Source organism: Cheilinus undulatus, linkage group 19, assembly GCF_018320785.1.
Source record: "Cheilinus undulatus linkage group 19, ASM1832078v1, whole genome shotgun sequence".
NCBI classification, from domain to species: domain Eukaryota; kingdom Metazoa; phylum Chordata; class Actinopteri; order Labriformes; family Labridae; genus Cheilinus; species Cheilinus undulatus.
In genome coordinates this window covers 37,573,430-37,645,518 of record NC_054883.1, presented here as the reverse complement: position 1 = coordinate 37,645,518, position 72,089 = coordinate 37,573,430, and the positions used below count along the sequence as shown (strand labels likewise).

General features: G+C 40.3%; 1 protein-coding gene across 1 annotated transcript; it reads right to left on the bottom strand.

Annotated features, from left to right (window-relative positions):
* Nucleotides 1-15,501: 15,501 nt before the first annotated feature.
* Nucleotides 15,502-39,740, bottom strand: LOC121527714 (serine/threonine-protein kinase H1-like). Its single transcript, XM_041814741.1, has 3 exons — nucleotides 39,490-39,740; nucleotides 36,310-37,030; nucleotides 15,502-15,759 (listed from the first exon to the last, which is right to left on the bottom strand). The coding sequence occupies exons 1-3, from the start codon at nucleotides 39,738-39,740 to the stop codon at nucleotides 15,502-15,504; spliced, it is 1,230 nt and encodes a 409-aa protein (XP_041670675.1).
* Nucleotides 39,741-72,089: the final 32,349 nt, after the last annotated feature.

Here is a 72,089-nt window from a genome sequence, read left to right as displayed (position 1 = left end):
CCTCTCTTTTCTGTGTCTGTTACGCCTTCGTTCCGCAACGCCGTTCTGTATGAAAGCCACCGTTCCACAATGGGGTGTCGATCTCGCCCCACCTCTGATCCGGATCAAGTGGTATCAGAGCCGTAACAGACTTTTCCACAACGAGTGTGAAAGGACGTCACGGCATTCTGCAACGGTGAGTGCGCACTGCTGTCTTCATAAACGGGAGATTTAAAAACCAGCGCGGTTTAATCGAGCGGCATTTCATCGGAGAAAACAACAGCGGGATAAAACAAAGAATAATGTGGATTAACTGGAGAGACTGTGAGGTTAGAGAGCTGATCACACATCTCTGCTCACAGCAGCATCTGAAAAGTTCCATGATGTGTTCAAGTGAACTCGGTACTCTGAAGTTTCTGACCTCCGACGAAAATACATGCGCTGTGACACTGCTTAAGGTCGGACCTCCAACTCAGAAACATGGAAGGAAAAACACTCTATTGGATCTAATCGATCAAAATGAATGTTCATGTTATTTTCCCCGTATTTCATTTAGAAAATACAAAGTTTTGAACCGAGAAATCCAGAGTTTCGAGTTTCATTGAAAGCAGCAGCCATCTGATTACGGGACGCCAGGGTGTGTGTAAGCTCGGGCATGCACGGCTCTGTTACACCTTTGTGGGAATTGCTCGTTGCGGAAAAGAGACGGGCATTCATTTTCACCTTTATTACGGAATCTCTGAGTCATTTTGTACATGTACTCCTGCATGTTTCTCAGTGTATAACTGAATCATTTTGTATATGCATTACTGCCTGTTCTTTAATGGAAAACTCTTAGCCTATTTGTATGTGCACTTCTGCATAGTTCTTAGTCACTTCATGCACTCTTGCATATGTCCTAATATATAACTTTAACACTGTACTTCACAGAAAACACACTTTGAATCTGTTTTTTTTTTAAGTCAGTGCAGCAGTCATTGAAAGGATTAAATCAAAGTTATGATCATAAAGTACAATTTTTTACTGTTTGATTCCCATGTAAAAACACAGTAGGATTTACTTCACATTGTGGGTTTTGATTGACAAAAATCTTTGGGAATTCAAAATAGTTGATTTTAAACATCAAAATTCACCTGATAATTATTGTAGTTGACTATTGAAATTATATTATTAAATGTGATTTAAAACTGAATGGTTCAATAACCTTATCTTAAAAACTTTATTTATTAATCATCCCAAATGCTCAAGGTTTATTTCATTTAAGTGCTCTATACATTTTTTTCTTTATGTTTCATTGATAGTCAAATAATCTGGTTGTAAAACAAAAACATGATGTAATTGCATCTGTAAAAATGAGTATTACTGTATTAAATCAACTGCACTGGTCCATCCAGGAGCTTTTTTCTCGCTGAAGACAGCACACAGGCAAATGTAAACAGTGATACCTTAGAGAAGAAGGAAGAGTGTATTTCTGAGGTCACTCACCTCCTCAGCAACAAAATACGGTTCGACCCCGCTGTCAGACACTCTCCACGGCTCCTGACCCCCTGACTTTGGTTTCCGTGATCTGAATGGTCTGCAGGGGGAACAGAAACCAACAAAAAAGTTCTACTTTTCTACAGTGAATCTGTGCCATCAGGGGGATTTTTCTTCTTGCATCGTGGTTCGGTACAGGGTTCACTGGAGGGGTTATTGTAGTTTAGATTAGTTTTTCCTTTTCTCACATTTTATGCTCCTCAACAATGTAGTTGAAATGCAAAAAACAACAAAACATCAATCATGCTAATGTTGTCAGTTTCTGGCAACACTGCACTCTCAATTTAGTGCTTGAAAACCATGTTGATCAGGAACTACTTGACTTTCCATAGCTGGAATGCAACCTCAGAAATTCAATTTATAAGCAGCTGGTAGTGTGAGATTCACTGCAAAACAAATCATATCAGTAATTAATACAAATCTATACCAATAGGTACTTAGGCTGGAGTTATACCTGCTGTTCCTCCTGGCTTTTGCATTCAGCCACATCATCAATTGGTAATTATACTTGCCTGTATGCAACACATGCTACCTGAGGGCACCACTAGAGGGCCCAACAGTGTGCTTAGGCTGTACTTGATGTATGGGATATAAATTAACGAAATGGAAACTGCTTGGCTCAGTGTAATGGAAAAGCACTGGCTGCTCGGTTTGGCTTGGCAACAACAACTGTGCTACCCGTTTCAGAGCGCATTTAGAGCTGATGACATGGCGTTTTTAGCCATCCTTGATCTGATCCACAATCACTTACATCTCACCTGAGAGTCATGTGCTATTTTCACCACTGGATTCTTTATGACATGCCAAAAACTGACAAAACAAAGCTGGAAAGACCAGAGATGAAGCAAAATGTACCTGTCTGATCTGACTGTCCTTACATCGTCTAAAAGCGAAATCAAACAGACTGACTCAGACTGACTTCACTTGCACGCTGCTCTTCTCTCTCTCCTGTGATCAAGAACAGACAATAGTTCAGCCGTTCATCAAAAAGAGAATTTTCCAATGTAGAAGTTAAAGAAAATTCTTGTGGTTATGAGTGGAAGAAGAGGAAAGGGTTAAACATATCTTACTGCTGTAACATCAGTGCGGCCTGCTTGGTTGGGCTGGCTCGCTTTGGCCTTGCTTAAGAGCCAGACCATTCTGGGCACAACCAAAAGTCATAGTGGAAAAGCCCCCAAAGCATGCAGTTAATTGCAATTGAAATAATAAGTGCATCATTTGTGGATCATAGTTAATCGCAGTTAATGAGATTAATTTTGCCAGCCCTAGAATTAACATAAAAATCATACCAAGCATGAGCTGTCAAAGACCATCCATCCATCCATCCATCCATCCATCCATCCATCCATCCATCCATCCATCCATCCATCATCCATCCATCTATTCACCATCCATCCATCCATCCATCCATCCATCATCCATCCATCTATTCACCATCCATCCATCCATCCATCCATCCATCCATCCATCCATCCATCCATCCATCCATCCCGTCAACAGTTGTACTGTGTACCAGAGTTTTAATGCTTTTTGGTACTTTTTTATTTAAAACAGTTTTGTGCTAGAATTTCTCAGGGTTTGTAGATTGTAGGTCAAATATGTCTCTGGTGTAGGTGACCAATAGAGTATTATAGAGATATTTCAGCAAGTAGAGTTGTATGAGGTAAGCAGAGGGATAGGGAGGGAAATTTATCAAGTTTTTGGTTTAAACCAAGTGGCATCCTCCGGTCCTGAAAAATGAAGCCAATGTGGAAGTGCAAACAATTGCAATGCTTTGAGTGTCTACTTGAGGCTGGCTGCAGGAACACCTGAAGTCCCGTCTAAACACCTGTTTTTTAAACTAGGTATAAACTGGTTTACAGCCTGGTACAGCGCTGATCGACAAGCGCAGTTTGAGGCCGCCTATTGTAAGCAGACAGCTGAAGTCAAACAGGGTTTGTCCAATTCTTTCTACAGTCTATGGTTCAAACAAATGCACTTCTGAAAACTTTTAAAGCCTATTATTTTTAGTCTCTGTGCTTTCGTCCCTATTTTGCAATGCAGGCTTTGGCTTTCAGTTTCATGCACTTGCATTGCAAAATAGTGACACAAACACAAAGGCATTCTGCTATAAAAAAAGTTTCAAAAATGTTTTACCTTGCGTACATTTGAGCCAATATTGTTTTGAGGCCCAGTCGTACCAAAACCTCACTAAATTCCACAGAGAAACTGTACCAATCTGTTATGCTGTACAGCCTAGCTTTACAACCAGTGAATCCTTCTTAAAGGAGCAATGCTCACTAAAATCACAAGAAGCTAATGTCACTTCTACTGCTACCTTCTTAAGGCACCATTAATGCAGGCACAATGTCTATGGTTTAGTAGACAGCTCCTGTCATTCATTCGCTTTTACACAGCCTGAGCCTCATCCATGAGAGAAAAGCACTTTTCAGCATTTATGTGTTGACTTCATTTTTCAATAATGGAGGTCACTGCTTTTCTAGAAACTGGCCAACAGCTGTATTTTGATGTGACTAAACAGAGACAAGGTGCAAAAAGTATATAGATTTGTGGTTTTAAAGATAACTTGCACGTTTCTAAAGCCTTGTGTTGAATAAAAAGTCTAGAAGACATGACTAACGTTTGACAAAAGAAGAAAATAAGCATCACTAACAAATGCTTCTGACTCTTTTCACTTAAGTCCAGCCTGTTACATCTGCTGAAATGCCCCACAGTGAAAACAACCCCACCTGCTGTCTGATCACGTCTGAGTCAACACCGCATTTACAAAGAGAGCCACTCAGCCCCGAGGAGATGACAACTGCACATTTTAAGTGGCAAACAACTGGTGGCACCCAGGCTACAATCTAAATGAGAATTTCTGAGTAGGAAGAGTAATGAGATGGTTTACTTTTATTGCATCCTCAATGAGAAAAGTATTGACCCACCTTGGGCTCCTGTGGCGTTGTATCTGCAGCACAATAACAGGACAGCGGTAAATAGCGGGCTCATCTCGAAAAAAAAGAGGATAGAAAGCAATTTACTGACTAAAATTGTAGAGGATTCTTTCCTCCAAAGCCATTAAGGTGGAGAGCTGTTGTAATTGCTGTTTAAGGAAAATAATCTCCTCACTGAGCAGCTCAAAATGGAGCCCTATTTTTGATCTACTTTGGTTTATACAATAGAAAGAAAAGACATGTACATTGTACAATTTAGGAGAGTTGATCCAATAGCTGCAGGAGGGAGGGGGCTGCCAGGGTTTTAAACCCACTTGAAAAAAGCCAGGCTGTACCTGTGACAAAATATCCTGAAAACTGAGACATTATGCATAAATACATAGACATGGAACTGGCTAAAATTAACAATACTGTAACTAGTAGTAATGGTTTGTAGTCTAGACCGCAGTAGCTCCATGTCTTGGATTTGATTAAGTTTGTGATGCATAAAGAAGACAATGAGGTGGGGATGAACACTGTCTCCTGGCTACTATTACACCACAAAGACAAAAGAACACTTCAGGCAAAGGGTTTTCAAAAAGTATAATTCAGGGGATGAATGCAAAAAATGTCCAAGTTACTGAACAGCCCGCAGAATTCAGTTAAATCCATCACGAAGAAAAGAAAGGAGTATGTGCCATGTGTGATACTGACTGGATCAGGGTGTTCTCACAAACTGAGTGAGTGTGCAAGAAGAAGACAAGTGAGAGAGGACACCAAGACACCTATGAATACTCTGCAAGTTACAAGCATCAGCAACTGAGATGGGAGAGACTCTGCAGACAATAACTGTTGGCCGGGTTCTTCACCAGTCAAAGCTTTATGGGAAAGTGGCAAAGAGAAAGACACTGTTGAAGAAAACTCTTTAAATCTGGACTAGAGTTCACCAAAGGCATGTGGGAGACTTTGTGGTCAAGTGGAAGAGTTCTTTGGTCTGATGAGACTAAAGTGAGGCTTTGTGGCCATTAGACAAAACGCTATGTTTGGTGGACACCACAAGCACAAAATCCCAGCTGTGAAGCACAGTGGTGGCAGCATCATGCTGTGGGGGTGCCTCTCAGCAGCCGAGCCTGGAAGGTAGAGTTTGCACAATGACACCAAAACAATGTGACATTGATTTTATTTTTTAACATGAGAAAATAGTTGGATCCACAGGTTGTGTGGATTCAGTCTAACAAATGCTCTAATGAAGGCCTTGTGCCGAAACACGTAAGTGTTTGTTTGTGATGTGAGCCAAATAAACAAGTCTAAATGGTGATGTTTTGTCCTCCATAACTTGGATTCTGAGATGTGCTGCCTTTTTTGGAATTTTGAATGCTTAGTATTAAAGGTTTCCCAGATGGATGTGTGAAACACATCCATCTGGCGTGTCAGGTTAGCATCCAAGTCTTCATGAATCAAAAAGCTATCTGAAGCATTCATAATTTTGTTTGGCCTTTGAAACAAACTGTGACCTTAAATCTGAGGTATGAACCTAAACATGACCTCTATGAACTATTACACCCCTAATGTTGTGTTTAAGTCCTTCGTCACAACCTGAAAGCCCTACACTGATCGGATCACGTGCAAAGGAAAGAAAGGGTTTTTATACTTTGGAGCAGTGGTATAAATATACTCAAATAACCAGCATTTTGTTCAATGCATTCAAAGCTGTTTGAATTTTCTTAAGGTCAGTTTTTTGCTGGTTAATTTTGGTACAACTATTTGGATTTGAGTTACATAAATTGGGGCTGCACGGCGGTGCAAGGGTTAGCACTGTTGCCTCACAGCAAGAAAGTCCCTGGTTTACTTCCTGGTGAGGGCCTTTCTGTGTGGAGTTTGCATGTTCTCCCTGTGCACATGAGGGATTTTTATGAGAGTATGAGCGTGCCTAGTTGTCTGTCTCTATATGTCAGCCCTGTGATTGACTGGTGACCAGTCCAGGGTGTACCCCGCCTCTTGCCCAATGACAGCTGGGATAGGGTCCAGCTTCCCCCCGTGACCCCGAATGGGATAAGTGGTGTAGAAAATGGATGAAAATTTTATTAAAGCCATATTTTTGTTCCATATTCAAAAATTCTATTACATTTAGAGTATCCTGCAACTGGTAAGAATTTGGCAGCAAGAAAATAACAATAATTTGACCCTTTTAGTAACCAAACTTCTGGACGAAGGAAGGTGGAGGAGGAAAGAGGTCCGCTTGACTTCCTCTGCAGGACCTGAACTGGGCGACTCCACCACTACCCCCCCCCCCACCCCCCCCACCCCCCCCACCTCTGTTATCCTCTTTCTTGTGGCAGCCACAAGTGGATCTGCCAGCTTATGTTTCAGGGTCCTGAGCAGCAAATGATCTCTTCAAGCAAGGCCGGAGATAAAGCGAATAAGTCTTTGCTTTTCTGCTGAGAGAGGCTGAAGAAAAGAAAAAGAGACTTCCTGTCATACTTGTCCTCCAATATAAAGCACAGCGCTGGTGTTAGGGAGAAAGAGCTATATCTCTTTCAATCTTTGCTTCGCTCTGCTTTCTCAATTGTTTGGCCTTGCTGACCACTGTATGAGACCAAAGCCTCTACAGAAAGATATTGACCCAGCTGCACTCAAGCTAAATGAGTTTGGAGGATGTGTTTTTTTCCACTCAAAATCCACCTTACCTATGCAGAAATCTGGATTTTCCAGGTTAAACCTCCATGCTCAGAGCTTGGATGGTATAAATAAAAGATGCAGCCTTCTTGATGCCACATATTGGTTTGTTACATACCTTTTTAGAAGCATCAAATTAGCAACAAGCTTAACAGTCAGGTATAGTAAGCACAAAATGGTTCTTATATGGTCTGATAGGACAATAAGCCACAACACAAGAAGGTAAAGGTAAAGGTCAGTGGGAAAATTAGCTGGTATAACATCCAGCAAACCTGGCAACTTTATTTGAATCAGAAAAAGAGATCACCTTACGACTCTTCTAGCTGTTCTGGACTGTGGACTGAAATTTAACCTCCTGGGATCTTGGCTGTACATATGAGGACACTGAAAACATTTTTACTAACCTTAAAAAATATGAGATAATTGTCCATAAATTCCATAAAATATAAGTATAGTGCTTGGGATGTCTGGAGAATTCAACTCTAACTTTTCAGGAATTTTCTAGAAATTTTTTGAGTGTCTGGTTTTTGTGTGTGGGGGGATTGATTTCCAGTTTTTACAATTTGGAAATTTTGCCCTCATAATGTTTAGGAAGTTCTGGTGAAAATTGTATGAACATCTTTAGGCTTTTTCAGAAAAGTTTACTGAAACATTTGGGGATATTTAAGAACATTTTGAGATATTTTTAAATGGGATTTTTAAAACTTTAGGTGATATTTGCGTTGAAATTTTGGGGCATTTTGCCTGAAATTTTCAGAATTTTTGCATTGAATTTTGTATGAAAATTGTGTTTGTATCTTTAGGCGTTTCAGAAAAGTTTGCTGGACTGGGATATTTGGGGTTATTCTTAAGATAGTTTTTCAAAATTCTGAGCAGATTTGCTCTAATTCACAGTTTTTCAGGAATTTTGCATGGATTTTTTGTGAAAATTTTATGTATATTTTTTGGCTTTTTAAAGGTTTACTGAAAATTTTGGAGAATATTTGAGGACATTTTGAATTTTTTCATGTCTTTGGAATTTAAACTTATAATATGCCCCATTGGTTGAATTACAACAAGATACAACACCACAAGTACTCATATGAGGACACTGGGACTTTGTTGTTTTATCTTTAAATGTAGCTTGAGGGAGATTTGGGAATGATATGAAACATTTTTAAGTTAAAGTGAATATAAATGCTTCTGCACCATGCTACCAAATAGATGTTTTTGTACCTAATTGGGTGACTGGCCTGAATTTTGTTATACAGTAGAGTCTCTACTAATATACAGTAATATAAACCTACTGTCCTCATATGAGGACATCATTATAAACTACTCGTTAACATATAAAATAAGCTATGGTCTCAGGAGCCCTTTTTAGTGCCGTCTAAATGGATAATATGCCCTCTTCGGTGCCCTCTAAATGAAAAATATGCCATCTTTGGTGCCCTCTAGATAGAAAATATGCCATCTTTGGTGTCCTCTAAATGGGCTATATGCCCTCTCTGATACCCTCTAAATAGACAACATGCCCTTTCTGATACCCTCTATATGGAAAATATGCCCTCTTTGTGCCCTCTTAATGGACAATATGCCCTCTTTGTGCCCTCTAGATGGAAAATATGCCATCTTTGGTGCCCTCTAAATGGGCTCTATGCCCTCTCTGATACCCTCTATATAGACAATATGCCATCTCTGGTACCCTCTAATTGGCCTATATGCCCCTCTCTGGTGCCCTCTTATTGGGCAGTGTGCCCTCAGGAGGTTAGCAAAAGGTAATCATCATTTAAAAACTGCCTTATATATTTTATGAACTTGTGTTATCTTTGTGTAAATATTTGTTAACAGATGGGCATTTTAAAGTGAAACTTCATGGGGACTGACCCATTTTAGGAGCCAGCCTCAAGTGGCCACCAGAGGCACTGCATTTTTTGGGGGGGCATTTTGTGTTCAGTTCTCAGCCTCGTGGTCGTCACTTGGGACAAATCCAGTGTCCTGTTTGAAAAAGGTGGAGGAGTCAAACAAATACCATCAAAGCTGATCCACAACAAATGGTAAATTTATTTGCATCCATCTGTGGGGATTGTGGTTTTATCCCACAGAGGAGTCTATTCCCAGGGCAGTGTGGAAACAAACCGTGCCAGTGATCACAGAGCATCACAGACTAAAATAATAGAGGGATTATCGGCAGCACTCTATTAAAGCCTGGAAGTAAATATGGGGTGTATTTCCTCAAGATCAAGCAGCTTTCACTGCCCACTCTAAGCCCACTGTAACTGCAGAAGACAATGGAATTAGCCTGTGTGCAGAAATGGACAAAACGTGGAAGCGACAGTTGGTTTGTTATTCCCTATTTGAAAGATAATGGCACTGAGAATGAAACGATAACAGTTAGAAGAGGAAGGAAAAAAAACAGTTCCCATTATTTCTGACTTCTGTCGGTTTAATTCAAATTTCTTTATCAGTCTGTGAGCTGAATTTTGTCTGCAGACAGAATTTAAAAATAAAAATGCATAACGAATCACCTCGCCCTCCACCGTGCAGTGAAACATCATTTGATAACACCAGATATGGAGTTAGTTTGCACAACGAGTTTCTGTCTAAGCCCCATGTCATTCCACGTGCATTAAGACCATTTTACAGCAAAATAAGAAGCTCTCATCAAAGACAGAAGAGCACGCACTGTTAACTCCTGCAATTTAAGGAGATTTCCTCTTTGCCCACCATAACCTCCCCCCTCCTCTTCCTCTCTGTCTGTCTGTCTGTTCTCTCTCTGGTTCCCTGCCTGCTGACACGTCGTTTCCAAAATGTACCAGCACTTCTCGGCTGCTGCCCACAGGGACATTGATCTCAGGTCACTGAGTATGGGCAGCCATTGAAAGGCCTTAACAACTCTCCAATGCACCCTACTGGAGAAATAATGCATGAGCCACCTCCAAATGACATCATCCATATTCACAATTTAGCAAAGCACTAAATAGAGGCTTGTAGCACCTGGGAGAATAGAGTTTGTTCTTAGTGGTAATTAACCAAAGCTTGAATTACAGAGGAAGTTTTTAGCAGCACATTTTTTTTAATTAACAAGTTTGGGGAAGAAAATGAAAAAGAGACAGAAGCCTCAAGGCCCTTTCTTTAGCTTATTCTGATGCTTTCAGCCCCATCCTGTGATCCAAAGGCAATAAAAGTAAGAGCTGCAGAGCATAAACAAAACATTTTAATTGATTTTAAGGTTTAGTATTAAAACCGTGACCTTTTCTGGAGTTTTCACGATATTTTGAAGGGTAAAATGGGGTCAAGACTTTTACGTCATTGCACTAATTTTGGGCCTGACCCCCCCCCAATTATTTGATGATTGCAAAGATTATTTTGCCAGATTTTCATGAGATGTGAGGTTTTTTTTAGAGTGATGTTACCCTTCCTTCTCTGCTCAAAGGTTGATCAAACCACATTGTTTGAAGCCTGTTCAAATATTTACAATCAGACATCCTGTTGTGTAGGGGACAGCCGGACATAAACTCAGTGGACTGTTCTAAGGGACACAACAAAAGCCAATGAAGAAGTCAGCTGACTGAAGGACGACGCACAAGAACCACATCCATGATGACAATAGTAAACATGAAGCATAATGTTAACTGGACTACAGCGATGGAAGAGCAACACACCATGGTTGAATGTGTTCCACTGGTAGACTCAGAGTGGGCCAGGAGGGTCAGTTTCCCCCTTGTTTCCATAATATTTGAAAAAATGCTTCCAATATCCTCATTGGCACACTATAAAAGGACAATATGCCCTCTTTGGCAACGTATAAATGGCACCACTCTGGTGCCCTCTAAATGGACAATATGCCCTCTTTGGAGCCCTCTAAATGGACAATATGTCCTCTTTGGAGCCCTCTAAATGGACAATATGCCCTCTTTGGAGTCCTCTAAATGGACAATATGCCCTCTTTGGCGCCCTCTAAATGGACAATATGCCCTCTTTGGAGCTCTCTAAATGGACAATATGCCCTTTTTGGTGCCCTCTTAATGGACAATATGCCCTCTTTGGAGCCCTCTAAATGGACAATATGCCCTCTTTGGAGCCCTCTAAATGGACAATATGTCCTCTTTGGAGCCCTCTTAATGGACAATATGCCCTCTTTGGAGCCCTCTAAATGGACAATATGCCCTCTTTGGAGCCCTCTAAATGGACAATATGCCCTCTTTGGCGCCCTCTAAATGGACAATATGCCCTCTTTGGAGCTCTCTAAATGGACAATATGCCCTTTTTGGTGCCCTCTTAATGGACAATATGCCCTCTTTGGAGCCCTCTAAATGGACAATATGCCCTCTTTGGCGCCCTCTAAATGGACAATATGCCCTCTTTGGAGCCCTCTAAATGGACAATATGCCCTTTTTGGTGCCTCTAAATGGACAATATGCCCTTTTTGGTGCCCTCTTAATGGACAATATGCCCTCTTTGGAGCCCTCTTAATGGACTATATGCCCTCTTTGGTGCCCTCTAAATGGACAATATGCCCTTTTTGGTGCCTCTAAATGGACAATATGCCCGTTTTGGTGCCCTCTATATGGACAATATGCTCTTTTTGGTGCCCTCTAAATGGACAGTATGCCCCCCCTGGTGCCCTCTAAATGGACAATATGCTCTTTTTGGTGCCCTCTAAATGGACAGTATGCCCCCCCGGTGCCCTCTAAACGGACAATATGCCCTCTTTGGTGCCCTCTAAATGGACAATATGCCCTTTTTCGTGCCCTCTAAATGGACAATATGCTCTTTTTGGTGCCCTCTAAATGGACAGTATGCCCCCCCGGTGCCCTCTAAATGGACAATATGGTCTTTTTGGTGCCCTCTAAATGGACTGTATGCCCCCCCGGTGCCCTCTAAACGGACAATATGCCCTCTTTGGTGCCCTCTAAATGGACAATATGCTCTTTTTGGTGCCCTCTAAATGGACAGTATGCCCACCCTGGTGCCTTCTAAATGGACAATATGCCCTCTTTGGTGCCCTCTTAATGGACAGTATGCCCCCCTGGTGCCCTCTAAATGGACAATATGCCCTCTTTGGTGCCCTCTTAATTGACAGTATGCCCCCTTGGTGCCCTCTAAATGGACAATATGCCCTCTTTGGTGCCCTCTTAATGGACAGTATGCCCCTCTGGTGCCCTCTAAATGGACAATATGCCCTCTCTTGGTGCCCTCTAAATGGACGATATGGTGTCCATTGTCATGCATACCAGCAACCATCTTAAAGTCCCTGTAAATTCACCTTTAAGTTTGTTAATAGACTGGCCACTGTGTAATGAGCCACCAGGCCAAATTTTGTGTCAGGCATGCCAGTTGACTGAGCTGAAGCCACGCCCCCCCCCTCAGCGCCACTCTGTGCCAGAGCAGAGAGTGGCAAGAGTGGCAACAAAAGTTGGGATTAAACTGACTTTTTTCTGCCACAAATCTCTCGTCATGAAACATGCTCGGCTGTTTGGTCCAGACCAAGGTCTAGGGGAGGTTTCACACCTATCATTTAGGTTTGGATCAAACTGAACGTCTGAACCAACTATTGTAGGTGTGAAAGCATCTTCAAAAACTGATGTGCTCCTGTGAACTAGCTTACACAGAAGGTATTAAATTGACTCATTAAATTTGATCAATAACTACAAATAAAAGAAGCAAAAGAAGAAATCAAGCACCTTTGGAATGGAACAGATATAAGATGTAGTAATATCTCACTCGTAGAAAACACCTTCATAACTTCCCCTTTTTTCATACTTGAACAAAATATTAAAGTTATCCCTACAGGGCAGAATAAAATGTGGTATTTTCTGAGACAAAATATCTTATTCTTGTCCTTTTCCCATGAGATGATTTCATTCCTTGTGTTCTCCTTTAACCGGAGCCTCAGCTATTATTTTATATACTTCAATGCAGTTTCAGAACTTTATTCCCCTCCCAGTAATACCATTTAAACTCCTCTCTGAATAAGAGAGTGTTACTTTGAACCCTCTTACATAATGACTGGGGGAGAGTCGGGGGCTTTTTAAACCCCGAGCTTCATTGTGACTTGATAAAGGCCTGTCAACATGTATCTGGGTTGAGCTTTCTGTGGTTACACAGGGCTGTGGGTGCTGCTGTGTAGGAGGACTGACAACTTAAGAAAAGACTACAGCTTTATTCATCCGTCCTCCAAATGTTAACAAATTTTATTGTTTGGCGAGGAGTACGATTCTGTTTAAAGTGGAGACTTTTCTTCAACTTTAAAGCCTTGTTTCCAAAGTTAGCTTCCATTTCTCATTTTTTGGAACAAACCTTTTCCCAGGCAGGTAATGTGGTGACTCATAATGATCTAGATGAGACCTTGAACCCATTAGTGTGAGTTATGTGAATAACCAGAGGCCTTGTGGAGGTGGACAGATTTGTCTCAATATAAGCCAGCGCTCCAAACTGAGTGATACTCGCTAACAGCTTAACCCAACCACGACAAACTAATGTGGGATGGAGCTCAGCCTTTAGGGGAGATGCTGACAAAAGTCCAGAGAATCCAGGAAGCATTTTTTGTCACAACACCTGTCCCAAACACTTTGGCTTTGTGACTGCAATACACACAATGCTGGGGGCAGCTGGATCCCCTCATTAGCCCTCTCATGGTTCTGGTGCTTCAGCTGGATGGCAATGATGCTTGTAGAGCCCTCTGGCTGGATGCTGCACGGCTCTCTGAGTCGGTCCAGATGCCATGGAGCTTTTTGTTTTTTATCCAGATATGTTCACACTAGACGGTTTTCAAATCTTAGCTGAATTAACAAACATGGGAGACCACTGAAATAAGGACAGTTTCAACTGGTTTTTATCATTAAAATCCTCCAACACACATGCTAGATGATTTAGACAGACTGTGAGAGAACACTCCTGCTGTTTGCAGTAATTTCTAATCACAGAAGTCATAATTTTAACAATGTTGAGTCTTCTGCCTTTTCTGCTGTTTCTACTAATAAAGTAGCATTAGAATTTGGAGTATAAAGGTAAAAATTCAATGTAGGAAACAATAAAAAGGTGGAACATTGTCCATGCTGATGACAAATCAGCTCTTATTGCTGGTTTTCTTTTGATTTGTGGCTGTAAATAGATATTTGCATGAAAATGCAGCTAACAATCTATTAAAGATCAAACTTTCAACCTGAAGACACAAATCTGACACTGTGTTGAAAAAGCACAGAAGTGAGGTACAATGTCTGTAATAACAGCAACATGCAGCGAGTGTGTTCATTTTGCAAACAGTCCCTGTCTGGAGGTTCACCTTTGTTCATCTTGAGCCCAGCGCTGTATTTTAACTTAACTTGTTTAAACTGATGATCCATGTTGATTTGAAGACGTTGGCTTGAGAGTGAAATGGGGTGGATGAAGCAGCTAAAATAGGGTTACTTTACTAACTCATACACTCCACGAAAGCTAAGTCGAACCAATAATAAACAAAGGCCCATAGTTGTGTTGTTTTAATGCTTTTATTGTGAAATCAGGAAATGTGGTCATTATAACCTCAGCAAGAGAAATGTCTAAATTTGAAATATCCCCCCAGAAAACCATAAACAAAGGTAACTTTGACCCCATTGCCCTTATTTGCAATGTTTTGGCCTTTTTTATTTACCCTTTTTGCCACTAAAATCAATTTTTTTTTACCCCATTTCACCAGTTTTTGCCTCCTTTGTCCTGCTTTTTGCAAATTGCATTTTTCCCTTTTTTTTGCCAAATTTGCCAATTTTTTGCCATTACATGTCACGTTTTCCCATTTCCCCCCACCCTTTTGCTGCTTTTTGCTTATATTAGTTATTTTTTCACTCATCTTCCCCCACCTTTTTGCTGCTTTTTACCAAATTAAGTCACTTTTCTCTCTTCTTTTGCCAATTTTTTGCTGCTTTTTACCAATATTGCCACCTTAAGGCATTTTTTTTGTCATTGCTCAATCATTTCTGCCACTTTTTCTCCACATTTTTTTTGTCCCTTTTCACCCAGTTTTTGTCAGTTTCTGTCTATTTTACCACCGTTCACCCATTTTGGCCACTTTTTTGCAGCTTTAACATATTTTTTTGCCACTTTCACCCACTTTTTACCACTTAGATTTTGGCTCTTGCAAAGGTATTTTTCAACAATTTGGCTCTTTGGTTGAGTAACACTGCATTAAAGAATTCTTTTTGTTTTTTTTTGGTCAAAAAAGCCAAATTATAATGACCATCATTTATTTATAAAACCAGCAGGGGTAAGACATCCATTGGGATTGAATACTATTTATAGGCAAAGGGAAACAAAGATATTGTGCCACACACTTGAGGATAATTTGGACAAAAATTGGTTGAATAGGACAACAAGCCCTGGATTGTTTGTGATGGTAGGGGGGCAGATTGGGCCCAACAGTAGTCCCTAAAATCATCTAGTGTGTAGCCAGCCTCAGCTTGTTGGAGCCACCGGAGCTCAATGTGCTGCTTGGACACCGAGAGGAGCTGCGGGACGTCCGCTGCCTCAGGTTCCTGGAAATAGATCGATGGAGGTTCCTCATGGAGGAGCTGGCTGCCATGGTGGCCACCCAGGGGTGACGGATGGCTTGGTCTGCCGTCAAGCGGGCGGCGGGGTCGGCCGAGAGCAGGCGCTGGATAAAGTCCTTAGCCAGGTTGGACACTGAGGGCCAAGGCTGTGAAATAGAGGAAGCAGAGCAGAGTGAGCACCATCAGAGAGAATATAAAAGCCCTCAGCTCAGAAGATGTCAATCCAGCCTACACACACAGACACTCAGGAACCCACAGTCCTCTAAAAAGCACCAGTAGGCTCTCTAGATGAGGCGCCCGCACAGATTCAAAGCCTCTTCAAAGCGAGATATGAGATTTCACTTTAACAAAGCAATAAAACTATGATCCCTGCGCTCTACAGGCCTAACAAGCAGAACTAAACTCAAAGGGAAGCTAAATGTCACTGGGCAAAGGGAGGCAGCAAGTCGGGTATGGGAAAAGTCGACGCCTGGGAGGTAGGACAGCCCTCCTGAGTGCGTGGGATTTGGGTGCACGCTTATTCGTATCCTGCATTTAGCTTCACAATAAAAGCACACAGATGAGCCTCACAGGGGTCGTTTGCTTTTTGTTCATTTAAATAGCAAATCGTTTCCCTTGTCATGACCCAGGCTGACATTCAGAAATGCTTTGAAATCTGCCACGCCGTATTTCCGGTGGGAGAGGAGACATCAGAATCATTATCTTGATTCAGGCTCGTTAAATTATTCAAGACAGCTTCGGTTCTTTGTCATGTTATAGGAGGCTGCCGCAGGAAATTGATGACCTTTGTGCTTTCATCTCATTTTAAATAAAATATCCCTGGTAAAGATGATGAATTCGATTTATTTGGCATCACATTTAAAGAGATAGCACTGACGACTGGCTGTGGAGAAGAAAACAAAATAAGCTTTATCAGTGTTCTTAAATGAACTTAGATTCAAAGGCTGATTTTTCTACCCACCTACTTTTATCAAAGGCATTCAAAGCTAGTTTCAATCCAAACCTACAAAGCAGTACGATACGACATGATACGATGCAGTGAAACACCGTATGATACTGAACCATACTGAGCAGTATGATATGATGCTGCGCGGTATGGAGCAATATGATCCAGTGAAGTAAGGAAAGATAAAATACAATAAAGGGAAGATAAATGTGTTAAAAGATCAGAGAAAGAATGAATACCAGGACATTTGTGCACAACCTTCAAGAAACATTCAAAATCATAATAGAGGTGAGAAACAAACCAATTTAGTTAACATGTGAGAAGGATGTGCAATGAATCAGTCAATACTGTATGCATACCTACGGACAGGTTGCTCATACATCGACTGCAGAGAACGTTTTTTACGTTACTCCACCTTCATGGCAGTCTGCACCAGATGAGCAAGCTTAGACTTTATAACTGGTATTACAGTTACTGATAATCCTCTACTGAAAAACCCTATTAACCCTTTATCAAGGGGCTATATATGGTAACTTCAGCGGCCTTCCAAAATAGTGTTGCTGTGCGGCCCAGTGAGGTCAACGTATCATGTGACTTCTCTCAGCCATTCAGCAGAACATAAAACCACAGATCCTTTAAGCAAACATGAACCTTTTAACTTCCTAATTTACTCACTCAATGGAGGAAGCAATAATATCATGGATTTATTCCAGAAAGGATGATAAATTAACCCCAAAAGGTAAAATAGTCAGCTGTTGACATGCTATTCCTGCGTGAACTCGCAGTTCTCCTGTGATCTCTTCCTGCTGATCAGGGCTTGCACGCCGTGGCGCAGCGCTCTAGACTCGCTTCCAGTGGGCGAAGTCACTCGCCTTTCGGTCGGAGCAAACCCGCAGCGCTTCGGTGCGCGGCGCACACGCTGTATATGGAAATTCGGGGTCACACTACATCACAGATAGTGACATCACACCATCGGACCAATCAGCAGTGCCCCAACTTCTCTAACTTCCCTCTTTCCCTGGACAGCGCAAAATAGGGATTTCTTCCCCTACCTCCTCACAGAAAAAGTGCAATAAAATCAAAACTGAAGATGGTAAGCTGATGAAACTCACACATCGTAGATAGGTGTTGTTTGTTTAGGATTAGCAATAGTTGTCAAAATTTCAGTGTGAAAATCATATGACCATATTTGATCATGTGCGTGGTTCAGGTAAATGACGAAATGTGTATTTTTAGACATACGCCTTATGCAAATAGTAAATAACACTACGTATTTTTTTCACAAATCATGCATGGTAACGCAGACAACAGTACTCAATAGTGAAATGGATGGTGCCACAAGTTTTTATAACATTATACAGTGATGCAGTGAGACATTTATACCTGCTTTTAGCTATAAATTGTGTGATTTTGGTGTAATTGTGGTGTGAAAACATTATGGTTTCTGTGAAATGCTTTGAGTGTGATGAAAGGTTCTATATAAAAATCATTATTATTATTATCAACAGCAAAACAGCAGCCTGCAGGAAAACCACCTGGAAGAAGGCTGATCTGGCCAACATGCAACTGTCTGAATACCAGCACCCTCTCCCTGATTTTATTCACAGTCCCATTCTTAGACTGTTTCCATATATATTTGCTTGTTATATTATTTTAGTTTTTAAAATATATATTTATTGTATATGTTTTTCACATATATTTGCCATTTCTGTTAAGTTTATGCATTCATAAATGTTGTTATATTGTTACATATGTATTTGTTATTTATGTTATAGTATCATATAATGTATTTATATGTGTGTGTGAGAGAGAGAGATTTATATGTTTGATGACACAAGTTAAAATTAAATGTTCTTTCAAGTTTTATGTGTTTTTCTTATATTTTTTTATCCATACATCTTTATGAAAAAGTTTTACCCTTAACAGGCAAGGAACCATATTTGGTCACTTCATTGATCTTGATTTACTACATAAAAATGTGAAATTTTCAAAACTGTAACAGACATAAATCAGCATTGTGCTGCCCTGCAATGACACTCTAAGGTTGAAATTTTCAATTTCCAGGTGTTTCAATGAGTGCCTGATAAAAACCTGATCTTATGATCAACCCCAAACACCTGATTCAGACTCAGAAGTTCAGTCTATACTGAAAACAAAAAAGATCAAGATACTTGTCAGAGCCAGTGTTGGGGTATGATTTCTGAACATGGGTCTGGATTATCTCCTCATGGCCTTTGCCTGAGTTATATTTTGGTTTCAGCACCTCTCTTTTAGATGAAACTTTGCACTTCCTGTTAGATTGGCCATTAAATTAAGCTGTAAGGCTTGTTGTAATAGATTGTTTCTAAGTCAGTGAACTTTCCTGATATAACAAGTCTTACGGCAGCTATTTGGCTGTTTACAACATTGTCCATAGGCCAAACTAGTTGCCTGCCAATGTTGAGCAGCCACAGCGGCCTACTAGGTATGTTTCTGGCTGCAGGATTTTAATCTGTGTTGTTTATGACTTTTCCCGGTGGTGGTGCTTAGTGTTGGCAGAAGAAACCAAGTTTTGATTATGTAACCCAGCGATACTCAGCGTGTGGCTCTTTTGTGATTATTTGTGGCTCTTTTATGTCTTAACTTTAAATATTATTCCACCAGAAAAACCTTTAGAAAGGAAAACTTTTTTGCCCTTTTCACTATTTTTTTTTTTGCTACTTTTCAGCCCATAAAGCTACTTTTTGCCATTAAATACCCCCTTTACCTGTTTTTTGCCCATTTTAGCCATTTCTTTTTGCCACTTGTTTCCAATTTTTGCCACTTTTATCCCATTTTTGCCTGTTTCACCTTTTTTTTTGCCTCTTTATGCCCATTTAAGCACTCTTAAACATTAAATACCACTTGTTTTGTTCTTTTTGCCCTTTTTTGCCACCTCTTTTTTTGCAACTTTTATCCCTTTTTTGACATTTTTCACCATTTTTTGCCCATTTAAGCTACCTTTTATCGTTAAAGACCACACCTTTTCTTGCTTTTTTGCCCATTTTTACCACTTCTTTTTGCAACTTTTTCCCAATTTTTTGCCACTTTTATTCAGTTTCTGCCCTTTTTCCTCCCCATTTCCACCCATGTAAGCTACCTTTTGCCGACGAATACCACTGTTTCCTCTTTTTTGCCCAGTTTTGCCACTCTTGACTGCTTTTTGCCAATTTTAGTCACCCTTCTTAATTTTCTGTTGCCATATTTTTGCCACTTTTGGACCATTTTATGCCACCTCTAACTTGTTTTTTTGTCACTTCTCACCCATTTTTGCTACTTTCTGACCCTTTTTCCATATTTTCTCCCCATTTTCACCCTCTTCATTCATTTTTGCTGCTTTTTGACCATTTTTTGCCACCTTTGACTTATTTTTATTGCTTCTTCAAGTTGTTTTTGCCACTTTTCACCACTGAGATTGTGGCTCTTGCAGAGATATTTTTCAATAATTTGGCTGTTTGGTTGAGCAGGGTTGAGTAACACTGATGTAACCCTTGCTAACAGAACCACCATTAGCAATGCAATGCATTTGGGCGGGAATAGGAACACCTAAGCTAAAACTTTGTCTTAATGTCTTTGTCAATAGGGGTCGCCAAGATCAACACAACATGACACTTCCTCCCAGCAGCTTTACTAAGTCTCTAAACTTTGATATCACGTATGCATTTTTACTATTTCACGCTTAATTTCCAGGGGCTTTAAGATGCAGAAATGATTTCCGCAGTGGTCTACCAATTAGCTTGAATATTCTCTGCTGTGTCTGGCTGAGAGGAATAAAAGCTTGATACATCCGTGTGCATATAAAAAAGAATCTCTCATTTTTCGCTCAACCTCGCACAGACTAAATCTCACTCTTTAGGGAGGTCTCGCTCTCCATTTTAATCCTGAAATGCATTTCTCTCTCCCCCTTTTTTTGTCTCTCGCCGAGTAATGACAATTAATCAAGCATGAAATTGACAATCGCGAGACTGTTGCCGGTGAGAGGAATTCAAAGAAGCAGGGACTCGCTTATTCTCACAGTGCATTGACTGGAGAGAAGTGTGTGCGTCTGAGCAGAGCTGCCCTGCTGAAGGAGCCATAGAAATGCTCCTCACTCAAACTTTCTCCTCTTTGTGTTGTTATTTCACACCTGAGAGACACACAGAGTGACACTTTCCCTGGGAAGGAGAGGAAGTGTTTGATTGAGCTCCCACAAATAACAAGTCTGGCTTTCCTCGTTGCCACTGGTGGTGATTCTGTAGTCTTCTTATTACTGTGCCATGAAAAACACATGTGAAAGCAGCTGCTTGCGTGCAGATGTTCCTCGTACTCGATCAGAGGTCCCTTGAATTGTCCCAGCTACACAGAGGAAATGTTGAGTAGGAACAACAGCAGAGGGAGGGGGGGTCTGAAATTTCCATAAACTCTTTTGCCACAGTTATTCTGCTCAGTGAAGGAATTAAGATGCAAACATTTGGAGTAAAATGTATCCACACAAAAAGACACAAAACTGACTTTTAATAAACAATGATTTCATAAAAAATACTAGTTCACATACCAACACTAGTACCAGTAACCAGGGGTGTAGCTAGGGATTTAGGGCCCCCAGAAAGACTATTACACAGGGCTCCCCTTAGCCAGCTAGCGAAGCAACAAATGTTGTATGTTTTTACATATATATCTGTAAAATTTTATTCAAATTTTCATTCAAATTTCAGGGAATTTGTTTGAATTTTTTTGTATTATCTTCATGGGATTTTTGGGAATGTTTGTTGTAGTCTTTGGATTAGAAATTTTAGGAGTAATAAGGTGGAATTTCCTTGAATATTTTCCAGAACTTGCATGGAATTTTTGGGAAATTTGTCAATGAAATGTTTATGCTTTATGATAAAGTTTCAATGGGGAAAATTTGAAGAAGTTCAGGTACCTGTTGTAGGATACTTGTTGTAGGATACTTGTTGTAGGATACTTGTTGTAGGATACTTGTTGTAGGATACTTGTTGTAGGATACCAATTTAAGTTTGTGGGGGGATTTGCTTTGAATTCTCTCAGATATTTTCATAAACATTTTTAGAGTTTATTTTTTATTTTTTAGTATTTTTTTTGGGGGGGGGGGGGGGGGGGGCATAAATAAATTTGATTAGAATTTCTGGGAATTTTTAAATTTTTTTTTTATTATTTACATGGGATTTTGGGTAATGTTCTATATAGTCTTCAGAAATTTGATTTGATTTGAATTTTTGGGAGTACTTAGGGGGAATTTCCTTTAATACTTTCAATGAAATGTTTATGCTTTATGATATAGTTTCAATGGAGAAAATTTTAAGAAGTTTGGGCACCTTTTGTGGGATACTTTAAAAATATGTTTAAGAATTTTTGAGGAATTAGCCTTTGTGTGTGTGTGTGTGTGTGTGGGGGGGGGGGGATGTAGATCTGGGACATGTATTACCAATTTAAACAAACAACTAACTGACACAAGGCCACAAAATCTGCTCTGAAATCTATCCAGTGCTGTATTTTCTGCAGAAAGAGGATGTGCAGGAGATTTGTGGATATGAATTTTGGTAAAAAATCATTTCTGCTCAAATAAAAAGACAAGTTTTTAAACTTATCAAGTCCTACTCACCCTAAATTACAGGGTGCTGAGCTAAAATGCTTTCCTAACAAAAGCTCCTGCCTTAAGAAGTTATGGCCGATAATCAAACCTGAGAAAGCACCATAGAGCAAATGATGTTGCTGATCAGTACAGCAGAGTTTTTGCCTACCTGTGCATCTTGTATGATGCATTTCTATCATTCATTCCATCATGAAAAATCAAAATTTGAAGATTATTATTTGCTGTGTTTGGCGCTTCAATCTCATCGTCCCCTGCTAGAAACAAACCTCCCTACATAGCCCACCCATCCACAGTCCCACAGCCCAGCTGCTCAGGGTGAAGGATGCAGAGAAAACAATCTCTGAAGAGGTAGCAAAAGTTTCCCTCCTCCTCGCTATCAACACCTAAAGTAGAAAAGACATGTTTTTTTCTTGGAACAGAGCCACCTGCAGGAACTTTATCTCCTCACCTTATTCTGAACATTTTTCACGTCAAAAAACAAAGGCTTTATTGTGTTTGGAGGAAGGGGCTGAGAGCCGGTGTTATACATCATTGTTGAGCCAGGGAAGGAAGCAAGAGACGAGTGGAGAGCAGATATGGCACGTAAGCAGTGGAGGAACCTACGGGGCTTGACTTATTGAGCAACATCTTGTTAGACTGAATGAGAAGCTCTGCTGAATGTGTTTTCGGCGTGCTACATCTTCACCTGACAGAGATGTAATTGCAACAAATGAAGAAAACGCCAGAAGGTTGGATTAAGCTAATGTGATCACGAGGATAATGCACTTTTGAGTAATGAACTACTCCGTGTGAGTCTCCCCCGCCTCACTATTCACTCAAATCTGATTGGTCTGGCAGCAGTTTGCTACTCTGCAGATTTTTAAATATGCTACATCATAATAAGTCCAAATGTAGACGGGGTTAGCCTGCTGCTAATTCAGGTGAAGGGCCCGGATAAAGTGTACTAATCAAAATATCAATACGGCGGATACAGAGGAGATTGGGCTGTCATGTACAATACACTGAGGAGAAGTGGAGGCTGGCTGTCTTGTTCCGCCTTTGCTCACTAGGGGGCAGACTGGGACAGCTGTTACCCACACTGCCTTGCTGCTGAAGGATGCAGATGTTTGGGTTGGGTCAGGGAAGTGTGTCTTCAATAACACGGCGGCGGCGGCAGTATGCAGAGGAGGTTACCTTGCTGTCTGGCTTGCAAGGCTTTGTGCTTTACATGCATGATGCAGACCCACATGCATGCAGAGAAATCCACTTCCACACAGCAGACGAGATGGTCCGATGGCGTGCGAGGGGAAACGCTTCGTGCAGCAAACGGATTGAGTGATAAGGTGTGAAAAGCCCCCAAGGCTACACCCGCTTTCCTCTGCCCTCCTTTCTTTTCCCTCCATCCTGACATCCATCCCCCTCCTCTCCCCTCTGTTAGTATTGAGTAAAAGCATCAGTATGAGTCTGCACTGCAGGTCTTAAGGCCAGAGGCTGTTTAGGAGGGGATGTATGTCTGTTATGTGCTGCTATGGTGATGCAAAGGTGGGATTGTGGGTAGATTGAGGAGCCTATGTTGGCTGATGCTGTTAGAATTTCTCACCTCCACCTCAAACCCACATTCCCCCACACCCACACACATTTCCTGACAGTTGGTATTCTGCTTGGATAAACAGGAAAGGTTACTGATACCTTTGGAGGAGGGGTTTTTGTAATTGCAGCCCCTGAGTACAGATTTGCATGCAAAGAAGAAGAGAAACTTTAAAAGCATCTGGAGAAAGTGTGAATAATCAAAGAGGTCATCCACATTCCTTATTCTCCTTCAGAGCAAATTGAATCTGTTATTTATAAATAAAAAATAGCAGAAAATTGTCAGAAAACCTCAAACTAATAAGTTTCATGGGGTGATACGTGTGCTTACATAACATTCTGTTTACAAGATTTTTAGGCTACGGAAGCCCCGAGTGGCAAAAAAAAGTTACATCTTGAAATTAAGCATTTGATATTGATCTACTTTTTTGATACACATGCAAATTGTGTTTATTAAAAGTCAAGTGTGGCCTATTTAATCAGAAGTTGAGTCTGCAGGAAGCCTGCAGAGGCACATAGAAAAAGAAGAAATCCTGGTGATCCATTTTCCAAGGCCGTGTTTACACAACAGTTTCAGCTGAACATGGTAACCTTTTGCTGCATTTCTGTTATGTGACAGCACTGTTTGGGGAGCCTGGAAATGGAAAGTTTTAAAAACAGCACTGTGAAAACTGCCAATATGCAGTTTCTCTGAAAATAGAGACTTTAAAAACATAAAGCATTAAAGTTACCATCAATTAATCTTGCAAAGCAGATGAACTGGCCAGATTTCATGTCTGTCATCAGGCAAATCCATCTTGCAAGGATCCAATCAGAAACAGTTGTGCCAGGTCTGAAAAGGCATCATTTGAGGAGAATGAGCCAGTAGCTATAGGTGGAATTATCTGTACTGGAAGCTGATAGCAATGGCTGCTGCTGCTGTGGCATTTAACTCGGATGTAGCTATGGTATAACAACAGTTTTATCAGAACTGGACAGAATTTCCTTATGAAACAAGATTAAAGACCAGCAGTGAAATCTTTACATCACAGAGAAGATGTTGTTGTGTGCCGCCTGATCTGCATTGACATGAGTTTGCGATAGTTACAGGCAGGGTTGATAGAGTCCTTCTAAAACTACAATTGATGTAGTTTTAAAATGACTTAACATTTGATCTGTTCTTACATTATTTCACTTGTTAGCCATTATTAGTAAATAATAAAAAAAAATGGGTTAAGACTGGCAGAAATTTTGCAAAAATGGCCAGATAAAGTGGTGAAAAGGGGTTAGAGAGTGGCAAAAATGGGCGATAAATGTCAAAATGGGTTGTGGAGTGGCACAAACGGACAGCAAAATTGGCAGGAAAAGTAGTGAAAAGAGGTCAAAATGTTGCAAAAATTAGTAAAAGGGGGGAAACGTTTTTAAAATGGGTTAAAAGTGGCAACAATGGTACTAAAAAGTAGAGGGAAAAGGTTTAAAAAGGGGCGAAAATTGACAAAGAAGTGGTATGAAGCATGCAGGAAAGGTGGTTTAAAAGGGTAAAAAATGGAAAAAAAAAGATTGGGTTACAGAAGCAAAAAGGGGCAAAAAGTATCAAAAATTGATTAAAAGTGGCAAAAGTCAGTTTATATTGGTGCTTAATCACAATTGGGAAAGGGCCAATTCTGTGGGCAGACTCCTTGAGGCCTGCTGAATTATAGATAATATGGATAGATCTCACCGATAATGAATCCAAATGTACTCCATTTTAAAAAGAAAATACTAATACAAATACAACTAGAAAAGCACTCAGAGGGTGGAGACACGGTGAGGCAAAGAAAACTCTATAAACTCCAAAACCTTGAATAGAAATACACCCAAAAATGCTGCTGGGATTGAAGTTACTCATGTCCGCCATCTCCTGGTGTAAAGTGGTGACAGCGCAGACCTCTGCCATTAGCCCTATCTCCCAATAGTACAGAATCCTTTAAAAAAAATTCCTGGATCCAGACGGTGAACTGGATCCCTCCCAAAATGTAATCAGTTCTTCCTTATGCCATTTCTGACATTTCCTGAAAATTTCATCAAAATCCACAACTTTTTGAGTTATGCTGCTAACAAACTAACAAACCCATAATTATTGTTTAGCTGAAGAAGTCTCTGTCAAGACTAAATCTTACCCTTGTGCAAATGTACTTGATGACCCCTTGATGATTACTACAACTCTACAGTAACTTAACTCCAGTCAGGACCACTCTGTCAAGAAACACACATGTTGTGTGCATAAATAATCTTTCTTTATTAGCACTTTTGACACTGATAAAGTCAGAGGCAGCATAAAAGAGGAACTGGGGTGGAGGACGGCTGTATAATTGCAGAGGGAGCAGGAAAGCGTAGCCAGGCAAGAGCAGTTTAAATATGGCAGCATGAGTGCGATTAGCCAATAGAACGGTTAGAATGGTTTACCTTGCCGTCAGCTGATAAAGGCCTGTGTGAGATCAGCTAATCTCAGTTATGTGGCAGCACTTGGCCGCTATACTCTGTTAAAAATCTGTGGGGAAAAAAAGATGAAAACTGGTTAAAATTTGGCACAACTGGTGTAAAGTGGCAACAGTGGAATTAAAAAAAAAATATTCTTAGTTTCTTTTAGGGAATCCGGAGACCCCCACTTAGTGTCTCGTGACCCCCAAGGGACCCCAAGATTGAGAACCCCTGATGTGAGGCTTGCATGCAGCTGCTGTTGCTCCTACACGTTTCCACTTTCTCATATCTTTTACAGTTGGCTGTGGAATATCCATCAGAGATAAAATGCCATGACCTGTCTCGTTGCAAAGCTGGCATCCATCCATTCTGTATCTCAGGTGTTTGCAAATGGAGACTGCATGGCTAGGGGTTGATTTTATACACCTGAGATAACAGGTCTGGTTGAAACGCCCAGATTAAATAACTAACAGGTATGGCCAAATACTTTTGTCCATATAGTGTACTGTTGTTCTGTACTTTTCCAGGGGTGGACTTTTGTACTTTTTATCTTGCATTGACTCCTACGCCACATCACAACAATAAGCTGGACAACAGCATCAAGAAAATTAAGGGTGTTTCAAGTGTCATACTTTGATGTATTAGAGCACTGACCAAGCTGCTGTATTTGATGACTCTGGAGCGAGAACAGGCTTTAAATACATTTCTGGTATTTCGCAGACAGCCAGTCTTCTCACTCCCTATTGCTATGAAAAGCATCAGGCACACTCGTCTGGTCTTCCTGTCACTTTGTTCAGTCGGCGGACAGCTCATTTCAAATAAAACTTTTCAAGTGGAGTTTAATATGTGGAGGGAATCGCTCAGGCTGCTGAAGCTTTGCTCGTTCCAAAGAGAAGCACACTTCTGAGTGACGTGAAGAACCCTTGTGATGGCACAGGGCCACATTTGGGTGATACTTATGAGCCTTTGTCACACATTACAGCCATATTATCTATCAAAGCGGGTGTGTTTGTGTGTGCGTGTTGTCAGTCTATCACAGGGGGTGGATACTTAAACGTGACAGAGAATAAGTGTCTTGTCAACATGAAAATGAGATTGATGGCGATCCATCAAGTCCTGAAATGCTACTCAGGCATGTCTGATGTCTTTATATTGTCATCGTATGAATGTGCAGATTGATGTCTTTACTGCCTGTCACTGAGCTGTAAGAAGATCTACACATGGTCAGGAGGAGATTAGTAAACTTTAAAGCAGAGGATAGCTCAAAAAGAGTACATGGTCAAACATGTTTGGTAAACCAAGACATGCTTTTGCCTTAAAAACAAAGATGTTAGGTAAATTATCAACAAGACAAGCAGACTAGACAAACAAATCCAACTAATCCTACCATCTGCTTCGCAAAAACACTCAAATTACCTCAAGGATCAAGGATGCAGCGAATAATGAAGCAGAAACACGGAGGATTGAAGACAGCTTAGCGACACGAACATGAAGAAGTAGTAGCTGAGTGAGGAGACTGGGTAAGACCCAGGCATAAAGCTGTACTGGACTTCAGAGAGTAGGTAAGTAGGTCTACCTGTGGCCAATTCTCAAGAATATGGGACAGTATTTAAAACTGATTGGAGTCTTGCAGGAAGAAACAGATCTTTTTGGCTGCAGAGGACTTGTTCACATGAAGCTGGTTAGCATGATCAGGGCTATCCAGGCTAACAGCATGATCAAGGCTATCCAGGCTAACAGCATGATCAGGGCTATCCAGGCTAACAGTATGATCAGGGTTATCCAGGCTAACGATATGATCAGGGCTATCCAGGCTAACAGCATGATCAGGGCTATCCAGGCTAACAGTATGATCAGGGTTATCCAGGCTAACGATATGACCAGGGCTATCCAAGCTAATAGTATGATCAGGGCTATCCCAGGCTACCAGCATGATCAGGGCTATCCAGGCTAACAGTATGATCAGGGCTATCCAGGCTAACAGCATGATCAGGGCTATCCCAGGATAACAGCATGATCAGGGCTATCCAGGCTAACAGCATGATCAGGGCTGTTCCGTGCTAACAGCATGATCAGGGCTATTCCAGGCTAACAGCATGATCAGGGCTATCCCAGGATAACAGCATGATCAGGGCTATCCAGGCTAACAGCATGATCAGGGCTGTTCCGTGCTAACAGCATGATCAGGGCTATTCCAGGCTAACAGCATGATCAGGGCTATCCCAGGATAACAGCATGATCAGGGCTATCCAGGCTAACAGCAGGATCAGGGCTGTTCCGTGCTAACAGCATGATCAGGGCTGTTCCGTGCTAACAGCATGATCAGGGCTATCCCAGGCTAACAACAGTGAAGAAGTAACTTCAGCTGCTGGGGGGATAAATAAGAAGTACACTAAACTTTCAACAGGAGACGTTTATTTCTTTAACTATTCCAAGAACAAGGATAGCTGGGTTTTAAAGTTGTATGCTGACAGCGGTTGCAGCTGAATTCATCACCTTATGAGGATCAAAATCATCAATTAGGTAAGCAACAATGTTCATTTAAAATGCAGAGTTTTAGCACAGTGTCTGACATTAATCTGCTGCTGGTTAGCGGTTTGGTACATCAATTCGTTGGTGTTTTCTGTGGAGGACATTTGGCTTTTGTAAGCTGCTAATGAGCTAAAGGCTAACAGGGAGCTAACGTGAAGCCAAGTGTTGTTCAATGTGTGAAACACAACAAATGGCATATGTAAGGAACAGCTGGTCACACTTTATGATGTTTTCTATTTGACATACATGCAAATAAATGAACTAATGACTTTTATCAGTCATTTTTAAGTTTTAGCCATGGGTCATCTGTGTTAAATGACAGGCTGTAATGACAAAATGGACAGCTCGGATTAAGGTGTGGTTCGGTTTTTACTATTTTGGACTCAGGTCAGGTTTTGTACGGAAATATGTGGCTCTTGTCTTAACATGATACTGGATCACAGTGTTTGTGTTTGTGTCTGTTATTGCTCCTAATGCTGGTTATGTCCATTAGTTGTTCATGAGTGGAATTCTGGAGGTCGGTCAGCTATGAGAGTCTAGCGTGAACTCTGGGTCTAAATTCACCATTTCACTGTATTTCTGAAATAGATATTCAACATGGGTAAATATATTTAATTTGTAAAATATCACTGAAGTCATAGCCCTCCGATTAAAGTTCCCATGTGGTTCTGTAACGTTTTTATTCCAAACATATCAACTGCTATCACAGCCAGCAGCAGGTGGTGGTGGACACCGCAGTCCCACCGCAGTAATGGCGGCCGCTCAAGATGGCGGCGCCCACAAATCAGCCGCAGGATTGATCTATATGCATAGGCCTCTCTGTAGGGTACAGGGCTATGCAGACCTTCAGCACACACTACAGCAGTGGTTTTCAAACTTTGGCACACTTACCAATTTCCTTGCAAAATACCCTCTTTAATTTTTGTTGTTGTACTTTAACCATTTTAATGCATAATGGTATATACAGTTTTACTTGGCAGAGGAGTTTCTGCTCAGAAGATGCTTCCTGGGTTAGTCAAGCAGCATATTTGAACTTACAAAGAGTGCATGGCTAGAAACCCCCATATGGATAGGTACATATATGACAATGTGTTTTGAAGACAGTAGAATTAGTTAAAAAGCAATTCATCCATAGTATCATGAATCTGAATATGAGGGTGCAACAAGTTTTATGCTATAAAGGAGGAGGCTAGGGTGAAGGAGGTTAAGCTTTGCCTGCAGCAGCAGCAGCAGCAGTGTAGTGCATCAGCATCAAGGCAAGCAGGGATTAGTGAGAAGTATGCCATATTTAAATGCACTGCTGTGTCGAGAGAAAGAGCTGTGATTGGTTGTGAGAGCAGGGAGGTGATAATTGGGATCAGCTGGCTGTCAGCTGATCATGGCTCGGCATATCAATACCGTGTCCTGCTTACTCTATAGTATCTTCAGTCATTGTACAGTTGAATTAATGATGCATTGTCACACAAATTCCAAAGGTACACCTAGACTTGCCTGGTGTGCCTTGCCACACCATTTGAGAACCACTGCACTGTAGCATAGACTAGACGTAAGGTATAAATCCAACTGTAGCCTCTTACTAAAGTGCACAACCCACATTCCCAAGCAGCATTAAGCACACAGAAAGGTGTGAAGTCTTTATAATAATGCTAGCTTTGTTGTGCAGCAGAGGAAAGTTGCTTTAAAAAGGTTCATGGATTTGGAAAAACAACTATTTTATCAAATCTGTTTCATCAAATCCAATCTTCACTAAAAACACCTGGCTGGTTTTGAATATTTGTAGCAGACTGCTTGGACTGAAACCCAGACAGGTTAACAAAATCCTTGTGGAAAGTTTGACAACAAGAGGCATGGCATCCTCCTCTGTCTCTCAAATTGGCTTTTGCATACAGTCCCCTCAAAGATGTTTTTTTTCTCTTCTCAAGGATATTTCTCTCCAGTGTGGCCTACATATGAGCTATGTCTAAAGCCACCATGAAAAACATGAAATAAGCCTCTTGCATAAACTCTGGGAAGGCTTTTTTTTCCTGATGATTGTTCAGTTGGTGGTCAGTGCAGCGGTAAACACAGGGATAATAGTCCCGGCCCAATGTAAAGGAGCCTCTCGTATACCAGACTAAAATGTCAGACTGCATCCCGGGGAATCGGGGCCAGGCTTAAAGCCCAGTGAATAATCCAGCCTTGGGTGTAATCAGCGTGAAAGAACAAGCCCGAACTCACCACTGAGTTTGACAGAATAGGCTGTTAAAAATACCCACTTCTCCAGTTGTATGACAGAGGAAAGGAGGGGAAAAAAATACAACATGCGAGGCCGCCTTTCTCCACATTTCCAAGCATTTTCAAAGAGCCAAACTCAAGCTGCAAAGAGAAACTTTCACAGATCCATTCATGTGCTTTACAGGGGAAAAGGAGGGAAAATAACATCACCTTATTTACACCTGCACCGCTGCATGCTCTATCGAATATTTCTTACACCAAAAACAGATGGAATGATGCAGCTATTTGTGGTTCTTCTATTAAAAATGATGAAGGTGAGAATTATTCTCATATGCAGCAGCCTTATGTTGTGTTGAATAATTTCACAAAGCATGCATGTGATATGCAATGAGCCAGATTGTGTTTTGGGGAAAAGTCTGAGTGTTGAAATAGAAATGGCAGATGGGAGTTTCGCTTAAATTGATTTTGTTAAGCTGGGAGCAGAAACAGAACTTTTTTTTCTCACACTGAACTGTGTCCCTGATTCTCTGGTTGCAAAAAAAAAAAAAAAAAAAAAAAATTCAATTTTGACGGCATGGCAGCACAGCAGAGGAAATTTTGAGCTGAGACTGTCCAAACAGTGTCAAAATTGCATCACTAGAGGCAAGGGTCAAGTCTATATTATGCAAGAGAAACTGAGTTTTAAAAAGAATGACAACTTTTTCTGTGAGAAACTGCTCCAAGAGTTTGGATCTGTTGCATGAGCTGTTTTCATGCAGGTATTGAAATAGCAGCTTATAGCCTTTGTAAGCTGAGCACTTCAGCATAAAAGCGCTCCTTAAGGAGATAAATAAATCCTTGTATGAGGATTATCCAAAAGTACTCTGAAAGATTGAATGTACAGTACTGTGCAGAACTTTTACGCATATTTGGGTCAAAAATTAAAGCTTAAGTAAGAGTAGATGTGGCAAGTAAGCCCACATGAGGGCACCTTTGGATGGAAAGGAGGATTGACGCAACCCCGGTTGTACTCTGGATGTCCTTGCATATCACCAGGGGAAAAATAATCTGTTGAAAAAAATAAAGTCCAGTTTAGGGTGGAGTAAGGGGTAGATGAAGAGAGTAAGCATCGCCTAGAGCAGGGGTTGCAAACTTTTCAGAATCCCAAAATAATGGTGTCAGAGATCGGGGACCCCCCCCTTCCCTTGAGGGGATAAAGCGCACAATGTTGCACAAAGCATCTTGCACAAAACTTCCATTTTTATAACCTTTACTTACATTTAAGCACAAATGTCACTTGTTAATTTTGTTTTTTTTTATTTCAAATTGAACTCACTTTAACAATGATGACCTCCACCAAGGAGGTTATGTGATCATTGCTTTTTAGCAACATAACTCAAAAAGTTGTGGATGGATTTTCATGAAATTTTCAGGAAATGTCAGAAATGGCATAAGGAAGAACTGATTGCATTTTGGGACTGATCCAGATCACCGTCTGGATCCAGGAATTTTTTGAAAGGATTCTTTACTATTGGGAGAGAGGGCTAATGGCAGAGGTCTGCGCTGTTACCACTTTACACCAGGAGATGGCGGACATGAGTAACTTCAATCCCAGCAGCATTTTGGGTGTGTTTCTATTCAAGGTTTTGGAGTTTATAGAGTTTGAAAGATGCATGCCCGGTCGAGGAGACTAGTCGGAGCGTAACAGAGAGAAAGAAAGTGAATTGTAACGAGAATACTCACAGTTCTGGGAGGAATAGAGGAATATTCACCCTCTGCCATGACTTCTAGTCTTCCAGTGAGACCATGGGTGCTTCTGCCATGACAGTCCACACGTAGGGGAGCCAATGCTTTGCCTCACTGTTACTCCACCCGACCAGGGAGGGAGTAATTGGCGAATTAGATTTTGGGAGTGATCCAGATCACTGTCTGGATCCAGGAATGTTTTTAAAGGATTCTTCATGATTGGGAGATAGGGCTGATGGCGGAGGTCTGTGCTCTCCGAGTGCTTTTCTAGTTTAAGCAATGATATGTAAATTTTCTGATATTAAATCATGTTAAATTTCTCTTTGTTTTTGGAAAGCATCCCATGACCCCCCTTCGCTGTGTCACACCCCCCTGCCCGGGGTGTCCCGACCCCCACTTTGGGAACCACTGGCCCAGGGGATAGGTGTAGCACAAGAGGAGAAAGGGTACTGATAATCCAGGCCTACAGTTGGGATAGGGGGCTTGATGAGCCTGGAATGATTAGTGTGTTTTTATTTACTTTTATTTATTTATAATTTAAATATATATATATTTTAAATTATTAATGTCATTATTGAAGAAATACATGTGCAGTGTTGTAAAACATTTTTCCAGATATGGGGCTTAAACAGCTAAAATGGCCTGTATTGTCTCAAACTTTGAATAAAAGCTAATTAACACTTAAAAACTATAAAGGAAATAATACATGTAAATCTAATGTAACCATTGTAAAATACTGCTCATTTATATAAGAAAATTATATTTTAAAAATACTTTATGCATAGATATTCATAAAACGACAGACCTTTTTTTTTGCTTGGGTGGCCGGGCAAGGGGGCCACTTTGTAATTTCCTGTCTCAGTGCCCAAAATTTCAGGCTATGCCCCTGGTCTAGGGTGGCATCTTGGTGGGAAATAGGGTTGCCATGAACCCCTGGTCATGCTGTGGATGGCCAAAGGGCCCAAAAACCACTGGCTATCTCAGGTCGTATTTGAAGGGGTGAATAGACCTGGACAAGATAAATGCTGCTAAAATTTTTAATCAGATTAATCATGATGGTGGATTAATCCGCATTAATGCAGCAATTTTGACAGCCCTAATAAAAAATAAAATAAAAATTAATGTTCCCAAAGTACCATAACATTTTCCCTCTAGAATTTTTCCTCTGCACATATTTAGAATTTGATCATGCTCTGGGGGCCGGATGGGAAGATATGGGGGCCCGCGGGCCGCCAGTTGATGATCACTGCTATAGGTTGTTTTCAGTCATGTGATCCAGGTAGTACTCAACCAAAAACTGTTGACATTTTAAACTAATATTCCCATGCATTGTGCCATTACAGACAGAAAGTAGCCTTGGTGTAAAATTATGATAGACTACATCTGCGGTATAATAAAGGCCAAGAAAAGATGATTATTGACAATATTAGACTCTTTTGCTTTCTTTTGCTGCTGCTGTTTTTCACACTTGTGTACATGTGTGCTTTCCTCTGGTTTTATTCTCTACAGTTTTCTTATTGACTAATAAACAGAGTTAAAAACCAAACAAAATTTGTAGACTTGACCAGAAAACACTCTGGACCTGCTGCATGCCCAAACACTAAAACCTCATCCATCAGCTCAGACTCCTCAGTCTTACTTTCTGCTTTGCTACATATACAGTAAACATTGACACTGGATATAAATCTTGCGGAACAAAAACATCCAATATGTATGTATTTTCAAGGGAACCTGAGCTGTCAACAAAACTAAACTTTACTTCTACAACTTTTATAAGCCAGGGGAAAAACTTTTTACATGTCATGTACTGCAGAACCTGCAGCTATAATATCCGTGTCCTCCAGCTGGGCATTGTAGGTCAGCATTATATTAGCTTATGGAAGTGAATGCTGCACAAGTTCGTCCAAGGCATTTCAAAGATCATTGAGTGTTAGACCTGGTATTTCATATTTTCTTGACTCATTTGTGTATCTTTCATTCTGTTTGTCTGATTTTTATCTATCTTCCATGAAGAAAAAATGAGTTTACATTTGTTTAAAATGTAGTGTATAAATTGAAAGAACCGATTTAATACGGGACTGTGTGTGGCCAGGTTAGGACCAACAGAACATACTTTTTTCAGTCAGGACCAAAAGCTTTGTCAGACCTAGGAGGTTAATGCTAGCCAGAAGTTCAAAGCTAATTGGTGCAAATAAGCCATTTTCCACCGTATTCAGTGTGTTCAGGTTGGGCTATCCCATTACATCAAGCCATGGGAGAAACAATTCTCATAAATAGCGGACTTTATGGTTAAAAAATGCTTTAAATGCATAGATATTTAAAAAAAAATGACACCACATTTGTTGCTTAGCTAGCCAGTTGAGGGGTGCCCTGTGTAATATTCTTCCTGGGGTCCCAAAATCCCCAGCTACGCCCCTGCATCGAGTGGCTTGGTTTGATTCAGCATGGTAGCTACCCTTTCGTACCCACTGTTTCCACTTCAAAGTTTCTTCTTCTTATATTGGTAATCCGGCAGGTATTTCAAAGTTTGCTGCGGTGGTTGATACTTAAACACGCCTGCACGGGGTCCTTGACAGAGGATGTCAATGAGGCCTGTTTGGAGGTGCAGTGGTTGGACTTGGGCCTGGCTCGAGAGCAGAGCCATTCTGGGTGTGGCGTAGCCCGGCGTGACCGAACTGGTGATAGAAAAGTAAATCAGCAAGACTAGGTCTGGAAAAGTGGAAAAGCCCCAGCAGTTAGGGTGTCCAAACTTTTCAGCCCATGACCCCAAAAATAACAGTGATGGAGACTGGGGACCCCCCATGGTCACTTAGGGGGCTTGAAACATAGCTGAACATAGCCGTGCCATTCAAGAACAGTCAAGTGCAGACATAGATTTGAAGAATTCATTTAAAGATTTCAGCATAAATCTCACCAGATGACCATGTTTTTACTTGAAATTGAACCGATTGTATATTTCAACAAAAACCGGAAAAAAATGTTTTTTGAAGGTATCTCGGGACCCCCTGTCACTGTCTTGTGACCCCCCCAGGGGGTCCTGACCTCCACTTTGGGAACCACTGTCCTAACTGAGCATGCAAACAAGCCCTCGATGGATGTGGCATGATGGATTACACTGATTTTCCCCCTGTCATCCCATTCCTATTTTCCTCGCTGTGATAAACAAGGATGAGGATAAAGGAAAGAGAGAGATGACAAGATACCAGGCGTGTCAGACAGAAATATTTTCCAGATTTTCTTTCATATTCTACACTAAACTGAGCTTGTTAACTTGTTGTATAAAGTGAGGATAGTTGTGCATTAATAATATCCATATCTGCATTTGAAGCGTTCAAGCTGATGTTCACATGGAGGTAAAACTTTAGCCATCAAATGCTCTTTAATACAAGGCCCAGTACTCGTGTTGCTCTGCTTTCATAACTGCTATCTACCTTTTTCCAGGAGAAGACAAGACTAAGAAGAGCTAAAAATAGATCTTTGATTACAAAAAATCAGATGAACTGTAAGTTTGGTTTTCATACGTAACCTTCCTGTAAGGACCAGTGTTCAACTATTTCATCAAGTTTGTAATCTGTTCAAAAGTGTACAAAAAATAATAAGAGGACTAAAACAAAATTCACACAACTAAAGTGAAATGTGCACAGAAAAGCCTGGTGAACTTACGTCTCCAGTGAAGCTGTACGTTCCTCTCACAATGGATCTGTAGAGCCGTGTGTGACTGTCGTCCTCAAACGGCATGGACCCACTCAGCACGATGTAGGCGATCACCCCCAAGGCCCATAAGTCCACAGCACAGGTATAGGGTTTCCTCTGCAAAATCTCAGGGGCCATGTATTCAGGGGTTCCACAGGTGGTTCTCAGGGTCCAGGTCTTATCAGCGCTTATATAATCGCCTGTGTCACTCCTGCCGAGACCTGAAACCTGGCATGTTTTGTTGTTAAAAGTTGCCAGTCCAAAGTCAGTCACCAGCAGCCTGGAGTCAGCCCCGGGATGATAGTAGAGAAGATTTTCTGGCTTTAAATCTCTGTGGGTGATTCCTAAGTTGTGCAGGTACCCCACCCCGGCCAGCACCATTCGTAGCGCCTGGGTGGCGTCTCTCTCTGTGAAGTGGCCTCTGCTGACCACTCTCTCCAGCAGCTCCCCTCCCGTAGCGAGCTCCAGCACCATATAAACCCTCTGTGGAAACTGAAACACCTCGATCAGCTGAATCACATTAGAGTGGCTCACTCTCTGCAGCACCGCCAGCTCCGAGGCGCACACCTCACGTCCCTGAGGGGCCTCCACCTCCATCATTTTTATGGCGAAGGGCTGGCGAGTGGCCCTATGCTCCACACGCACAACGCGGCTGAAGCTTCCTCGACCGATCAGAGCCTTGATGTCGTATCTGACGGGGCAGAGGGGGGAATGATGAGTCATTACAGCATAACTATCCCATGATACACTGTTGCATAGCACTCAATGTCTGCGAGAGCAGCTGCACATGATGTATGGGGTGATATCTGCATGCTGTAGAGCCTGCTGCTGCAAAGTCAAGCAGGGACACTCGCATATACATGCATATGCAATGATTTTGGTTTGGATCACTGCTTAACAAGGCAATACTTATATGCAGAGGAATCGCTCCCCCTAAAGACTTTATTTTTCTATTTTTTCACCAGACAAGAACAGGAAGGTAGTCCTAGGTCATTAAAATGAATATCTCCCATTACTGCAGACAATTTGTTTTGCATCAAGGTTGGAATTTGTGGGCTGAGAAGAATGAAAAAAATTGTGACATTAAAAGGCTCCCATGAGAGCAGCAAACGCTCCTAATAAGTCTTTTCACCTTGTGTTGTGCTGCAAATAATCCGTTTGTGAATAAATGTTGCAAACAAGCTGATCAGATAATATTTGTTGTTTACAAAGCAGCCTGAATTATGCAGTATTTTACTTTCTTTTTTCTTGTTTTAAGAAAGTCTATTGTTTGAAATGGAAAGGGTGGCATAAGGTCACTAATAATATGATTGTTTTTTTAATGTAGAAATCAAAAACAGATCTTAAGACTGATTGGCTGTGTAGCTCTTTTTGGCAAAAGAAATGCAAGTTTAACATAATAAGAATGGTTGATTTGCTTCAGAAATAATGGATTGATCCAATCCTGGTATTGTGTATCGATCTAATCCAGGCTAAAACTCAGAATTGACAACATGTACATAGTTGATCCATGAGGCTGATCATACAACCTCACTATGCTATGTGCATATGCATTTAAATAAGGCCATTTATGCCTGAGGCAGCCATGAGGATATGTTCCCTGTAAGAAATAAAGATTTTTCTGGCTGTTTTATTTCATGCCAGTAAAAACTGAAGAGTAGGGTTAGGTTAAGGGTTAGGTTTAGGGATAGTTTAATATTTTTTAAGTTGGGTTGAATACAGTTCTTGCTATCCTGGTGCAGTACTGGCCTCCAGAGATTTTAGAGAGCATTGTGGGTAAGCAAGGCTATATATGGTCTGACAGACAGACACAGTTTCTCCATATAATTTAACGATTTTTAGGAAGAAATGACCCAAAAACATCTTTTTCCACATAGAAAGTCTCTGTGTTGGCACTATTTTGAAATGCAAGCTTCAGCTACAGTATGTGTTCTTCCGCCTCAGGGTTCATTGAGTATGATCCCTACACTTTACTAAAAGTATTTTTTCCCCACAGGTTCACCAGTTTGCCTGGCATGAAGGTGATCAGATACATCATCTGCTGACCTCCTACTTCATGTCTAGCCAGACTTAATCCAGGTATAATGTGCGATTTCAAGCCCACTCTCCAGCAGTCGTGATGGCTCAAAATGCGAGACTGAATAAGACGCAAGATCATTGATTAATGTGCTCACACTGTACCATAGGTGTCAGGGGCCAAATCTGGCCTGTGGAACAGTTAAATCCGACCCACAAGATGATCTCATATTTCTGTTATTTCGTTTTCTTACCTTCCTGACTTTTTAATCCAACTTCTTTTACTCTTTACTTTTTCAGATTTTTATAATTTAACAAGGATAATTTACATTGGCCACATTAAGTTTACACGTTTACTAGAGGAAATCTGCAGACCTCATACTGCTGGGCCAGTCATGATAAATAGATTGTATGATCTTGCGGGCCGGATACAACTGTTCCATGGGCCAGATTTGGCCCCTGCGCCTTGAGTTTATCACCGGTGCCTTAAAGGCACCTGCCTCTTCCTGTATTTCCAGCATTATCATCTGCCAAGTATGAACCCATTCTCAGGCCAATAGCTCTCAAATATCTGCTGTTCCTACAAATTTATTCTGCATGCCGGCTGATATTTGTTGGCTGGGTAAAATACAAAAACCTGGTGACATTAAAAAACTCCCATGAGATATGCAGGCTCTCCTAATAAGTCTTTTCACCTTGTGTTGGGCTGCAAATAATCCACTTATGAATAAATGTTCCAAAATGGCTAATAAGATAATATCACTTGTTTACAGAGGGGCTGATTATTAAGCCTTCATTTTTATTTTCCTCTCTTTTACACACTTGAAATTGAAGGTCACTCTTCAAGCATGATAACACCAACATGATGCTGGTGAAATTTTTAAACTAATATCCCAGTCTTATTTGTTTTTGGCAGTTAAAGGGCATGTTTCAACATAATTAAGGTTGGCACAAGGGTAATTTACTCACAGTTTATCAACACAAATAAGCAATATAACCCTGCATGACTAGACTCATTGACATTTTATAGTTAAATGCCAACAAGCAGGTTTAAATTTGACATTTCCCTTTAAATTTTGCTCCAAAACTCACTGTTTTGTGTTTCAATGGTGAATCCAGAGTAATAACACTTACCTTGCAGTCACTCTTGGGTCAAATTTGTCCTTGTACCTGGCGACTTTATCCTGCGGCCTTTGCATCTGTTGTTGGCTATTCGGCCTTTGTGGAGGATTCTTAACGCCGGAGGAGAACCACGCTCCTCTTGCATGCTTCTTTGGCTCGTCATCTCCGTCACAAGCTTTACTGAAGGCAATGAGCGATTGCACCACACTGACGTAGCCCTTCTTGGAGGCCTCGGGCAGCACCTTACTGGTTCCACAGCCCATTACTTAAATGCAACAAGCCATCACCACAGAGGGAACAAAACAGTGCTTCACCTGCTGAAGTTAGCCTGGAGATAGAAAAACAAGCCTTACATGGCAGCTGCTCCTCTCTGCCTTCGCATTAGGGTGCTGACTGAGGTGTGTGAACAATAGCAAGAGATCCCACCTACTCAGAGGTGGGAGGTTGGCAGGTGTGTGAAGTCAGGGTCTCACCCACTGGTGTGATACAAGTGTCAGGTAAACAGAAACTTCCTGAAGCCATTGGGACTTCACAATTACCACAGCAATAACATTGGGAAGGAGTAAACTTTGAGGGAAGAGCACAAACAAAGATTACACTAAAGGCATGAGTTGGTATTAACGCCTACAATCAGTACAAAATGTGGAGTTGGTCCCCCTTTTGCAGCTATAACAGCCTCCAATCTTCTTGGAATGCTTTCTGTGGGAAATTGTGCCCATTCATCCTGTAGAGCATTTCTGAGATCAGGCACTGATGTTGGACAAGAAGGCCTGGTTTTCAATCTCTGTTCTAGTTCATCCTGAAAGTGCCTTCCCCAAACTGTTGCCACAAAATTAGGAGCATAGCATTGTCAGCTGAAGCATTAAGTCAGGCTTTCACTGGAGATAAGAGGCCTATCCCAAACCATGATGAAACGGCCCCATACCATTATTCGTCCTCCACTAAACTTAACAGCAGGCCTGTTAATATAACTTTCCAGATTAATCACGAGCGGTAACGGGGTAACAGCACACCTGATCATTCACTTTACAGCACAAGTTATTTACTACCTGATGTGTTTGTCTGCTGGGCTCTACTGCAGTTTATAAATATTATTGCTCAGTGAATTAAGACACTCTGATTTACAAAACACAAATAAGTTTAAAAACTTAGTTTAACATTTCTTTATTTAAACACCATACATGTACTAATTTATCTCAAACAAAAATACAAGTAAATGTTAGTATTTTAAATGTTAATTTATAGATATAATAATCATAATAATAATAATAATAATAATAATAATAATAATACATTTTTAAATAAAAAAGTGCTTTCTAAGTGCTGTACATAAAGTTAAATTAATGAAAATAAACACTTGATAATAAGAACGTTTAAAAATCTAAAAATTACTAAAACCAAAGAAATGCTGTAATCTATCATGATTAATCACAGCATAGTGATTTGAATAACTTGATTAATTTTTTTTCATCAATTGACAGCAGTATTTTATATATATATATATTTTTAATCCTCTCTTTATCGAGAGAAGTTGAATATATCATTTATGCTTTGCAAAATTTGGGGGCGGAGCCAGATGTTTTAAATATCTGGGGCTAAGCCCAAATAAGGAGGCCCAGGGGGGCTGTTTGCCAGATGTTTTTGTAAAGCACTTTGTAACGCTGGTTTTGATAAGTGCTATATACATAAACATTATCATTGTTATTATTATTATTATTTAAAATGTCAATAAATCTACAATTTATTTGGTCAAAATGACGCAGCCCCCCCCCCCCCCCAAAAAAGTGCATACATCAGTTTTTCTTAATCTATGTAACTGCACCAGAAGTGCCGTTTACATTCTAAAATCCTCATACACAATGTTAAAGTTCAATCATTTTCATTTCTGCTTCTTAGAAATGATGCTTTTCTTTTAGTTGCTTGCACAGGTAGGGCAGGACTTTGGTGTCAAGGTTTAAAATTGCAACTTCACTTTCACAGAAAAAAAGAAACATATGGGGTTTCAAACACTGACTTATTCACAAAATTGCTGAAAATTGTGTCTTTAGAGTAATGCTCAAAGCACTTTTTACACAGCAATGAGTGTACAAGTTTGTCATGGGGGAAAAAAATCAGATTTTTGGCTTTAAGAGTTAAATGTCCATGTTGAAATCAGCAACGCACTCATTTTTACACAGTTTTAGCTTTCCTGGAAGATTCTGTGCTTTTGAGAAAACATTCAGGGCTTAAGCCACCCCGTCACTCTGCCTATGGATAGAAGAAAATACAATAAGAGAGAGGTGGGAAATGCACATTTTAATGGAATACTAGCATTTTAACCATATCTTTGGCTTTAGTGACAGCCTGCAGAAAGCCTTGAGTTTTTCCTCCTACCTTGAAATGAATTGCCATCAAGAGTAGTGGAGTTTCAGTGCCCACAGTACCCTTTATTGTTTCTTATTCTGAGCAGGGCAGTCTCATCCAGAACACGCTGTACTCTGTTAGTCTGCTCAGATAAAAATACAATAAAGGACACTATGTGTAGTGACTGTTCCTGTTAGTCTTATTTGGTTGTGCACCTGCGGAGCTTGAAGTTCTGAGTGGGCTCCATGTCCTTCAGTGATCAGTTTCTTTACCGCTGAATCATCTGCCATCATCTGAGACCTTAAAAGCAATTTAACTAGTTTTCTTTGCAACCAAAAGTTAATGCATACGCACACTGATTTAACATGGAAACCCTGGAACCATTGCACTCATAATATACAACTGTATAATTTAAAATCTTGCATGTTACTTAGCATTTTTCCCTTCAGCGGCAAAGTGCCAAACAGTTCTTCAAATAGCCACTAGAGGCTGGAGTTCATAGTGAGTCAATTCCCATAGACCTCCATGTGAAAAACATGACTTAGAGCAGCTGCACTTACTGTATCTAGTTTGTCGGCTCAGATTTTTAATAAGCCACTTTATGAATTTCCTATGGTGATAGTCACACCTGTCACGGTCCAAACATGGCCACTTCTGTCCTCTGTCCCAGGATAAAGACGTATCATGTAGCACAAACGTCAAACCCGTGGCTTTAATCTGTAGTCCTTACAGCAGCAGATACAACCATTGTGCCTCTGTTCCCTCTCTGTTTACAGTCATGATTCTGCCATGTGTAATTGAATTAAACCCTCACTGTATGTCTTCGTTCACAGCAGATTATGTCCAACTGTGACAGGAAATAAAGCACAACATCTTCATTGTATTGTTTGTGCTGTTGAGCCCAGTGTGTCATACAATGTTCCTGTCAGTGCTGTGACCAGCGCTAAGCTACTTTCATTTATTTTTCTCTATTTTCTGCAATGATGTTGTGCTGCTGTCATCATGTGTCCATAATCTTCAGCAAACGGGGGAAGAAAAGGAAAACAAACACTGAACATACATCCTCCTCCCTCTGCCTGCCTGCCTCTGCCCTGAACATTGTTAGAAAGAACTAAACCCAGCAGATAAACATACATGTGCTAATATTTATTCACACAAGGCTGCAAAGAGGAAGCAGGGGATCATAAAGAGGGAGAAAAACACTTTATAAACAGAGATTGTTGTTCCTGGTGCTCCAAGAGTAAAAGTAATGTGTTTTTATGCATAACCAAGAGCAAAGTCAAGCCCATACACCTCAGACACTACACTATTGTTTATTAAATTACTGTAATGCTAATCATTCTCAGTGTTCTCCCATAGTTTGGTAGCTCTTGTGGCATTTTCCCAGATCCCAGTTGGCCAATATGTCACTGCTGTACAAAGTGCGTCCGACTTCAGAACATTGCTGGCGACTGTCTGAGCCCAGCCGGCCCAGCCCACACTTCAGTTAGTTAGTCCCAGAGATATGGCTGCAGGAAGTCATAAATCTAGTTTTGAAATGCTTTAAATGCCAAAAAATGTCAACAGTAGAATATTTGATTAGATGCAATCATGCTGTGAATTTTGGAAATAATTACATCAACACTATATTGCCAAAAGTATTCACTCACCCATCAAAATAATTGAAATCAGGTGTTCCAATCACTTCCATGTCCACAGGTGTATACAGTCAAGCACCTAGGCACGCAGACTGTTTCTACAAACATTTGTGAAAAAATGGATCGCTCTCAGGAGCTCAGTGAATTCCAGCGTGGTACTGTGATAGGATGCCACCTGTGCAACAAGTCCAGTGGTGAAATTTCCTCGCTCCTAAATATTCCACAGTCAACTGTCAGTGGTATTAGTGGAAGCGATTGGGAATGACAGCAACTCAGCCAAAAGTGGTAGGCCACGTAAACTGATGGAGCAGGGTCAGCAGATGCTGAGGTGCATAGTGTGCAGAGGTGGCCATCTTTCTGCAGATTCAACCGCTACAGACCTCCAAACTTCATGTGGCCTTCAGATTAGCTCAAGAACAGTACTAGAGAGCTTCATGGAATGGGTTTCCATGGCCGAGCAGCTGTATCCAAGCCATACATCAGCAAGTGCAATGTAGAGCATCGGATGCAGTGGTGTAAAGCACGCCACCACTGGACTCTGGAGCAGTGGAGACGCGTTCTCTGGAATGATGAATCGTGCTTCTCCATCTGCCAATCTGATGAACGAGTCTGGGTTTGGCTGTTACCAGGAGAACAGTACTTGTCTGACTGCATTGTGCCAAGTGTAAAGGTTGGTGGACCCGATAGAACACCTTAGTGATGAATTAGCACATGCTCTGAGAGCCAGGCCTTCTCGTCCAATATAATGATATTGTCGCTATATCCATAGAATTTTAAATTCTATTTTACTGTTTGTTTTTTAATCAGTTTGACACTTTTTAAAAATTCAATAATATGCCAAAATTCATGACTTAAGTATGATCAAGTACTAATATAAACAGGCAGTGTTTGATCATATCTGCAAAATGTTGAATTATGAATATAAATGTATGCAGGAGCTTTAAACATTTTCAAATAATGTCCCATCTTTTAAAGGGTGTTTACATATTGGACTATTTTTGAATTCATCTGGAGTGTATCCTTTTGTTTCACAGCATGATAAATGCCATTTCTGATGAAAGCAACATCACATAGTAAAATAAATCTTCCTCATTTGGTGTCATTTGGAGTGGGACTACATTCAGCTTAGAAATGTATAAGTATTTCAAAACATTGTAATTGTTTTAATGATTTATTTTATTTTGGACATTACTGACATTTTACTGGCTACTTCTCCCTCCTGGGCTGCACGGTGGCGTAGGGGTTAGCACTGTTGCTAGGTCCCTGGCTTGAGTCCCGGTCAAAGCCTTTCTGTGCAAAGTTTGCATGTTTTCCCCGTGCATGCGTGGGTTCTCTCTGGGTTCTCTGGCTTCCTCCCACCACCAAAAACATGCTCGTTAGGTTAATTGATCATTCTAAATTGAGTGTGGGTGTGAATGTGAGTGTGCCAATGACAGCTGGGATAGGCTCCAGCGACCCTGGACGGGATAAGCGGTATAGAAAATGGATGGATGGTTGGACTTCTGCCTCCTGTGTTCCTTCTGTGTTTGCACACTGCCCTGCAGTCTCATGCCCTTATATGGGCATATAAGGGTCATCTTTCTACTAATGCTAATTTTGAGAAATGTTCCGATTTCAAGCTCACAAGCATCTGTCATTCATCAACTTAAGAACACCAGTGTGAACTATATTTAGCAGTTTAAGAACATGTCATGAATCCCACATAGAAACTTGCATGTGAGCAAATTTGAGAAAAATTGTAGAGTGATGTTTGGGGATGGTGCGAAGTGAATTAGTGATGAGCAAACAACCTGATGCAACGCATTCTCATGATATTAAAGATGCAGGAAAAATACAAAAGTCAATGAGAAATACCGTCCTTCCTTTGGGGATAGATTTACTGTGCAGTAAATTGAGGGATTGTGAGAGTTGTTGCTATGGTAATGATGCGTTGTTAAACAGAGAATGTCATTGGAAGCAGTTGGAAGTTTTAACTGGAAACTTTGGTCTAAACTGGGTTTGTGGTCTCTCATCTAAAGGCGCTTAATCGTAAAAGTGCTTCTGAATTTGAAGGATTTTGGTGTCACCCCCCCATGTGTCACATAAAAAATAAAAAAATCAAACTTAATTTACCAAAGTTTCACTTTCTGTAGCCTGTTCTTGTAAGTGGCTAATGCTGCTCATGCTAATTTCTTTTCTTGCTTTTGTTTCCTTCTTTGTATTAAAGGTTAGTTGCATAAGAAAAATGCACTTTCCCTCTGCGTTCTGAGGATTATTTCTCTCTGCAGGTCTGTTCCAGATGCCGCATGTTTAGAAGCAGCAAATGGGAAAGCTTTCATGAAATGAGCAGAGGTTTAATCGCTTTTGTGTAATATCCATCGGCACTTAAGAGGGGGGGAAATGTTTATTTATATGAAAATGTCATAGCTGCTGTTCTATATTGCTGCCGTCTTTCAGAGGTGTAAATTGTGTTGTCATTGAATGGGGAAGCAGGCTGCATCATCACTTGCTTATCTGCTGCAGTTGTTTTCTTTCCTCCAGCAGAGCCAAAGGGGATGCTGGGCCTATCAGTCTGTTGTGCTGTCACACACTGTCTATCCTTTCTCAAAGGACTGCAAACACACAAAAAGAGGGAGACAGAGAAGCGTCCTAATGCCCCACCATACACAGACACAAAGAGCCAACAGAGGATAGACATCACATCAGCACTGAGGTGGTAAATCGCCCTTCAGAAGCCTTCCTCCAGGGAGTCAGCAGTTCAGCCTTTATCGAACCGCTATCTGATTACTAAAAGGCTGTCCACGGTTATAAATGAACCCACAACATGTGTGTGGTATTGGTAAAGGCCGGGGCCTTGGGAGTAAAAGCCATTATAAGCTCCTGTGAATCAGTTTAGGCCAGGCAGGCAGTCAGAGCGCAGCTGCCACTTGCCAGTCAGTTCATTACGGCTGTTATTGTAGTCGGAGGAAGTGATACCTGCGTGTGAGAGGAGTGGACTGCAGCTCCAGCAAACTGAAAGCTATGGATTAAAGCGGCTCACAAGCACCGCTCAAGAGAGAGAGAGCGGCAGCAAAGGAGCTGGTGTTCCTGGGTTGAAATAATAACAAAAGAGAAGATGTTTCAATGGATGCTTGAACTTTGTAATTGCACGTGGGCGAGACAATTTGGAGCCTATTCCTGGTGTGCGGCATCAAACCAAGCAAAGACCGGGAAACAGCATATTAAAGCTAGAGAGAGGAGGGTGAAAAGGTATGATACACTGAAAGTGAAGGGGGCATATTATGCAAAAATCACTTTTTCAGGCTTTTCTAACAAAAAAAAGTGCCACTGGTCTGTCCACAGTCCCCTCAAGTACTAGAAAAATCCATTCCCTTCCACCTTCTCTTTCTCCACCTTTCAGAAAATGTGTCTCAGATTTTCCCCTCATGACCTCATATGGGGAGTTAGCACTGCCACCAGGTTTGGTTGGCCCTCCCTGCTTGGAAGAAAGTTCCGCCCTCCTCTCCTGATCTTCCTCTCAGCTGCCAGCTGAGATGCTGGATAACTCAGTGGGTTACCCTGCTGACCAAGGCTATCATAGTTAACTACAGCTAAGTATAACTAAAACTAAAAGGAAAAACCCTTTTAGTTAACTGACACTAAATAAAAAATGAGCTTTATGAGAAAAAACGAAAACTAAAACTAAATTCTGTGCTGGCAAAACTAACTGAAATGAAATAAAATTAGAGACAAAATCTCCTTAGTCTTAGTCTTTGACAGCAGCAGACTGTCTGACATGAACACCCAGGCCTGGAGAGAGTGAAGCGGCCTGATTTGATTGCAGGAGACTTCACACAATGGTAAATTTTAGGTCTTGAGTTGTAAACAAACATAAAAATTGTGTGAGAATAAACCACAACTTTCACAGCATTTTTTTTTTTTTTTAGTTTTCTTTGCACATGTTGGACCCACTGGATCCTCCAAACTTTGAAGAATGGTGGATCATGCATGAGGGGATTTCTGCATGTTCCTTGGTCTGTTGGTGGACTCAGACTGGCCTTTGGAGGCCTGGGGCTTGAGCACAGCCTGAGCGTTTCTGTTTTTCTGTTGTGTGTTACTTTTGTTACGGGGCCGTGGCCGGAGCTGACCCTGACATGTTTGCTGCTCTGAATCTGAGACTGAGTCTAATGTTCTTGATTTGAAGTGTTCCTCACTCCCTGTTTGGCATCAGTAGATCTCCTTTTAGGTGGCGTACTGACGGCTTCTTCCTCGTTGTGAACCTGATCCTTGTAATCAAGAAAAGCTTCAATGGCAAGGAGCTCAGAGGTCTGCCTTTCCAGCAGATCCATGCAGGATAACATGCCAGTACTGACTCCGGTAGAAGTGCTCAGATTGTCCTTGGCTCTTGGTTCTGATTTAGAGCTGATGTGGCTCAGTTTGGTTTTGAACTGGTCCAAGAATGTCTGCACTGCAGTGACTTGATTTTGGCAGTTTTCAGCACGGTCCTGAATCTCCTTCTGTTGCTCCTCTAAGCTGCTCTGCAGCAGGGCGTAATCTTGCTCCTGTTGTAAATCTGCTTCTTTAAACTCCTCCATTTCTGATCTGATCCTTCTGATTTCACCTCTTTCAGCCTCAATACTACTGTTTTGCACACTTAGAAATGTACGCATAACGGAGACCTGGTAATCATCATTGATTAATTTGTTGGCCATCAGGTCTAAGTCGTCCTCTCCTGTCACAGTCTGCATTATCTCAAAGAAATCTTCAAGAGCGTCCAGGGATTCTTCTCCTTGGTGCAGCCTGATCTGCTCATTCATCTCCTTCTGAGACAGCCTCTTCACTGTTTCTTGTTCGTCCTCCTGCAGGAACTCAGTCATCAAAAGCTCCTTTTTGCCGAGTAAACTTGCAGTGATGGTGGACAAGTCCTCGATTTCAGCGTTTTTTCGGTTCAGTTCACTCTTCCCATGGTTCTTCAGCGTGTTCATCTTGGATGTTATCTTCTTATTTGCGTCATAAGTGTCATTAGCCTTGTGCAAACATTCATTTTTCCTCTTGAAGTCTTTCTTTCGTTCCTTCTCACAACTTTCTTTTTCTTTATAGAAATGGGCACGCTCTGTTTGAAGCGTTTGCACATCCTCTTCCAGGCTTTGCTTGTTTCTTTGCACCTCACATTGGAGGACCAAAGCCCTGTTCAGATGGCTCTCATAAATGGCCAAGAGCTTTTCCTGCTGACCCAAGGACCTTCTCTCACAAGCTTGGACCTCCTCTTTTCTCCTATCTACCAGTTTCAGCTCATCATTTCTTATCACCATCTGGATTTCCTCAATAGAGCTCTTCTTCTTCATCTTCTCAGCACAAAGCAGGTCAATCTGCTCTGCTTCAGCATGAAGTCCATGGATGTCCTCCAGGTCTGAGGGTGACTGGCTCTTGTGTGCGTCCCGACTCGCTTTGAGCACCGTGATCTCGCTCAGCAGCCTCGCAACCTCCTGGTGGTGTTTGTGGCCGTCCTCCGTCTCCTTCCGTTTCAGGTGCGTAGTATCTTTGTCTGAGATTCTGATCAGCCTCCTAAGCTCGGCTAACTCCTGTTTCTCCTCCTCAGTCTCACTGAAGGAGGTGGGGCTGGTGCTGTTTCGACGCATGGTTCCTGTTAGGAGATTAAAGTTGAAAACGTTTTAGAGCGTAATCACAAATGGATGTTGGTCCGTCAGTTCAGTCCAAACCTCATAGGCTAGGGGTGAGCGGAGCACAAACCAAGGTCATTTTCATACCTGATTATCTGGGGGACTTGGGTCAGTTTGGGGGCCCCAATTACAACACTGTTGCACCCTCCTGTGGTACTTTTCACAAATCAAAATCATGAGTTTTAAAAGTCAAAATCATGAGTTTGAATGTTGAACTGTGAGTCAAAAAGGTCAGATTACAGGATTGAAAGTTTAAGTTAGGTCAAAATATGAGATTAAAGTTAAAATAGCAAATCTAAAAGGTTAAAATCTGGGATTAAAAGTTAAAGTTATGAGTTGAAAAAGGAATAAATGTGAAACAAAATTCAAAATTAGAGTTTTAAAGGTCATAATATGACATAAAATTTAAATTTTGGAATCTGAAAGTTCCAAAAAATAGACATGATGCAAAAATTACAAGATTTAAAGGTTTCAATATGAGATAAAAGTCAAAATCATGAGTTTAGAAGGTCAGAATATAAATTTGAATGATTACTTGTGATTCTTAGAGGTCAAATTACGTGAAATGTGAAAATTTGAGATTAAAATCTAAATCATGAGTTGAAAAGGTCAAAATATGAGGTTAAATTTTTAATTTTGAGTCTGAAAGGGTAAAATTTTAGGATGAAAAGTCAAAGATACGAGATAAGACAATCAAAAAAAGAGATAAAAAATGTCTAAATCATGAATTTCAAAGGTCAAAATATGAGATAAAAGTCTCAATGATTCATTTTGAAGGTCTAACTATTATATTAAATGTTAAATTGTGCATCTAAAAGGTTAAATTACGGGATTAAAAGTCAAAGATATGAGTTTAACAAGTCAAAATGTGACATGAAATTTACTATTTAGAATGTAAAAGTCCTAAATAATAGGCATAATGCAAAAATTACAAGATTTAAAAGGTTTCAATGTGAGATTAAAGTCAAAATTATAAGTTTAAAAGCTCAAAATATAAGTTTAAATGATTACTTGTGAGTCTTACAGGTCAAATTACAGGATAATGTGAAATATAATCAATATAATCAGTGTAGCTCAAATATTTTAAGATTACTGAGCCAAATTCAAAAAGTGTTGTGCACCACTCTCTCCTACAGGTAATGAAGAATGAAATGAGGTTACCTTGATTATTGCTGAAATGGACTGTAAGTCTGCTCCTCAAGTTCAAGTTCAAATATGCTTTCATGGCATGAATGGTTTAAACCTTTGTTGCCAAAGCAGAGTACATCAAAAAACAAATAATAATAAGTTTAAAACAAACATGTGTGATAATGTCATGGACTTTAAAAAGTTTAAATGTAAGCAAATATGGGGTGCACTGGCCAAAGACTGCATTTTGCTGGACTGTTGCTAGGCAACACAAGCATTCTCCTAACAGGGCTGCTGTGACACGCACTCTGGGAGTAATGGTCAGCAACCCAGTAGATGTAGCAGGTAGCTAACAGCTAGCTGGTTTTAACATGTTTACCCTAAAGTTCACAGAAACCACCAACTAACATGGTCACAAGTTAAACCGCAACACTGGCAGAGCTTTGAGAGCTCCTCTTGTTCATAGCCTGAGTCTGTTAATTTCTGCATCTTGTGAATGGTGCCAAACTTTTATAAAGTGCTCATATGTCAAAATCTTGCTTCTCCAAGTCAACCCAAGTAGAATCTTGAATGCAAAGTGTGAAGGTAACATCTTTTTTACTCACACAGCAGGCTGTGACATAATGATGACAGGATTGGTCAAAAGAATGTGGTTTGTGGTTAAATTAGTTGAGAAACTTTTTGAACCATGGTTGAATTTTATTTTAAAAACAATAGTGTAAATCTCAGTTGCAGATAGACCCTGTTTCATTTGGAACATTTTATTTACCCAGGGGACTTTGCAGGTCTATAAAGAGAAGGATTTTTGGGATGAAAGAGAATTCTGACTGCAAGCTACGTCTCTCATCTTTTGATTTCACAAAGAGCCTTGGGCATCCTGACCCTGGTTGAAGTTCTATGATGGAATTCAAAGCTTATGCAGGATTGATAACACTGTGCAACATGAAATGTATCTTATGAGAGGATCTGGTTGTTGGTAAGCTGTAGAATCTAGATTATTTTTTATATAATTTCTTGTCAAATTCAAGCGCACAGCTCTACATACAGACAATTATAGAGGACCTAATATGGAGCTACGTGGTACTCCACAGGATAAATCTGGCCCAGTTATGCATGATGGCTGCCATGTGTCCCTTGAGTTGGTTTGGTGCATCGACTCTGGACATCCTCATAAATGAACACAGTGTGGACGCAAGATGTATGATGCACGGGACCAGCCGACAGATGGGGTGTGGACCAGTCAGCAGTCGTTCTTATCTTATTCTTATCGTCGCCCCCTTGGGGCTCGCTGCAGTATAGGCAAGAGGGACCGAATTCACTGCTAATGGTTAAAAATAAGGTACATTTCAAAGGTAATTAAACATTTTTAAATAGATCTTATTGACTTTTTTAACAATCTGGCCCCCACAATGTCTGCCAAGAAAAAAATCTGGCCCTTGTGCAAATGTAGTTGGTGATCCTTGCTCTGCAGAACGAATGGGTACAAATTCCCAAAGAAACACTCCGACTTAAAAAAGTCGACGCATTGTCGCTTTGAGACTTATCTTAATTTCCACTTGAGTCAAGAGTACCTGAATGCAGTCGACAAGTCTTCAACACAGTAGACAAAGACTGTGCACGCTTTTGGAATAAAAAGCTCAAATGACGAGATTGCATGGATTTTAATGAATCATTTATAATAAATAATCCATGTTAAAATATTAACTGATAGTGAAACATGAAAGCGGAGTCTGCGTTCTTGTATTTTCTCAGTTAAATGAAAAGATGTCCTCGATGATTTAAAATAAAATCATTTTGTATAGAATATAGATTCATATATGTAAAGATATTTTTAATATTGTATTTATATATTTATATATACGTATTCATCTGATCGTTTGAGACTCCTTTTCTCCTGTATTGAATGACGTTGCAGACTTGCCTCTGGCAACATGGTGGCGACATCAGCGTCCAGCCAGCCAGTATCCCATTGTCTCTGCAAAGTGATACTTCAATTTCAATCATAAATTGATTTATTCAAATTATCAATGTTATGTAATCGCTGTGCTTGTTAGTCTGAAAAGGCACATATTTTTCGTCTACTTGTATTTCCTTCCTTCCTTGCCTCAGTTAATATTGCGGTGACACACGGAGAAAACAACGAAGAAGACGTTTAGTTCAAGTGACTTCTGGTATTAGAAGATGAGATATGGCGGCACTCGTCCGACTTCCGGTATGAAGTAGAGGTCCTCGGCTGCATCCAGGTCCCTCTCACTTAGGTCGTTTTCACACCTGATAGTCCTGGGGACTCGGTCCATTTTGGAATGGAAATTGCAACATTGCTGCACTTTCCTTTGGTTTGGTTCACATTCACATTACGCTTGGACAAACAGACCAAACCGTCTGAACACCTACAATCTTTGCCCATTAGGGGCGCTGTCGTCACAAACAAAAGGCGACCAAGAAGAAAAGCAGGCGTAGATGAATATGAAACTGGAAATTCATCTCCTTCCGTCGGTCTTTTCTTCCACATGAACAATGATAAAACACAAAATTCATGCTGTCTTGGGGCTTCTGCTCTTGCGTTGGGGCATCATGAGCAGCCAGCAAGGCGGTGAGCTGTCCAGCATGTCGTTCTTAACATGAGACGAATAAATCAGCACTGAGTACGATGGGTTGCTATGGCTACACAGATGCCAAGCGAGGTACCGACATGTATTTGAGTGTGTTAAATCACATTTAAATCTGTATATCATTACGCTTATGCCACTTCCTGCCTTTGGTCCACAAGTTGGTCCGCTTTGCTTTCACAGCTCAAATGAACTGCACCAGGGTTCATTTGGAAGTGGACCGAGACCCCCTGTTTTCAAGCGGAGTCCGTTTGTTTGGTCTGCACCAGAGTTCGTTTGAACCACCACTCCAAACGAACCGGACTATCCAGGAAAACGGACCAGAGTTTGTTTAAAGTGGACCAAACAGGTCTGGTGTGAATGCGCCCTTAAGTTCCTCTTACTCAGTTCTAAAACGCGTCTGCAGGCGTTTGCATCAATAAATTGAATTCATTTGCTTTATAAATCTGTTAGATCTGCTGAGTGTTTGCTCTGAAAACACTTTAATGACACCAATAAATTATTTGTCACTCCTCAGACAGCTGGCTCATCCTTCATCATGGACTTGACTAGAATTTATTATGATATTTTTTTTTGGTCAAAAATGAGCAGGACCTCGCCCTCAACCATGGAGTCTGCAATCCATGTCTGTGCACAGAAGATCTTCTTTACAAGTGGCGAACATTGCCTCTGATTTGTGTTCTCTTCTGTGGCAGCCTGGGTGAATATTTTCAGACAAAGACTGTGCGTGGGCTAACCTCGGTGCTGTTGATCAGTCTCTGAGATTTGTTTCCTCATCCATGATGGGCTGGCCCCCCCTCATGACCCCTTTCAGCTGCACTGAACCCACATGCTGCGTTACCCAGCTGATTAATTAAAGCCATCCATGATTCATCAATGGAACACTGGGCTGTAATTGTTGTTTTGTGGGGAGTAACAAATAAGTGTGGAGCTACATGGGCGCAAGAAGTATGTTAGCTTATTACAAGCTGTTGAGAGCAGGAGGAATCAATGCTCCGGGAGAAGACTTTTTTCTTGTTTCATGTTGGGCCGCTTAAAGGCAGCCTGGTTTAATGCAACGCTATGGAATGAGCCGGCTATGCGGCAATAAAGCAGGAGCACAATGGTAGCGAAACAAAACTAATTACAGTGACAAGTGAGGCAGGCACCAGGTTTGTCAACAGAGGGGGAGGATGCTACATCTCCCAAAGGAAAGACCCTTTGGGACGGCTGACGGATACTCTAATTTTCTTTTCTGTGAGGAGCTCTGAGGTGGCCGAGACACGAGGCATGCCAGACAAATTGTCTGTGACGACTTGATTGAACAAATCATGAACGTTGCGCGAGCTGGCAAAATTGGATTCAGCTGACAGATACAGTCACCTGTGCGGACGCCACTCTGCTGTCTGGCCCCGGACTCTCATGTGTAATTAATGAACAATGTCGCTAATTACTCTTCAGCTGACAGACAGATAAAGAAAACAAGCGAGCCGGGGTCAAGTGGTCGAATAACTGTGATTTTGAGGAGGCACTGTGTTGTCTCTTGTGAGAGAAAAACAGGGAGTCACATCCTGAGAAATCCCTGCAGATTGGCTTCATTGATCCGCCTGTTAGAATAATTAATTATGTGATTACTTCTGCAGTAAACAGCCCGTCTTAGATCTGTGTTTTTCTGTCATTTTCTATCATCATGAGTAAGAGTTCCCTCTCTGTGTGGACACACATGCTCTTTGACATTTTAGATTCATCTTTTTAAATTTACAACTTGACCTCTGCTAAGAAAAGTTTATTTCCAAATGCTTTCAGGTGAACAGCCGGTGTTTCTCGCTCCACAGCGCAGAGACCGCATTTTCTAACCATCAGACCTGACCTTTAAAATCACCTGGTGGCCAGGCCAAAATGTTAAAATGCTTCCCCCAAATAAAAATGACTCCATTCAGCATAAGCACACTTCTACAACTATCAAAATATGCTGTCTCGTACAAGAAGGCACATCCCAATGAATGCTGATACAGTTTAAATGTCAGAAACCTACATGTGACTCAACCAAGGGAAGTTTTATAAGGTGTGAAAGGCTCAAAACTTGATCCTGACCTTAGAAAAACAGATGAGAAAGTCCCAGCTTTTCCTCTATTTGGATACTCTATCTTAAAAATTCCTTTTCAGCAGATACAGTTTACTTTTCTGTCATTTTATGCCCAACAGATATCTTCTGGTATTAGAACCAAATGAATTATTTCTTGAATTGCTTCCTTCTTGTCCCAGCAAAAGTTAGAACCCCGGGGTGCATTTGTTTGATTGCTGCTATCTTGCCCCAAATTCCAAATATTCTGCCTGCACTGCATTCTGGGTGCTTTGCTCTGGCCTAACCACCACTATGTTGTAGCCTGATGCTCCAGTCTATGCATTTTTTTCTCATAAATCTACACTCAATACCCCATCGTGACTCAATGAAAAAAAAGGGATGTAGCAGCAAATCTTAGTTAGGGATGCAAAGGGGAAAAGTGGGTGGAGATAATGGTGCAAGGGGTTAAAAAGTGGCAAAAATTGGTTAAAAGTAGCAATAAAGGCTAAAGATTGGGGGTTAAAACAATGAATATGGGTTAGAAGAAGTGGAAAAAAAAGAGAAACATGGCAGAAAAATGGTAAAAAGCAGTTAACAAGTGGTAAACATGGTATAAAAGTAGCAAAACAATGAGTTAGAGGGCAAAAATGAGTGGCTCAACTAGCGAATATGGCCTATGAGAGGAAATAATAATTTGTGGAGAAATGGTGAAAGTGGTCAAAGAGTGGCAAAAATGGGTAACGGAGGAAACAATTGGTTAAAAGGGCCAAAAATGAGTGGTTTAAGTAGTGAATATTGGCTAAAAGAAGAAAGAAAGGGAAATAGTATGCAGGAAAATTGAGAAAGGGGTTAAAAGGTGGCAAACAAAGGGTTGAAAGTAAAAAAAAAAGCAAGTTAGATGTGGCAAGAATGGGTAGCTCAAGTCTTGAATATGGCTTATGAAAGGACAAAAAGCCAAAAATGGTTGAAAATGGTGAAAAGTGGTCAAAGAGTGGAAAAATGGGTTAGAAGTAGCAAAAAATGGGTTAATAGTGGCAAAAGAGAGTGGCTCAACTTGTGAATATGGCCTATGAGAGGAAATAAGGGCAGAAATTGTGGAGAAATGGTGAAAAATGGTCAAGGACTGGCAAAAATGGGTAATAATGGAGGAAACAATTGGTTAAAAGGGCCAAAAATTGTGGTGTTTATTTTGTATTGAATATTTTACTTTGTGGTACTTCCGGTTTCCGGAGCTGGTTGCTGGCTGCTAACTTGACTCTGTTTCTCCTGAGGCGTTCACCCTGCCCCCCTGGTGCTGTGGAGAGGCACACCTGCAGCGAATCCTCTAATCACACCTGCTATTTAAGACTGGCTGCAGCTCTCTACAGCGCCTGAGTCTTGTCTACATTACCTCACGGTAAACGTCGTCTCCGGGCTCCTTCTCGTGATCCTTCAGAGAAGTTCTTTGTGCTTTTGATGATTCCAGTGATCTCTAGTGTTTGCATTTTTGTGTACATTGTCGCTAACGTGCCTCTCCTCCTTTTTTCCAGTGCCTCCTGCTCAATTCACCACAGCCAGCTCCAGCACTCCCTCACTCCCTCCTGGACTCTTGGAATCCCCTTCCCTGGTGCACTTATCCTCACAATAAAACTGTTAAAACTGCTTCCGTCTCCGCACCTGAGTTCAACCCTTACACAAAACATCACAAAAAATGAATGGTTTAAGTAGTGAATATTGGCTAGAAGAAGAAATAAAGGGTAATAGTATGCAGGAAAATTGAGAAAGGGGTTGAAAGGTGGAAAACAAAGGGTTAGAAGTGAAAGAAGCCAGTTAGAAGTGGCAAAAATGGGTAGCTCAAGTAGTGAATATGGCTTAAGAGAGGAAAAAGGGCAAAAATGGTGGGAAAATGGTGAAGAGTGGTCAAAGAGTGGCAAAATGGGTTAGAAGTGCAAAAATGTGTGGCTCAAGTAGTGATTATTGCTTACCAGAGGAAATAAAGGGCAAAAACTGGTGGAAAAATGGTGAAAAGTAGTCAAAGAGTGGCAAAAATGGGTAATATAGGAGGAAATAATTGGTCAAAAGTGGCAATGAGGGCCAAAAGTCAGTAGTTTAAGTTGTGAATATGAGCTAAGAGAAGAAATAAAGGGCAATAGTAGCCAGGAAATGGAGAAGGGGTTAAAAGGTGGCAAACAAAGGGTTAAAAATGAAAAAAGCGATTTAGAAGTGGCAAAAATGTGCGGCTCAAGTAGTGAATTTTGCTTACGAGAGAAAGAAAGGGCAATAATGGTTGAGAAAATGGTGAAAAGTGGCCAAAGAGTGCTAAAAATGGATTATAAGAGGAAACAATTGGTTCAAGTGGCAATGAGGGCCAAAAATCAGTGGTTTAAGTTGTGAATTTGAGCTAAGAGATGAAATAAAGGGCAAAAGTGGGAAGTAAAAATAGGGAAAGGGGTTAAAAGGTTGGAAACAAAGGGTTAAGAAAGAGAAAGGTAGATTAGGAGTGGCAAAAATGGTTGGCTGAAGTAGTAAATATGGCTTAAGAGAGGAAGAAAGGGCAAAAATGGGTGGAAAAATGGTGAAAAGTGGTCAAAGAGAGGCAAAAATGGGTTTTTAAAAGAAACAATTGGTTAAAAGTGTCAATGAGGGCCAAAATTCAGTTGTTTAAGTCGTGAATATGGGCTAAGAGAGGAAATAAAGGGCAATAGCAGGCAGGAAAAATGCAGAAAGGGGTTAAAGGTGGCAAACAAAGGGTTAAAAGTTTAAAAAGCAGGTTAGAAGTGGCAAAAATGGGTTATAAGAGGAAAGAAAATGATTTAAAGTGGCAATGAGGGCCAAAAGTCAGTAGCTAAAGTAGTGAAAACGGGTTAGGAGAATTGGGAAAAAAGTAGAAGATGGCAGTAGAAATGGTGAAAATAAGTTAAAAAGTGGCAAAAAAAAAAAAAAGGCGAGTTAAAAGTGGCAAAAATGGCTGGCTCAAGTAGTGAATATGGCTTAAGAGAGGAAAAAGGGCAAAAATGGTGGGAAAATGGTGAAAAGTGGTCAAAGAGAGGCAAAAATGGGTTACAAGAGGAAACAATTGGTTCAAGTGGCAATGAGGGCCAAAAATCAGGGGTTTAAGTTGTGAATATGGGCTAAGAATGAAGGGCAACAAGAATAAAAGGCAAAAGTAGACCGGAAAAATGGTGTAAAGAGCCCAAATTGGGGCAAAATCGGTTAAAAGTGGGCAAAATATGTTGAATGAAGAAAAAATGGGATAAAGTGGCAAATATGGGTTAAGAGAGGAGAGAAAAAGAAAGAGTGGACAGAAAAATGGTGAAAAGAGGTGAAAAAGTGCCAGAAATTAGTTTAAAGTGGCATGAGGCAAAATAAAGTAGCAAAAAAGGGTCAAGACAGGAAAATAGGGCAGAAATGGGTAGAAAATAGTGAAAATCAGTTAAAAGTGGCAAAATGGGTTATGAGTAACATAATGGGGTTAAAGGGGCAATGAGGGGCAATGTCTTAAGTGGTGAAGGGGGTTAAAAACAGCAAAGGGGTTAAAATGGGGAAAGGGGGTAAAGTGGCACAGGTAAATAATTTGAACATCAGAACTGAATAATAGCTTGACACCGTTTTCATCTCCAGAACAAGGTAACTGTTAGCCAGAAAGGTAGCACCATTGCTACTGATCCAACACACGCTTTGGGCAGAGCCCACTCTCTGGGTTTTAAGAGGGGCAGATAATTCTGCAGGCAGGCCTGAGCAGTCATGTGCGTACTGTATTTTGCATCTGTGTGGAGCTGATTTCTGAGGACATGCATAGCTGATGTGTCTAACCCACACTGGGATACATGGCAGCAATGATCTATCTCAGGCCTAACTAAACCAGCTCTATGAAGATGGACACAGCAAACTTTGAGTCTGAGTAGTACTAACCTAATAATGATAAAAGACTAAATAAAAATGAATAAATGAAAAGTTTAATCTAATTTGCAAAAGTGTTGCAAAGCTTGATCTGATCTATCACAGTATTTTTTTTAAAATAGATGTGAAGTTTGGAGGGCCTTGATTACAGAATAGCTTTGCTGCCAGCGATAGACTCATCCCCACTTTTGAAATATTGACTGATAAATCTGAGGAAGCAACATTTTCCTCAAACAGATATATTGCGTTTTTTATGGGAGAAGTCCTCAATTATTTAGTCAGCCAGTGGCAGAAACTCCAGAGTTTGAAGTGATGGAAATCTAATATCTGTATCACATCCATCAAACCTTCAGGGAAGTTATTCAAACGGAGGATTTGCTTCCAAGAGGCGAGCACATACACTGCTCTCACCATGAACACCCAAATTTAATTTGAAAATGGGCAGAAGGATTATTCCCATTATCCTGCTCCCAGACACTCATTTTTAAATGACAGGCAGAAATATGCAAGTGGCTGTAATTATGTTGGAGGTTTTTTTTTTTCCCATCATCCTTTGAGGTTATGGCTGGTGCTTTTACACTCTGTTCTTGGTCACTGCGTTGGAGTTTAATCACCCAGGTATTCATTTTTATATTAATGTCCCAAAAAGCCCAAACAGGATCCTGAATGAAGCAGCATTTTTGGTGTGATTTTCTGTTCTGTAACAAAACCTTGAGCAGCAGAAAATACAGTTTGATTGCACTGGCGGACTGAAATGTTCCCGCTGGTGCCCTAATATTTGAAAAACACTGCAAATGACACTTTTGGATTCTTTATGGTAAAAAAAAAAAATAATAATAATTTGAGTGCCATCTGAGATTCCCTCCTAGTGGACAAAATAGAAAATGCCCTCTTTGGTAGGTGGACAAAATGACATCAGCACATTACATTATAATGATGCCTTTTCAGTGGACAGCGCTTGTAGAATTACCTGTTTTTGGTGCCATTGAAGTGGAAAAAATTTTATGAAGCACCTTTTTTGGTGCCTTTACCTGAAAAATTTTACAAAGCACTCTTTTTGGTCCCTTTGAAGTTGACATAATTTGACAAAGTGCTTCTTTTGGTGCCTTTGAAGTTGAACTTATTTGACTAAGCACTGTGTTTGGTGCCTTTGAAGTTGACCTTATTTGACTAAGCACTGTGTTTGGTGCCTTTGAAGTTGACCTTATTTGACTAAGCACTGTGTTTGGTGCCTTTGAAGTTGACATAATTTGACAAAGTGCTTCTTTTGGTGCCTTTGAAGTTGAACTTATTTGACTAAGCACTGTGTTTGGTGCCTTTGAAGTTGACCTTATTTGACAAAGTGCTTCTTTTTTTTCCTTTGAAGTCGACATGATTTGACAAAGTGCTTCTTTTTGTTCCTTGGAAGTTGACTTTATTTGACAAAGTGCCTCTTTGGGTGCCTTTGAAGTTTACATTATTTGAAAAAGTGCCTCTTTCTGGTGCTCTTGAAGTTGACATAGTTTGACAAAGTGCCTCTTTTTGTTCGTTTGAAGTTGACATAGTTCGACAAAGTGCTTGTTTTTGGTGCCTTTGAAGTTGACATAATTGACAAAGTGCATTTTTTTTTTTTTGATGCCTTTAAAGTTGACATAATCTGACTAAGCACGCTTTCTGGTGCTCTTTAAGTTGACATAGTTTGACAAAGTGCCTCTTTTGGTGCAGTTTAAGTGGAAGATATTTGACAAAGCACCTTTCATGATGCCTTTTCAGTGGACAAAGAAGTTTTCTGGTGCTCAGTAAGTGGATAACATTTGGCAAAATAACTATTTTAATGTGTGTGGAAAATATGTAACAATGTGGGTTTTTTTTGTGTGTTGCTGTTAAGTGAACAAATTTGACAAAGCACTTTGAAAGACATAAAAAATGGTAATCAAATTCTAGCCTCTTAAAAGGCATCAACAAATGGACACAATGTGGCATAGCACCTACTTTGGTGCCTTTTAGTGGACAAATTTGACGAATGGCCTTTTTTTGGTGCCTCTAAGTGGAAAAAATTTGATAACATGTCCTCTTACCCGCGGTGTATATATCTAGACACATACACTATCTAAGTGCTTTAATTCTGATTAGGCTGTGCATGTATAGATACATTATGATTGGATCACACTATTTTCTGTCTTGGTCTGTTCCTACCTCAGGGACCTCTAAACCTTTATCTCTTTAAGTTGAATGTGTGCTTTTGTCATTGAAGCAGCATGACATAAATACCAGTCACTCTCTAGCTCCAAATGAGCAATAAGTAAGACCGTTGGTACACTGGTTTCATTTTTTGACATCGGGGGGAGATTTAGGGATGTTGTGCATCTCATTGTACTGTCAGTGTCTTGAAAGTAGATCCAAACCCTGTCCAAAACAGCTGCTAAAGTTGTTCCTATATTGACAGATTTTGAATCTTGCAGCAACAGAAAAAAATTAAGAATGTTATAGTTAAAAAGTGGTAAAGAGTTGTCTTGTTGACTTGATATTTTTTCACAAATCATCATCTAATCATTGTTTTGAGAGGGCAAAAGCTGTCTCAGTACATTAACACTGCAACCACAGCAGGATTGTATGCTGCAATATTGCTCCACAGCTTTTAGACAACTCCATCACTGATAAACCAAACTGTGAGAGTGCTGTGGTTACCCAGTCCTCATTTTGCTTCTGCCAGGATTTTATTCTCTGCCAGTGAGCTGAGGTTACCATAATAGTCTCTTCTTTGATTTAATTCCATCATAACATTAGATATTAATTTTATATCTTCACTTTAGACACAACCTCTGTAACCAATCAGCTGTCCAAGCCTGTCACTCCATCAAGAAAGATGTTTCCTCGAGCGTCCATACTGACGCTCCGTGCTCAGCAGGAAGGCAGCAGTGATTTCACTCGATAATAAGTCGCCTGAGTCCATGAGTCCTTTTTTCCCCCTGGAGATGTGTATTCCACGCTAGAGCTGCTGCTAGACGATAAGACCGTGGAGAGATAACGGCTTTTGGTACGCCGTGTTATAGCACCTGAGAGGGCGTTTGTTACTGTGATTATGGGTTTGTCAGCAAAGATGAGAGGTGAGAGGGACAGCAGCAGCGAAGCCCCATTATCTCTGACAGGTTTCTGCATGTTTCAGCCTAATGACGTCTTCTGTTCACATCATACAGCGATGTTGTTCATGCCTTCTGCAGGAAAAAAAATTAGAAAAGGAGAAGCAAAAGGATATCTGGAGAACAAAAATGGTTGTTGCTCTGTTTGAAACTGAAAAATTCCTTCATAAATCCACCAAAGCCCCGATTTAGACCAATATTTAGGGCCCTCTTTTTGCCTCTGCTTGAATCCCAGAGCGGCTTCTGTCCCATTTCTTTCTGGTGTATAACCTTGAAACCTTGACGCACTGGAATATTTCATAGAAGTCAAAAAGCAGCAATGCAGCTGAAATCAGTTAGGCCTCAGGGTTGATTATGATCATAACCAGCCAAAAACCTCAAAGCAAAACTGAGTTTAAGAAAAGCTTTGCTGTTTTTTTTTTGGTTGCACACTCTCCTTGAATCATGGATTATGACAGGGGTCATCAAGAACATTTGCACAAGGGCCAAATTTAGTCCCGACAGAAACTCTGGGGGCCCGACTTTCAAATGCACAAAAAATAAATCAATATTTTGGGTTTGACTGAAATATTATTGTAGTAGTATTTGTATTTTCTTTTTTAGGAATTACCAGTGAGATCTGTTCCTTTTACCTATAATGCAGCAGGCCACAAGGAGCCTGACACAGAACTGGCTGAACCCCTGAAAATCCCAGAGAATGGGCCCTCCACAGTTGTGATTTAGTACTAGTATTGTCTCATTTTTGATACTTTTAACCCCCTTTTGCCTCCTTAACCAAATTTTGCAAGATTTTAACCCCTTTTGAAACCAATTTTCTTGCATGTTTTATCCCTTGTGCTAATTTTATCCATTTTTGCTACTTTTCTTCTATTTTTGACACTTCTGAACACCTTTTTGTTACATTTTTTCAACTATTTTTGCAACTTTAAAACCAATTGTTGCCGCTTTTAACACATTTTTGTTATTTTTTGCCTTTATAACACACTTTTTTGCCATTATTTAACCCATTTAAACCACTTTTCCTCCATGTTTTATCCCCTTTGTGCCACTCTTTTATCCCTTTTGCCACTTTTCTTCTGTATTTTCCCACTTTTAACCCCTTTTCATTACTTTTTTTGCACTATTTTTTGTCATTTGTAACCAATTTTGATACTCTTTGCCCCTTTTTCCTCTGTTAACAATTTTTGCCACATTTTAGCCTCTTTTGGAGACTTTTTCTGGCAGTTTTTGCCGCTTTATGCCACTCCAAAACATATTTTGACACTTATCACCAATTTTGCTACTCTCTAACCCCTTTTCACCATTTTATTTTTTTTTTCACCTTTTTTAAATATCTACTGATTATGACAGTAAATTTCAGCAAAAACAGACCAAATGTTAAGTCATTCTAAAGTTATTTAAATATTAATTGTTTGTGGGATTAATTTAACAGCTGAAGACATTTAAAGCCAAGGGATACTCTTAAAACCACAGCATCTTCTTATCCTCCTTTTCTGAATCTAATGATCTTCTGGGGGCCGGACAGGGAGCTTTGGGGGGCCTGATATGGCCTCCTTAAAGAAGGCAAATCCTTGCATAACACTGCAGAACTGAAGTGCACAGCTTAAGTATGTTTGGTGTGTGAGGAAGAGACAGGAGCTATCTCTGCAACATCTCAGGGATTTTTATGTAGTTACACATAAAACATGACTTCACCTTGAATTTGTAAACACCTTTAATACTTCACGTTTCTTGTACTCCTCCACAAATTGCCTCCATGAGTCTGCAGAGTAAATTGTACCGCCAGTAGGAATGATAGGAAATTTATGAGATTACAAAATTTATTTAAAAGGATGAAATGTTCCTTTTAAAGATCATCCCGAGGGTTTTCATTACTTAAAGACAGTTTTAAGATGCATGAGTGGGAATTTTTCCTGTCTGTAATAAAAGGGAATAAAACAAGTGAAAACGAGCCTGATTACCAAATAGCTCCCCAGTCGGTGTTGGTATGGCAACAACAAAGCGCTGCTTTCTGTGCTCTTTAGAGGAATTATCATCACAGCTGCTTGTGCATCTTGATCAATCTGACACTTGAAAGGAAAAGTATATTCAAGGAAAGCTGCTGCATGTGTCCGGATGATAGTTTTACATTTTTTAAAAAAGGGAGTAAGACTCAAATCCCTGCTTTTCTGACTGAGACTGCACCTATAAATCTGTGATATGCACAAACACACAAACATTGGCAGGCTCAGGATGTTAGAGGGGTAGAGGTGGGAATATTAGAAAGGGCACCTGCACCAGTGCACAACATTTAGAATACATCTAACCATTTATTTCAGGTATTATGTCAGCAAAAATTAACTTGATAAAGAGGAACTTACAGCACTTTATCACATTGACTCAGCTATTGGATATGTGCCGAAAAAAGGCACCAATCAAATGTCTGGGTTTTTTGGTACCTTTAAAGGTACCAAAAAACATGCAAATCTAATTTTGTCCACTAGGAGGCACTAAAGAGGGCAAATTTGTCAACTTTATAGCCCAAACAAAGACAGTTTATCAAATGCTGTCCAATTAGATGGCATCAAAAAGGACACATTATCAAATTTTGTCCTCTTTGAGGGCATGAATAAAGGGGCAAATTTAATTTTGTCCATCTTTAAACACCAAAATTGCACTCTTCAATTTTGCCCTCATAAGTGGCACCAAAAAAGATGCTTCAAGATTGGCCACTTGAAAAACACCAAAAAAGTTGCCTAGTCAGATTTTGTCCACTCTACCCACTCGCTCACTTGTAGCAAAGTGTCTAATGCCCATCAGTATTAGCTAATCTCATTCATATGCTATTGACACATCAGTAGGAGCAATCTGGGGGGTAAGTGTCTTTTCCAAGTGACCGCAAAGGGATTGCAGGAGTTGGGGATTGAACGCTCAGCCTTCAGACTGACTTTACCTGTTGACCTAAATGTGCTACGGCTGCTTGCCCCCTTGTTGTGCAATGGAGATATTATCCTCCGTCTCTTTCCCAACTTTAAATTTAGATTTCTGTTTTTCCTCCTCTCTATTTCAGTCATGATCACTCTCATCAAACATAAAACCATTCTACTGCAAAATTGATCTACAGTTTTACTTTGCAGAAAGGCTCTGCTCAAAATGCTCCCTGGGTCAGTCAAGCAGCATGCTTTGACTTCCAGGGCACACATGGCTAGAAACCTCCATATGGATAGAAACGTTTATGTCAGTGTATATTAAAAACAATAAAATTAGCTCAATAGCTGAATATGAGAGTGCATCAAACTATGTTATAAAGGAGGGGGCTGGGGTGGAGGAGGTTAAGCTGTGCCAGCAGCAGCAGCAGTGTGGTGCATCAGCATTTCTACAAGTAGGGAGTAGTAAGATATCAGTTAAATGGACTGCTGTGTTGAGAGAAGAGCTGTGATTGGCTGTGGGAGTTGGGAGGCAATAAAATTAGAAAAAGTAAACAGTAAAAAAGACATTTGTGTTTTCTCTATTTTTCTAATTTTCAATTTTGCATCTCACAGTAATGACTAAAAGCTATGGTTTTGACTTTTTATTTCATACATCTTTTATTTACATCTCATAACTATGACTTTTTATCTCATATCTTTACCTTTTAGATTCAAAATTTTACATTTTAAATCCTATTTAAACCTTCTAAGTCATGATTTTTGACTTTTATATCACTCTTTGACCTTTTTCAACTCCAAACTTGAACTTTTATTTCATTATTTTTACCTTATAACCACATAATTTTAAATTTTATCTCATTCTATTTTTTACCTTATAACCGTATGTTTTTTAATTTTATGGTTTTTTTTTTACCTTTTTCAACTCCTAACTTTAACTTTTATCTAATTTTTTTTACCTTATAACCGCATCATATTAATTTGATCTCTTTTTTTTTTACATTTTAAAGTCATCATTTTCACTTTTATCTTACTCTATGACCTTTTTCAACTCCAAACTTTAACTTTTATCTCTTTTTTTTACCTTAAAAATGCATGATTTTTAATTTTATTTCATATTTTGACATTTGAAACTCATGATTTGGAAGTTTACCTCATGTTTGACTTAAAAATTATGATTTTGAATTTCATCCCAGTTTTTGACTTCTAAAATTCATGGTTTCAATATTCTTTCTCACATTTTGCCTTTTAAAAACATGATTTTCACTCTAAATGTCATGTTTTTACCTTTAAAACTTATAAGTTTGACTTTTTATCTCAGATATTGAGTTTTTAATTTATCATGTTCACCTTTTAATCGCAAAATCATTTATCATCATTGCTAAGTTTTTTACCCCCATAATTCATTCCTGGTGAAAATAAGGTTGATATTTTATGGTTAAATATCGACCCTGCTAGGCCCTCAAGTTAGACCCAAGTTCAGAATCCGGCCCCTGCTGTGATTGAGTTTGACTTCCCTGATATAGACCATATACTGGCATAAACCACCTCATTCTGAATGGGCTGTTTCTGATTAGCATGTTTACATGATGCATTTTTAAGCAGAAACTACCAGATCAGATCAAATTGAGCCAACCATCAAAACCACCATGAAGTCCAGTGGTAAGTCTTGCCATCAGTGACATCAGAGCACACATTTTCATAACTGAAACTGATTTTTAAAACTATCAACACAGTACAATGAAATAAAAGAGGCTTAACGAAGCTGCAAAGATCTCCACAGAGCAGCTCGGAAAATCAACATACACCATGCTGTGAGGGAAATGTTGACAGTTTCAGCAGACTTGCGTCACTAAAGCCTGGTTGGATTTTGCTTTTACTTGCCATTGATGTGTAAATTCTTGTATGCCAAGTTGCAATGGAGGGGCAGCATAATTACGTCCTGCTTGGAGTGCCGCAATTGCGTCTCTGCTAAGAGAGATCACTACATTTGATCCATTTGGCTACCAACCAAGCTTCTGGAGTTGATGACTGAATGGCTTTTTAGGATCCTGTTTACACTTTATGATTCTTAGATAGATGTAACAGCTAGTTTTAAAAGAAAACCAAGCTTTGAAACAGAAAATAATCTGATTTGAGATGTTTTCCAGCATCACTCACACATAACAATGATCCCTACTCCTCTTAAGTGTCCCAACATCAGAAAGGGATCCGTGGACGTTCCCATGAATTTTCCTCTATGGGGTCTTTACAGCTGTGATTATGGCAGCAGAGATAACACCAAACTGGCCATAAAATTACCCATTCCTCCCTGTTTCTTATAGAGCAGCAGGATGGAAATGGCAGCAGTGAGTTTAACACAAACGGCGTTACAGAATGCTCAATGAGCCGGTGTAGCATTTATCTGATCCCTGATCAGTGTAGCTGACAGATCGATGTGAGGAAGCAACAGGAGGGAGAGGCCATAACAACCTTTTAGCTGCTAATATCCATCCTGCCAATCAAGCAGGTGCCTGTAGGTTTACAACAGACAGTTCTGATGGTTAGGTCGTCAGAAAACAGCTGTTTGGTCAGGGCCCGAGGCCTTGTCAGTTGGTGGTGGGCCTTTAGTCATCACCTGGTGTGTGGGGCATAAATAAGTTCATTGTTGGCCTGTTTGAGTCATGATATTTTCTTAATGAACTGTCTTTTATGTTTCCTTCCTTCTATGATTTTTTAAAAATATGCATCATAGTTATTTCAAAACTGCTTTTTTTAGATGCACCAGAGTCAGATTTAACTTTACCTTCAGAATTCTTGCTTTACATTCCTGTGCACCTTCTCCTGAAAAAATGCAGCTTTGCTAGTATGTTGTGTGCAGCATGACTTTAAAGACCCTGTGAAATGAATCCGTTTTTAGGTTTGTTATATGGCAGGGTAATGTGTTATGAACCCCTATATCAAATTTCAGTCAAATAAAACATCTCTGAGTTTATGAAATTAAGCTTCAAAATCGTGAAAAATGAGGCAGTAAAATCTGCTCCAGGATGGTGTGGGTGTGTCTGATGTCTGATGAATGAGCTAAAGCCACGCCCACTTAGAAGAAACACAATCCTCTCAGGTTTGAAAAAATGCTACAGTCTGAATTGAGGAAAGCACTCACGCCATTATCCTGCCTCTTGACCTTTTGTTGACTGTAGAAGAAGAGACCGTATTCTAGCTTAAATCTCTGTTATGATGCTTTAAATCAGGGATGTCAAACTCATATTGAGTCCGAGGTCAGACTTCCCCGATGAGAAGTCCTGAGGGCCGGACTATTTAGACCAGGATTGTGAAAGTCAATTGCAGATTCTGAATTTAGGCCTTACCTAAGAGCCTAACAAAGTCAACATTTAAACATAAACTGTCAACCTCATTTTCATCATTAGTAAAATATGAATAAATATAAATAAAAGTGATGATAAATCATTCTGAGGTGAAAAAATAAAAATGATAAGTTTAAAGGCTCAAAGTCTTAGAAAAAGTCAAACTTATTAGTTCAAAATGGCAAAACATGAAGTACAAAGTCAAAATAATGCTTTTAAAAGGCAAATACATTATGTTTATTTTATAGTGACTAAAGTTGCTCTGACCCAGATCGATATGTAGCTCTGGAAAACTAAGGCAAAAATTGCAATTTAGTAATGGCAAGTTAGCGCGGATATTTCTACAGCATGTAATTGCAAATATATTAACACCATGTTCCAAAATATTATGCAAATGACATTTTTCTCTGTTTTTCCTAAATAGCTGATGCAAATCACAGTCAGTATAAATGTCAAGCCATCACCTGTTTGAGCATAATTCAGATTCTAGTGAACAAACCTCCCAATAATGAGTACTATTTAAAAAAAAATAAAGAACTCAAAATGCACTATTCCACATTATTATGCAAAACAGAGTTTAAAAAGATTTTATAGGTTGTAAAGAACTGAAAATGGTCATTTGTTGAATTTACAGCATTAGGAGGTCATATTTACTGAAATCAAAGCTATTTCAATCAAAAACATCTTAACAGGCAAAGTTTCATGTTAACATAGGAGCTCTTCTTTGATATCACCTTCACAATTCTTGCATCCATTGAACCTGGGAGTTTTTGGAGAGTTTCTGCTTGAAATTCTTTGCAAGATGTCAGAATATCCTCTCAGAGCTGCTGTTTTGATGTGAACTGCCTCCCACCCTCATAGATCTTTAGCTTGAGGATGTTCCAAAGGTTCTCAGTAGGGTTGAGGTCAGGGGAGGATGGGGGCCACACCATGAGTTTCTCTCCTTTTATGCCCATAGCAGCCAATGACACAGAGGTATTCTATGCAGCATGAGATGGAGCATTGTCATGCATGAAGATCATTTTGCTACTGAAGGCACAGTTCTTCTTTTTGTACCATGGAAGAAAGTGGTCAGTCAGAAACTCTTCATGTTTTGCCAAGGTCCTTTTCACACCTTGTGGGACCCTAAAGGGGCCTACCAGCTCTCTCCCCATAATCCCAGCCCCAAACATGACTCCGCCCCCTCCTTGCTGACATCACAGTCTTGTTTGGACATGGTGGCGATCCACCAACCATCCACTACTCCTCCATCTGGACCATCCAGGGTTGCACGCCACTCATCAGTAAAAAAAGACAGTTTGAAAATGAGTCTTCATGTATTTCTGGGCCCACTGCAACCGTTTCTGCTTGTGAGCATTGGTTAGGGGTGGCTGAATAGTAGGTTTATGCACGACTGCAAGCCTCTGGAGGATCCTAAGCCATGAGATTGGAGGGACTCCAGAGGCACCAGCAGTGTCAAATACCTGGTTGCTGCTTCGTAATGGCATTTTAGCAGCTGCTCTCTTAATCTGATGAATATGTCAAGCAGAAACCTTCATCATTATGCCTTTTTCTGCACCAACCCATCTGTGCTCTGAATCAGTCACAAATTTCTTCACAGTATGATGATCACGCTTAAGTTTTTGTGAAATATCTAATGTTGTATGGCATTGCACTGTTTGATGCTTTTCAGTAGCAGAGAGATCCTTTTTCTTTCCCCTATTGCTGAAACCTGTGGTCTGCTTAATAATGTGGAACATCCTTCTTAAGTAGTTTTTCTTTAATTGGGCTCACCTGGCAAACTAATTATCACAGATGTCTAAGATTGATTTTAGTGATCAAAAGAGCCCTGAGACACAATACCATCCATGAGTTTCATTGAAAAATAAATAATTGAATGTTCATGACACTAAAATCTAATTTGCATAATAATGTGGAACGTGGTGTAATAGGCAGACTTAAATACTCTTGTATTACTAGTGAACCTTTACCCTTCCATCAGCAGCTTTAAAATCCACTTAAACCCAGCTGTCACATCCTTTACAGTTTGTCAGGACTGATGTAGTCGTCACAAATAACGACAAGTGAATCTGCTTTAACCATAATTGTGTGTCATTGATTGGTAACTGTTTTGATTGACGTGCGGTGAGACACTAATTGGGAGCTCCTGGAGTTATCAGAGAAATTAGCGGTTGTCTTTGTCCCCCTGTTCCTTCAGACTGTGATCATTACAGCAGGTTGATTGACAGGCACATGAATGGAGTCTGCCAGTTTGACTGTGAATACAGAATCACACATGTGAGCCGTGCAGTCACACATGCGTGCACAACACTAGTTGTAAAAAATGTTGTTAACCAGAAATCTCAGCTTTAATTATGAGTCATATCATTTTTTTAAATAAATTAATTAGTTCACTTTCAGTAGCTTTAAAAGAAATGCACACACACCGACATGAGCACACATACAGACACACAGAGCAAAGCCGAGCCAAAGCCTAGGCCACAACCTTTCCAAAGCCTTTGCACGATTCATTTGATCCATGATTCCAAGAGTCAAAGGCCGACCGCTAACCTTTCACAATGACAGGACCGTGGGGAGAATCATGACACAGACAGAAGATCATCTCCTGCTACAGCTCCAGGTTAAAGACAAAAGTACAGCACAGAAATCCTCAGTCAATCTCAGACTGCACTCTTAGTTTTCTTTGAAGAGAGAAAATATTCCTACATTTAGAGATAACTGACACTTATTTACTGCCTGTTTTATAGGTTTTTCTTTTTTATTCAAGGCTCTGCTCACTTTAAAAGATAATTGAAAACAATTGAGATGATCTGGATCCAGGGCAATTCTTCTATCATCAAAATGAGAGCTTTTTTTTTTCTTTTTTTACTGTGGTTCTTAATTCTGTAATTGTTTCAGCCAAAAACTGTCAAATGAAGACTGAAATGACAGCTTTAGTGTTTGGGCTTATTAAAGGAAAAATCATCCATTTTCTACATCTTTCATTTATTAGAGCAACCCATCCAGGTACTCCAGGTAAAGCATAAAATGTGAAAAAAAAGAAGAAGAAAAAAAGAAGAAAAGAAGAAAAAAAAAAAAGAAACGGTTATTGGGAGTCGAAATCCAATGGCCAGTGAGATAAACACATAATAAATAAACATATAATGGTCCCTGTGTCAAACTGGACAACCAGCTTAACCTTGTGACTGGAGATGTCATAAACTGACATCTCTTACCTAATGTGTGTTGGATCTTAAAACTTGAATGTGATTGATAGGTTAGTCTATGCATGAAAAAGCTGCTAACAGGAAGACCGACTACAGCTCCTGGTTTTTAATCGCATTGTCACTGCTGTTTTCTAACCTACCGCCATTCAGTTCGGGGCCTTTCCACACTGGAAAGTGACAATGCAATACTCTTAACCATGCCGTTGGGGGTCATGGGGGCGCTGGAGTTGATCCCAGCTGTCTCTGGGCAGGAGGCAGGGTACACCCTGGAGTGGTCACCAGTCAATCGCAGGGCTGACATGTAGGCACACTCACGCCTACGGCCAATTTAGAGTCATCAGTTAGCCCAATGAGCATGTCTTTGGTGGTGGGATGATCAAAGAGGCCCAGAATCTAAAATAGTGCATGTACAAAATGACTAATTGGTAATTAAATATGCAGGAGTGCATGTACAAAATGACTCAGTGTTTTACATTGAAGAATAGCCAGGAGTGCATGTACAAAATGACTCAGTTATATATTTAGGCATATGCAGGAGTGCATGTACAAAATGACTCAGTTATATATTTAGGAATATGCAGGAGTGCATGTACAAAATGACTCTGTTATATATTTAGGAATATGCAGGAGTGCATGTACAAAATGACTCAGTTATACATTTAGGGATATGCAGGAGTGCATGTACAAAATGACTCTGTTATATATTTAGGAATATGCGGGAGTGCATGTACAAAATGACTCACAGTACCACAAACTGC

What these genes read in the sequence shown, in the direction of transcription:
- LOC121527714 (XM_041814741.1), bottom strand. Translation starts at nt 39,740, where the DNA reads ATGGGCTGTGGAACCAGTAAGGTGCTGCCCGAGGCCTCCAAGAAGGGC. An exon ending in GACCCAAGAGTGACTGCAAG is followed by an intron (nt 37,031 to 39,489) that starts GTAAGTGTTATT and finishes CTGCCCCGTCAG; the next exon opens with ATACGACATCAAGGCTCTGA. An exon ending in CGTACAGCTTCACTGGAGAC is followed by an intron (nt 15,760 to 36,309) that starts GTAAGTTCACCA and finishes TCTATTTCACAG; the next exon opens with CCTTGGCCCTCAGTGTCCAA.